This window comes from Theropithecus gelada, chromosome 1 (assembly GCF_003255815.1).
Source record: "Theropithecus gelada isolate Dixy chromosome 1, Tgel_1.0, whole genome shotgun sequence".
Lineage (NCBI taxonomy): Eukaryota > Metazoa > Chordata > Mammalia > Primates > Cercopithecidae > Theropithecus > Theropithecus gelada.
This window is the reverse complement of record NC_037668.1, coordinates 138,577,554-138,647,250: the sequence shown is the minus strand read 5'-3', so window position 1 is coordinate 138,647,250 and position 69,697 is coordinate 138,577,554. Positions and strand designations below refer to the sequence as shown.

The window sequence follows — 69,697 nt, the reverse complement described above, 5'->3', positions numbered from 1 at the left end:
TTTTTCAAATTACACATGTAAGTAAGATCATGCAGTATCTGTCTTTCTGTCCCTGGCTTATTTCATTTAATGTAATGCCTCCAGGTTCATCCGTGTTCTTGCAAATGACAGGATTTCCTTCTTTTCTAAGGCTGAGTAGTATTCCATTGTGTATATATACCACAATTTCTTTATCCATTCATGCACTGATGAACACTTAAGTGGATTCCATTTTTTGGCCATTGTGAATAATGCTGTAATGAATGTGGGAGTGTGGATATCTCTTGGATATACTGATTTCATTTTCTTTGTGTCTGTATATATTATAGTAGCAGAATTGCTGGATCATATGGTAGTCCTGTTTTTAAGTTTTACTTTTTACATTTTCTTTATATTTCTAAATTTTTAAGAGTTTTTATAAGTATTTCTCACATTATTAAATACTCTTTGAAAACAATCTTGAAGGCTGTATAATAACTCATTGTATCAATGGTTAATAATTTGCATCACCATTCCCCTGTTGCTGTACTTTCAGCTTGTATCTAAGTTTTTGCTATTACAAATGAAACTGTGCTGAACATCTTCTTGTGCAAAATAACTTCCTGAAGGTGTATTATTAAAATTAAGAATATCAACATTGTTAAGCCTAACTCTTCTGAAAGAGGAAATAAGGTTATCCCGGACCACGTGCTGGCTCTTAGTGGCCAATTCTTTCCCGTCTGAATATTCAAGGCCACCCATTTCATCCTCTCTTTTAGCCACTCATCCCATATTAATGTCAAGCTCACCTTAACAAACTTTGTAGATTCTAATTTTCTTAGCCTTTTCGAAAATCAGGAAGACATTGCCTGCCTCATCAGTCTTCCAGCAGTATTTCTGTTCATGAAGGTTCCTTAAAAATGAAGTCTCCTGACCTGTGAGCTCCCTCAGTAGCCTTGAATATGACATATACAGGTCAGAAGACCTGAGTTGTTCTGAGGCAGCAAGGTGCTTTCTTACTGCCTCCTTCAGTACCTGGAACTTCAATTTCTCTTTCCAATAGTGCTCTTCAACTTTCCATCCGGACCATAATTCTCTTTAATAAGGGAAACCAAAGGAGTGTGTGGCAGAGAGTGTCAGCTGCTGGGCAAAACTCATGCTCTCCTCTACTTCCCAGGCACACAGCTGGGAGACATCTCCCAGACTCCCCTGCAGCCAGCTGTGGTCATGTCATTGAGGGCCAGCCAGTGAAGCATGGGAAGAAGTGATGTGTGCCTCTGCCGGCCTGGCCATTAAGACCCCCTCATGGAGTGGAGATGACACCCAGGGAGACCGTGGAAGTCACATGATGAAGAGACCAGAGCTTTTGTTGACTAGTAGTGTGGAAGAGGAGCACCCTGCTGAACCACTCACCTCTCTCAACCGTTGTGTTGGATTGTGGACCTGTTTTCTCTTTGCCCACTCTGGGTTCATTTGCAATTATAACCTCATTGCTTCTGCTTGAGCTGTCTTTCCTTTGTCTTGGATCATGAAATCAAGCATGCCTAATTTTTCTCCAAATACCTTGGGATTCTCCTTCCTAACTCTTGGTACAGAGACGAGCTGTCCCAGGCTCCTGGATGACAGGGAGCTTTCTCTCACTCTTATCTTAGCAACAGGTTCCCCTAGTGGTACAGAATTAGATCCAAAATGGTGCTTCTCTTTATCATTTTCTCTGCTTTATGAGAAATGGAATTGCCATTTTGGCAAGAATTTGGCAGAAATTGTATTTCAAATTTTAATACAATTGAGAAAAAACATAACCACAGTTGTCTGGTATGTAATGAAGGTAGATCTTGCTGAATGGAACATCCTTCTCTGCAACTTGGTGGGTTTGAATGGCTGAGTTTGGCAGAAGAAATGGTAGAGAAATAAATGACTCTACAGAATAAACGGGGAAGGATTTGGAGTTCTGGAAGCAATACAAAAGGGAACGGGTAGGGAGGAGAGATGGGAGGACGAGGAGAGCCAGCTGGATCACTCTGTGAGGGGAGCCAGCCTAAAATCCTAATGGGACCGGATGGCTCAAGAGCTTTTGAGAACAGTGGTGTCCAATATTTCATCTGAAGTTGTTGCGTAGATCTCCTCCACTCCCCTGAGGGGTTGGTGCCAGGCTGGACAGGGACAGCACACAGATGGTGAGGCAGCCCACAAGCCGAATTCTCCAGATGCAGGGGCTGAGAACCAGCGGTGACTGTACATGTGAGCCTCTGCCCGCCTTCCACGCTGGCCTCCCTCCTGAGAACTGGCCAAACTTTTGAGGAGGAATTTAGACTTCCAAAGAGTGGAGAATAGAAGTTTGAACCAATCTTATCTAGGGAGGCTCCCACTGACCTCCAAATTACATAATAAACACGGCCACCAGTAAAATACTACTACTACTACTATAAACAAAATAAGGAATTAAGTACACAGGTCAGGAATTTGGCCCCTTAAAACACTGAGGCCAGAGAGATTACACAGTGTGCCTCAACGACGCTCTGCTCTGTTCTCAGATTATCTGGCTCCTATTCCTCACGTCCTCAGTCCTTGCCTGGGAAGAGAGTGTAGTGAGCAGGGTAGCTCCTCACACCCCTCCTCAGGTACCAGGTGCTCCTGGGCCCTCAAGGGCTCAGCTCTTCCTTGAGCAACTCCCACAGGGGCTGTTGGGTTTATCGATTACTTGTTCTGTCAAAGAGCTGAGCTCAGGGGACCATATTAGGGGAGTGAGGTTCCCACCACCTTGGAGACAGTTTTTTCCTAATAAGGGGAAGCATGTGAGAAATATGTTCACTAATAAGTTTGTCAGTGGTCATAAAGATATTTTGTCTGATGGCAGAAAGCCTAAATCTTTGTTCCCATAAAAGATTTACTCCTCCAACCAGAAGAATGAACCAAAGGTGGTGAGACATTGGGGCCATCTGGGCAGCCATGGAGAAAGAGTTTGTGGATCTGACCCACTGTTCTCCTCTTGTCCAGATAAGGACGTGTGTTTGTATGTTGACTGGTGAGGATGGGAGGAGGTTTCCTGAGTGCAGAGTGCCAAAGCACAAAGCCTGAGATAAAAAGGCATAAATAGACCTAGAGCCTGACCCAGAGCCAGGCCCAGTGTCCTTGGGCTAGTAGGACTTGCAGGCCAGGTCCCAGTTGGGGAGGGGGGACTGGGGCTGAGCAGCTGTTGTGGAAATTTCCATGGGCTGTCCACTAGCTCTTGGTAAGCTCTTGCACTCGGCATGGCATGGGGAGGACATGGGTTATGAAAGAGGCACAAGACTTAGTCTAAGCTTATAAGGAGCTAGGCCCCTAGAGAAAAAACTCAGGAAGGCCTGCCAAAGCAGCAAGTAAACAAATAGGTTGGAAAAATTTTGAAACAAAGTTGTAAATAAGGTCAAGGCATGGAACCAGTCAAGAAAAGTCAATATCATCTTCCAATTATTAGAACCTCATTTCACCTTCTAAGGAAAAATGTTGAAAATACAAACTTCACATTAAGGTAAAAGTGGATTTTATTACTTTAAATACTAATAAAGAGGTGACAGACAATATATTAGTTTTTTAAAGAAAAAAACTTTTTATAATTGCCACTTGCCAGAGTTGGAGATATTCTTAAGAATTCAAGTTAAACTTACAAAATCGTTTTAAATACAGAAATCAATGAAAAATTATCCAAAAACATTAGTTCCATGCATTGGTAATTATTACCAAAAGCCTTACAGTGTGCAATTTTGTAAAATCAATGTTGCAACTATCCCAGGAATTGGAGGTCTGTGTTTTTCCCCTCTCTAGTAAGATTCAGGTAGTGTGTGTGTGTGCGCGTGTGTGTACATGCATGTGTGCATGTGCAATGTATGAACCCACAATGCTCACCATAATGCTGGACTCCCAATGCACTGGTTAGGATACCTTTGCTTGTAATTAAAGAAGCTGTGAAGAGGATATATTAGTTCACATGGCTGAAAAGTTAAGTGTTAGTGCAGCCTTCTAATAAGCTTTAATCAGGGCTCCAGCTCCATTTCTCTTTAATTCTCTCTGCCTTGCCCTTTTGTGGCCAGATTCCTTTTCAGGCTGGCTGATTCATGGTTGCAAGATGTCTGTGAACAGCAACTCAGCCAACAACAACTCATCTAAGGAGAGAGGAGCTATTGTTTCCTACAGCCATTGCATAGAAGTCCTGAGCTTCCTTCTGATTGGACCACCCCAGGACCAGTCATTGAGGGCATGCCATGTGCTGATTGGCTCAGATTCAAAAACCTATCACCTTGTCAAGTGGGTTGGGATTGATTTATACCATTGGGCATGATATGGTTTGGTTGTGTCCCCACCCAAATCTCATCTTGAGTTGTAACTCCCATCCCACGTGTCATGGGAGGGAAATGGTGGGAGGTAATTGAATCATGGAGAGGGTTTTTTCCATGCTGTTCTTGTGATAGTGAATAAGTCTCATAAGAGCTGATGGTTTTATAAAGGGGAGTTCTCTGCACAAACTCTCTTGCCTGCCACTATGTAAGACGTGACTTTGTTCTTCATTCACCTTCTGCCATGATTGTGAGGCCTCCCAAGCCATGTGGAGCTGTGAATCAATTAAACCTCTTTCCTTTATAAATTACCCAACCTCGGATATGTCTTTAGTAGCAGCGTGAGAACAGACTAATATAGTAAATTGGTACCGGTAGTGGGGTGCTGCTGTAAAGATACCCGAAAATGTGGAAGCGACTTTGGAACTGGGTAACAGGCAGTTGGAACAGTTTGGAGGGCTTGGAACTTCCTAGAGACTTGTTGAATAGCTTTGACCAAAATGCTGATAGTGATATGAACAGTAACATCTAGGCTGAGGTGGTCTCAGATGGAAATGAGGAAACTTGTTGGGAACTGGAGTAAAGGTCACTGTTGCTATGCAAAGAGGCTGGTGGCATTTTGTCCCTGCCATAGAGACATGTGGAACTTTGAACTTGATACAGACGATCTGGGGTATATCTGGCAGAAAAAATTTCTAAGTGGCAAAGTGATCGAGGGGAAGCAGAGCATAAAAGTTTGGAAAATTTGCAGCCTGGTGATGCCATAGAAAAGAAAAACCCATTTTCTGGGGAGAAATTCAGGCCAGCTGCAGAAATTTGCACAAGTAACAAGGAGCCCAATGTTAATCACTAAGACCCTACCCAAATCTCATCTTGAATTGTAGCTCCCATAATTCACACGTCGTGGGAGGAACCTGGTGGGAGGTAACTGAATAATGGGTGCCGGTTTTTCCCGTGCTGTTCTCCTCGAGATCTGATAGTTTTATAAAGGGGAGTTCTCCTGCACAAGCTCTCTTGCCTGCCCCCATGTAAGACATGACTTTGCTTCTCATTTGCCTTCTGCCGTAATTGTGAGGCCTTCACAGCCATGTGGAACTGTAAGTCCTTTAAAACTCTTCCCTTTATAAATTACCCAGTCTCGATTAGAAGCGTGAGAACAGACTAATACAGGGCACCACCCCTAGAGCTGGGTGAGACCAATGCCTCTCAAACTGATGGTGGCTACACAATGGGGAGGAGAACGGGTGACAAACATTCCCAATGTCTACCACACTTTGGTAGCAATTTAAACTTTTTTTTTTTTTTAATTTAAAGGGTACTTTCTAGGTATAAGGCATTGTAAGAGATATAAAGATACACAGTTGACAATCTCTTTGATATAAAAAGACAAGCTGACAAATAACTACAATACACTATTATTAGGTGTAATGTAAAAATGACACGTGTAAATGCTAAAACAAAGTACGAGAAATGTAAAGGAGAGAGACACATTGTTTCTGACTGAGGTGATCAGAGAGGTGTTGCATACCAAATAACACTGGAATTAGGTCTTAAAGAGTGAGTGGGATTTTAATGATTACAGGAGAGAAGGGAGAGCATGGGAGGCAGGGGAGCTTTAAGAGTAAAGCCCCAGAGGCAGAAAGCCAAGGGAAAGGTTGGAGAAATGGCCCAGGTAAGTTGGAGGACAAGTTCTAGAAGCTGCTGCTAAGGCAAGAAATATTTCCCCAACACAAAGAAATCTCAGAGTTCAGATAATACCTGAGGAACTAGGATAATAAAGTCAGGGTGCAAGGTGAATATGTCTTTACTTTCTCCCATAAAGAAATCTGGCTTAAGCCTCCATTTACCTGATTAGTGGGAAATTTAGTATCTCCTTCGTGGGGCTCCCCCAACTCCTTAATTGTGTTCAACCCAACGCTTTACACAGTCCAAAGAGGGAGCAGGGCCAGTCTGACTTTCACATGCAGCCAGAGGCCACTGGTCTCTCGTCAGTCTGGTGGACAACACGCATCCCCAGGTCTCTGTGGCTCCTCAGGGAGGACAGTATCACTCATGTCACTTTGAACTTGGTCATGAGTGTTCCTTCCCAGGATCCCGGGCCATTATCTCAGAGCTCTGCCCTTTAGTTAAATTCAGTTTCCCCATTTGCCAAGTCACTCGCTGTCCCAAGGACTTTGGATAAGAAGTAGTTTGGGATATCCATGTGGATGCAGAATTTATTTATTTATTTATTTTATTTATTTAGAGACAGTGTCTCACTCTGGTGGAGTGCAGTGGTGTGATCCCAGCTCACTGTAACCTCTGCCTCCTGGGTTCAAGTGATTCTCCTGCCTCAGCCTCATGAGTAACTGGGACTACAAGAGCCCACCACCATGCCCAGCTGATTTTTGTATCTGTAGTAGAGACGGACTGGCTCATCTGGCCAGGCTGGTCTCAAACTCCTGACCTCAAGTGATCCTCCCACCTCGGCCTCCCAAAGTGCTGGGATTAGAGACGTGAACCACCGCGCCTGGCTCTAGATGCAGAATTCCTATCCTCTATTCCTCCCTGGAATCCACCGCACCCTAGAAGGCAGGGAGATTTTCCCTGTTGGCTGTCCCTCAACCCCCACCATGGGCTTCCCCCTTGTGCACCCTTTCCTGGTCACACACACCCCGCTGGGGTTCGTGGGGTGGAGGCATCCATCTGAAATACTTGACATCTCTCTCATGGGTGCATGGAAAGAAAATAAAACCCAAAGTTCAGACACCACTGGGACATTCTATTCTACTCAGATTTATAGGTCCACACCTCTTAGCCTCTTCCAGGATTGCTTATTTCACCCAAGGGAGCCAGGCCCTCCTGTGCTCTTTTATTAACAGTTCATATTAATATTTAACCTTCTTGGTCATTGGCAACATCTGTGTCCTTGGTCCGTCCTCACCTTGAAGTTGAAATTATTTTATTTGCAGCCACTTAGACCCTGCCTTGATGGCATTTCCTGGCCACGGTAGGCTCTGAACTAAGTCTCACTGTCTGTTTTGGATGCACGGTGACTCTCTTTCTGAGACAGAGTCTTGCTTTGTCACCTAGGCTGGAGTGCAGTGGCGCAATCTTAGCTCACTGCAACCTCTGCTTCTGGGTTCAAGTGATTCTTCTACCTCAGCCTCCCGAGTAGCTGGGACTACAGACACATGCCACCATGCCCGGCTAATTTTTGTATTTGTAGTAGAGATGGGGTTTCACCATATTGGTCAGGATGGTCTCGAACTCCTGACCTTGTGATCCGCCCACCTTGGCCTCCCAAAGTGCTGGGATTACAGGCATAAGCCACCATGCCTGGTCGGTGACTCTCTTTTCTAAACTCCCTTTCACAATTTCGCTGTCTTCACCCTGCTTTTGTATACTCAAAAGGAAGTGGGCAACAGATTGTCAGAATTAGGCTTGGCTCATGGTTTGCAGCTTCTCGCCTGTTTGCTGCTTCTCTAGTTTAAAAACTTGGGGTTCTAAATGTGGAAATTACTCCAAAACTTAGGTGAATTAGAAACAAGTATCCAGTGACTGTCTGAGGGAGAACAAAGTAAAATACATATTCAGCAACTAGGCAAGTAGGATGGCTTCCCCCACACAGTACAGCATTTAAGAACAGGAGAATGAATTATATGTTGTTTTGTTTTGTTTTTGAAACGGAGCCTCACTCACTCTGTGACCCAGGCTGGAGTACTGTGGCATGATCTTAGCTCACTGCAAACTCCACCTCTTGGGCTCAAGTGATTCTACTGCCTCAGCCTCCCGAGTAGCTAGGACTATAGGCGTGTGCCACCATGCCTGGCTGATTTTTTGTATTTTTAGTAGAGACGGGGTTTTGCCATGATGGCCAGGCTGGTCTCAAATCCCTGACCTCAGGTGATCTGCCCGCCTCGGCCTCCCAAAGTGCGAAGATTACAGGCGTGAGCCATGGTGTCTGGCCCTATAAGCTTTTTTTCAATTCAATGACTACTTGCCTAATTTTGAATGGCCAAAATAACCTTCCAGTTATTTTCCCTTAATGGAATCAACCTAGAATAGTTGCCTGGGGAGAGGGAGCTGGGGGGCAGTCATTGGAAAGAGACATGAAGGAACTTTTTGGAGGTATAAAATTGTTCTATATTTTGATTAAGGTGTTAGTTACAGGATATTTTCATTTGTATGAACCGTGGACCTTAGATCTGTGCATTTTATCATATATAAATTATATCTCAATTTAAGCATAGAAAAATTAAACCCATGATTATGATATACTTTGCTAATGTCCATATGCTACAGTGTGTTGAAAAGAAAAATAATACCCTATTGAGAAGGTAGACATGTACTGCAAGCATAAGCTATGAAAACAGAAAAGCCGCAGACATTGTTAACGGACTGAGCTGGGATGTTTCCAGTTGTGGGGATTCTGAGCCTCTTTTGTCATGTGCTTAATCACTTCTAATTGTACAGTCAGCTAATTACAGTAATTAGTCTTGCCTTAGTTCAACAGAGTTGAACTAAGTCATTCTCTTAACAGGACTGGGTTGGATTTTCCTGCACCTAGCGACTTCCTCAGATTGTGGCCTGCAATGGTGCATTCCTGGGGCTCGAGAAATGATTTATTTGTGCTGGGTTTTCACCACAGAGTGAGGGGTGAGGGATGTGACTAATCATGAAGCCAGTGAGTTATGCGTGTCAGGCCTCTGAGCACAGCAAGAACACTTTGTGCTCTACACTGTCACCACTCTTGGCGTACTGACCCAGGCTTGGTTAGGTACAAGTCAATCACATTTTTTTTTTTTTTTGAGACGGAGTCTGGCTCTGTCACCCAGGCTGGAGTGCAGTGGCACGATCTTGGCTCACTGCAAGCTCTGCCTCCCAGGTTCGTACCATTCTCCTGCCTCAGCCTCCCAAGTAGCTGGGACTACAGGCGCCCGCCACCACGCCTGGCTAATTTTTTGTATTTTTAGTAGACACGTGGTTTCACCGTGTTAGCCAGGAGGGTCTCGATCTCCTGACCTCGTGATCCGCCTGCCTCGGCCTCCCAAAGTGCTGAGATTACAGGCATGAGCCACAGTGCCCAGCTGTCAATCACATTTTGAAAACATACAGGATTATTCACTGCAGCACCGTTGCAATAGCAAAATAATAGAAACAGTCTGTAGGACAGGAGACTGGTTAAATAAATTATGGTTCATCCATATGATACTGAGAAAAAGAATGAGGATGCTCTCTATGTACTGATCTGGAAAGAGCTTCAAGCTACATTGTTACATGAAAAAAGCAGAACTGAGTGCATAGTAAGGCCATTTGTATAAAATATAAAAGTATAGGTTTGTATTTGCTTGTTTATGTACAAAGAAACTGAAAAGAGAAAAGAAACTTAACAACAGGGAAGATGTTTATTGGGGAGGGCAAGGAAATTGGGGGCATGAGGGTTGGGAAGTGGGTAGGAAAGGGATGGAATTAGGGAAGACTTCACTGCAAACCTTTATAAAATAGATGTTTAAATATTCAAATGAATGTATTATTACCTAATAAAAGATTGAAATCAATTAATTAAAATGTACAAGACTTTTTTTTTTTTTTTTTTTGAGACAGAGCCTTGCTCTGTCGCCCAGGCAGTGGCATGATCTTGGTTCACTGCAAGCTCCGCCTCCCGGGTTCATGCCATTCTCCTGCTTCAGCCTCCCGAGTAGCTGGGACTACAGGTGCCCACCACCACACTCAGCTAATTTTTTTTTTTTTTTTAGTACTTTTAGTAGAGATGGGATTTTACCATGTTAGCCAGGATGGTCTTGATCTCCTGACCTCGTGATCCGCCCACCTCGGCCTCCCAAAGTGCTGGGATTACAGGTGTGAGTCACCATGCCTGGCCGAGTTTTTAAGAATAGAAAAAAGTTTTAGGGGGAGGAGAAGTCCAGTGATCATATAATCTAACATTTCCCAAATAGTGGTTTGTAAAGGTATAATGAGAAATGTGTGTATTTAAAGCAATAGTGGGTGGGCCTGGTGGCTCACGCCTATACTTGGGGCGGCAGAAGCAGGCAGATCACTTGATCCCAGGAGTTTGAGACCAGCAAGGGCAACATAGTGAGACTCTGTCTTGACAAAAATATTAAAATAAAAAATAAAATAGTTGAGCATGGTAGTGCTTGACGGTAGTCCCAGCTATTCAGGAGGCTGAGGTGGGAGGATCACTTGAGCCCAGTAGGTTCAGGCTGTACTGAGCCATGGCTGTCCCACTGCACTCTATCCAGCCTGGGTGACAGTGAGACCCTGTCTCAAAATAAAATATAACAAAGCAGTAGCAGAATCTGTTTTGACTCCTACTTTCTTATATTTAATTCATAATTTTTTCTTTTTGAGACGGAGTTTCGCTCTTGCTGACTAGGTTGGAGTGCAATGGTGCAATCTGGGCTCACTGCAATCTCCACCTCCTGGGTTCAAGCGATACTCCTTCCTCTGCCTCCCAAGTAGCTGAATTAGCTAGGATTTCAGGCATGCACCACCATGCCTGGCTAATTTTGTATTTTTAGTAGAGACGGGGTTTCACCATTTTGGTCAGGCTGGTCTTGAGCTCCTGACCTCAGGTGATCCACCTGCCTTGGCCTCCCAAAGTGCTCAGATTACAGGCATGAGCCACTGTGCCCGGCCCATAGAAGAATTTTTAAGCAACTGTTTTCCCATTATGACAAAACTCTCTGAGAGTCCCTGGGGTGTGGAGTGGACACAGTAGACAGCCGTGGAGAGCAGGTGTCCAGGCTATGACTCAGTTGCTTAGGCATCTTTCTGCTTGAAAACACCTCCTCTTGGCCAGGCATGGTGGCTCATGCCTGTAATCCCAGCACTTTGGGAGGCCAAGGTGTGCAGATCACAAGGTCAGGAGATTGAGACCATCCTGACTAACACAGTGAAACCCTGTCTCTACCAAAAATACAAAAAATTAGCCGGGTGTGGTGGCAGGCACCTGTAGTCCCAGCTACTCTGGAAGCTGAGGCAGGAGAATGGCATGAACCCGGAAGGCAGAGCTTGCAGTGAGCTGAGATCGCGCCACTGCACTTCAGCCTGGGCGACGAGCGAGACTCTGTCTCAAAAAAAAAAAAAAAAAAAAAAAAGAAAATACCTCTTCTTGTGCTTGTACAGTTAAAATTTGTTTATTTTTTATTTCTTTTGAGATGGATTCTCCCTCTGTAGCCCACGCTGGAGTGCAGTGGTGCAATCTCAGCTAACTGTAACCTCTGCCTCCCAGGTTCAAGTGATTCTCCTGCCTCAGCCTCTGGAGTAGCTGGGATTACAGGTATGCACCACCACGCCCAGATCATTTTTTTTTTATTTTTAGTAGAGACGGGGTTTCACCATGTTGGCCAGGCTGGTCTTGAACTCCTGACCTCAGGTGATCCACCCGCCTCAGCCTCCCAAAGTACTGGGATTACAGGCGTCAGCCACTGTGCCCGGCCTGTTTTTATTAACCATGTTTAATTAATACCCCAAATGGCCCAGGAATCAAAAAGAATCTTGCTGTTGAAGACAGCTAGGTAATGTGGAGCATGAAAATTATTATTCTACAAATATGCCTCAGGACTTTTTCTGCAGATCTGAAAACTGTGATTAATCAACTTCTCATATAGAAAATTCAGCTCTTCCACTTTAGAATCTAGTGTTAATGAGAAAATGTTACAGCCAGTGTATAAAATGATTTTCCAGGTATTAGAAAGACAGACTATATTTGATGTGTCATTTATAAATGAAGGATGAAATCATTAAAGTTAACTAGTTGATTTTGGGTGTGCAAAATGTGAGAATTTCATATACTTATTATCTGTGGAGCAGTAACAGCATGATGACTTTACAAATTAGGAAAGTCACTAAACAAAGAACAACAACTATAACAAGGAGCAGTAACTACAAACCCTCGGGAGGGAGGAGAATCCGATTTCCAGAGATGCTACATTATATTATTTAAAATGTCCAGTTTTCAACAAAAAGCACGAGGCATGCAAAGATACAAGAAAGTATGGCCCATGCACAGGGGAAAATGCAATCAATAGGAATATAGATAATGTCTCCACCATTGGACTTATTAGACAAAGACTTTTAAGTCAGCTACTTTAAATATATTCAAAGAAATAAATGAAACCATGTCTAAAGAACAAAATAAAAGTATAAATTTTTTTTCTCACAAAATAGGGAATATCAATAAAAACAAATTACTTTTAAGATCATCAAACAGATGTTCTGGAGTTGAAAAATATAATAACTGAAATGAAAAATCTAGTGGGGGCTCAACAGCACATTAGAGCAGGCTGGAGAAAGAATAAGCAAAATTGAAAATGGGACAATTGAGATTATCCAATTTGAGGAACAGAAAAAAAAAGAATGAAGGGCATAAACAGAGCCTCAAAAATCTGTGGGTTCCATCAAGCATACAAACATACTATAATGGGAGTCCCAGAAGGAGAGGAGAGAAAAAGGACATAAAGAATATTTGAAGAAGTAGAAGAGATATTCCAATTTTGATAAAAAGTATAAATAGGCATGCTTTTTATTTTGATAAAAAGCATGTCCAAGAAGCACACTGAACTTCAAATAGGATAAACTCAGAGAGATTCACACCTAGACACATGATAATCAAACTGTTGAAAACCAAAGGCAAAGAGAGGGTCTTGAAATTAGCAGAACACAAATAAAAAAACCCAACTTACCCTGTATTAGGATTCTCAATCAGATTAACATCTGATCTCTGGAGGCCAAGAAGGCTGTGGTATGACATAAAATGCTACCGAAAAAAAAACAACACAAACAAACAAACAAACAAAAAACACCCCTTAATTAAGCTTTCTATATCCAGCAAAACTATCCCTCAGAAATAAAGGAGAAATCAAGGCATTCCGAGATAAACAAAAACTGAAGAAATTCATCACTTAGCAAATCTTCCCTGTAAGAAATAAAAGGTGCTCTTCAGGCTGAAAGGACTTGAGGCATTAAGTCAAATTCACATGAAATGAAGAATACTGGTAAAGGAAATTACATAGGTAAATATAAAAGGCAGCATAAATATGCAATAATTATAAATGTGTGGTTATGGGCATATAATGGATAAAAATGTAATCTGTATGACAATAACAGCACAAAGGAGGGGAGAATGGAGCTATATAGGAGCAAAGCTTTTGTATATTATTGCAATTAAGTTACCATTAATTCAAACTAGAATGTTATAAGACATTCATTATAATCCCCAGGGCAACCCATAAGAAAGAGGGAGGGAGTGATCAACTGTGTCAAATGCAGCTGATAGTTTAAGATGAGATCCGAGAATGACCATTTGATTTGGCAACAGAAAGGTCACTGATGAACAGTTTTAGGGGAATGGTGGGGACAGGTGTCAAACCTGACTAGATTGCTGTAGGTAGAATAGGAGAAAAGGAAGTGGAGATAATGAATATGGATAATTCTTCCAAGAATTTTGCTGAAAATGAGAGCAGAGAAATGAGAATGGAGGTGAGCCCAGGAGATTTTTTAATGGATTTGTATGCTGATGGGAATGCTGCAGAGTGGGAAAAACTGACTGTCTCCTCTGTCACTGTTGTTAAGGGAGAACTTTGAAGATCAGAGGAAAGTTATTGGAGTATCATACTTTTCACCCTAAAGTCCCAGGCACAGGAATCTTTGATTATTGGGAAAATACACACACACACACATTTGTTTGAGTGTGTTTATATTACATAATACTGTACTCACAGATACATTTTTAAAAAATGTCTTAACTAAGATGGCAGTATATGATCATTAACTAATACTTTCAGGCATAACAGACAATCAGAGTGAGGTACCCCATGAATGAAATCTGTTTCAAATGTTTTCTTGATAATTTTGAATTTTATTCAAAATTTGAAAGGCTGTATTATTAGCTACAGTTAGATCTGTCCTTGACCTTGCCTTGTAGTGAGGTTAACAAGAATAGTTATGACTGTTATTCACTGTTTTCTTCTTGTTCACCCTGCCCACATTATTAGTGTTATCTTCAGGCTGGGCTTTCTTTGCAGACACCTTGTTTAAAAAAACTTTTTATTATAGAGAATTGCAAACATATGTAGGTAATAATATAATGAACCCCAGTAGACTCATCATTCATCTTCCACTATTATCAACTTGTTACCTACAAAGCTGGTCCCCCACAAAATGGAGTCTTTCCCTCTTTGGTGTCCCAAAGCCAGTTTGGAAAAACAAAAGCAAGTGTCAAGTAGTGCAGGCTTTATTGGATGGCCACGGAATTGAGAATAAGGAGCTTGGTTCACGAATTAACTTCTCAGCTTGTGAAAGTCAGGAAGTCACAAATATAGGGCCTCTTTAATGAAGGGGTTAGGCACTAAAAGCTAGGGGATAAATATTCATGTCTTTTTGGGAATGGACAGAGAACTTCTCAAAACTAGAGTATTACCTTCCTTTTTTTTTTGTCCTTTTATGGTTTCTTCCAGTCATTGTCATGGTGATTATCAACTGTCATGATGCTGGTGGGAAAGTCATTTAGCATGGAAATTAGATTATAATGAAGTTAGAAGTTCTTCAGAGGTCAAGTGAGCTGCCATCTTGGATCTCACCAGTGTTTGGTCATGTGGGGCACCTTCTGACCACAGGTATCCTGTTTCCTAAAGGTAAGCCAGGGTAGAAATTCACCTGTCACATAGGCATGTAATGTAAAGAAACCCATGGCCTGTTCACTTCCCCTGTCCTGTAATATTTTGAAGATAATCCCATATATAATATTATTTCATCTGATAATGTGTATCTCTGAAACACAACGACTCTTTTAAAAAATCTAACTACAATCCCATTATCACACCTGAAAAATACTTTGCAGGGAAAATCTTTGCACTAAAAGCCAGGTCAAGAAAGAAAGAAATGTGTCTTTAGTATAGTAAAGCTGAGGTCATTATTTAACAGGGAGTAAGGTCAAAGTTGTATTAATTGGAGGAAGATCCTGTCTTTGCATAGACTAGCTGGAGGTCATTTCTCTAGTAAATCAGACTGGCAGTCCTTGAAGAAAAACTAATGTTTGTGGTGGTGGGTTACGCTTGTTTTCAAGGTATTTTAGGAGAGAAGCTGGCCTTGGCATTGCTGGTGGAGTGGGACTGAGGTGGCATGGAAGCGGCCAATTCCCGCCCCACGTTTGTGAAACTAAAGCACCACATCCTCTCCCCACTTACTAGAAGCAGGAGTTGATGACAATCACATTCTCATCCAGCTCAAATCTGATGGGGTAGAGTTCGCAAGATTCAGGAAGTAATGAACCAGGAACTCTCTTATTTCATGGACTGTGGTCTGGATCACTAGGCTGGGAGGGCTTGGAGGAAGCGGGCAGGGAACAGCTAGAACTGTGTAAGGGAACAGTTACTGTAGGAGGAAGCAACGGCCACCCTTGAAAGGCCTTGAGGCTTGGTCTTTTTCTCCTGTGTGGGAAAATGGAGCCAGCTGACCTAATCAAGGCAAGTTGTCAACTGTTTGGGGCAGTTACTTGAAACTTTAGTCAAAATAACTCTTTAATTGTCCTTTAACATTTACTTTGTATTTAGTGTGGTGAAGATGGGGGAGGCAGAACTTGGACTGTGGGGAGGGCATGTGAAGGTCTGTGCAGAGAGGAGCACCCACCAGCCGACCAGTGCCCAGCCACAGAGGCCACAAGGCACAGTCTCCATTCTCCTTGGAAGAAAGCCCTCTCCTACCCCTGGGAAGAACGGAGCCTGACATAGAGCTTGTGTTCACCCATATGACACACACTTAGAATTCTGTTCTTGGGGACTCAGGCAGATCTCTGGGAAGCCAAGCTCCAAGTGGTCAACGGGGGGCTGTGAAGTTAGGTTCTGGATTTCAGTATAATAAAGCAGCCTCCATCCCCAATTTTAGGCATCAACATAGAACAGCTAACTTTAATTTTTTCCAAGGGAAAATATAAAACAAACGACTTTCAATTAAGTTAAATGTCAATACTTGTGACACAAAAAGTACCTGTATCAGTCTAGAAATTTATGTTATGAAGGTGAAGGACTTGCGCCCAGGAGACAGGTCTGTGCCTTTCTCCAAAGATTATTTTGAGGGCTTCAATATTTAAAGGGGAAAAGCAGGCTGGAGAGGAAAGATGGAGGGTATGTTCACATTACTGAATCCACATGTTGCGATAAAGGGAGCAGGTAGGGCAACAATTACGTATTTGTCTAGCGCTCAGTAAATCGGCACTTTACACAAGATAAGGTGAATACAGAGTGGAGATACTTCACCTTTAATCTGTAGCTATCTGCTTAGGAACAAAAGGAAAGGCAGTTGCTTGCATGACTCAGCTTTCAGCTTAATTTTTTTCCTTTTGGCAGAGTGAATTTTCGTTTCACAATACCCGCCCCCCCACCAAAAAAAAAAAAAAAAAAAAGCGGGGGGAGGCTCAGATTAAGGAACAATCCTTTGGCTTGAGTATTTCATTTTATGAGAAACTCACTAAGTTGTTATTTCTCTCTTTTCCACAAGAACGACTAACAGCTGCAGACCAGTGTTTGGGGTCATCTCAGTGGAAATTGTCGAGCCGACTTTGGCTCACACGTTCCTCTTCTCGTTAGGGAGGGAGTGACGGGGCAAATCTGCGTGCTGGTGGTGGCGGTGCCTCCCAGGGTTGCTCGGCTGGGCCGCCGAGGGCTAGACCCGAGCTCTATCCCGTGTGGGCTGCGCGTCCCCCAAAACCCCGGCCGTCAGCGACTGCGGACACCTGCACGCCGACGAGACTGGCGGGCGGACAGCGACTCGGGTGAGGGTCCTATCTCTCTACCCTAGGGGCGCGGGTGGCAGAGGCTTCCTGTTTTGAGGATGGCGCCACACAAAACAAGCAACCTTAGCCTGAAGGGCCCCGACGCCGGAGGTGGAAGTGCACGGCCTTGCCCGCCGCGCTTCCCTTCCTCGGAGTGCTTTTTGTGGGCCCTGGGAAAGGGGCTCTTGCTACATAGAGAGGAGCAAAGAACAGGCCTCGCCCGGTCCTTAAAGCGGCGGCACCTTCCACGGCCCACGGTCGCGTCTGTTCGGTCCACAGCCTCCCTTCCCACGCCCGCGCGGAGGCCCAGCAAGCACCAATCTGAAGGTACACAGGGAACCTTTGCGGCCGCGCACATCGCATCGCAGTGAAAAAGGCGCCCGTTCTCAAGGCGCCCGTTCTCAAGGCGCATGCGCGCAGGCCACCAACTCCAAAGCCAGGCCTCCAGCCCGCGTTTGCTAGAGGGAAAGGTAGCACGGAGGTGGGGAAAAGGAGAACGGGAGGGCCCTGTCTCCTAAGGTAGCCTCCCATTGGCTCCTCTTGCTCCGCCCTCGGTCGCGATTGGCTATGGGCTGGGAGCACGGGCCGAGCACGCTCTCACGCGCATAGCGGCATTCGGCAGGCGGCCGGCGGCGCAGCCAATGGGAGCGGTCCGCGGGGCGGGGCTTGGGCGCTGGGCCTCCCTGGAAGCTGGCGAGTTGGTAAACAGATCCGGAGCGCGTGCCGGGCGTCAGCGCGGTGGCGAGCGCGCGGAGGCGGGCGCAGAGGGGGCTAGAAGGTGACCGCGGATCCCATCTTCCTGCAGCCGGGTAAGGCTGCCACCCGCCGGCCCGCCGAGTGCCCGGTCGCCGTCTGGCTGCGGCCAGAGCTGGGTTCAACACCCACCTGAGCCCTTCTTGCATTTTCTTCATGTGACAGTGCAGCTTCCCCGCGAGTTTCGCTAGCGGCGAGCTTCAGGTCGGGACACAGAGGGGGCGCCTCAGGTGCAGGGTGGGTCCTCTGCAGTCGTCTCACGTCCCTGGGTCCACCTCAGCCCCTCGGTCCTGCGTCGGGGAGGAGACGAGGGCCACGTGCAGAGCTTTGGGTCCCTGGAACACGCCCGCTGCTTGCCCGACCGTCTTCCGGCTGCCGATCGCCCGTTGCCCGTGCCCTTTGGTCGCCAATACAGCTTTCCTGCTTGGCTTTCTAATAATGTCGTTCTTCACTCCCAGACCCCCTTGCTCTAAGTGTCTGGGGCTCTAGGCTCGTTGCCCCTGGCTGCAGGTTTGGGTCAGAACTTGGACTTCCTTGGCTGGAGCCAACTGTTGGGCTTCACAGGTGGGAATTTTGGGTGAACTTGCGACAGGGGATCCTTTTTGATCCTTTCTTCCTTTCGCTTTTCTTTGGCCTTTCCTCTTCTCCAAACACGGGGGATCTTGTGAGTAAGGTTTGGGCTTACTCCCCTAAACTCGGAGCCTTTCCGAGGCTCATTCTCACCCATTGCACAGAGGTAACAGCCCCTCTGCCAAACCCTCCTTGGGCGATGGGGAATGCTGCAGGGGCAGGTTTGGGTGTTGGGACTCCCCGTTTGGGTGAGAGATGTCAGCTTCCTGAAGGGTGAGAGGCTTTTGTGCAGAGTCTTCCAGCCTGAGTTGGGCCTGCAGCCTGTTGAAAAACTTGTGCACGTTCACTTGGGCCTTGGATCTACGTGACAGGACTGAGTAGCTGGTCATGCCAGGCCTACCTGATTGCCAAAGGATTTGAACATTCATTGATGCCAGCTTGCTAGTTGTCACGCTGTGGATGGGTGGGTCGTCCTGGCAGAAGGGCTCCTGGGAGACTCTTCTTTTGGAGGAAGGCCTTTCTCCTGAGGAGAGACAAAAGGGGAGCTACAGGAGCAGCATCTTTAAGAATCAGGCTGCGGGGCGCGGTGGCCCATGCCTGTAATCTCAGCACTTTGGGAGGCCAAGGCGGGTGGATCACCTTAGGTCAGGAGTTCGAGACCAGCCTGGCAAAAATGGCAAAACCTCATCTGTACTAAAAACAAACAAACAAAAATTAGCCGGATGTGGTGGCGGGCACCTATAATCCCAGCTACTCAGGAGGCTGAGGTGGGAGAATTGCTTGAACCTGGGAGGCAGAGGTTGCAGTGAGCCAAGATGGCGCCAGTGCACTCCCCAGTGGGCGACAGAGCGAGACTCAATCTCAAAAAAAAAAAAAAAAAAAAGACTCAGGCAATGGCTTTGAATGTTTTGTTCAGCCTTGCAAATGGTGCGGACTATGCAGAATCATGATTTGGGGCCTAATGTTGGGCAGCTAGCTCAAAGGAAAAGTGAACCAGGCAGTCTGGGCACCTCCCTCAGAGCCAGTGTGTTATCAAAGACAAAGTTTTTCAACCTGTGGACTAATGACATTTTGGACCCGTAATTCTTTGTTGGCGGGGGGCCTGGCCTATGCATTGTAGGATGTGTAGCAGTATCCCTGGCTTCTGTCTACTAGACTAGCACCACTCCCTACCCCTTCTAGCCATTGTGACCATCAGAAATGTTTCCAGACATTGCCACATGTCCTCTGGAGGGCAAAATCTCCCTTGGTTGAGAACCACTGAGGTAAGACTCTAAAAAGAGTTGTCCTATGCTGCCAGAGGCCCCTCTGGGACCTGCCCGTGAGTAGGTGAGAGGTTTAGGCAAAGGGTAGTGTTGTGCCTCCTACCCTAACCCAGTGGTAAAAGCCATGTAGATTGGGCTGCCTGTGCACCTAGCAGGGCAGAGGCAAAAACTGCAAGCAGAAAAGAGGTAGACACCCATGGGCATGTACTGTGCCTGCTAGATGTGTGGCAGTGACTGCCTGGGTTGGGGGTGCTGGAGAATTGGAAGACTGGTAGCTTCTTGGCTACAGGCAACAAAGGGCACCCAAAAGATCCCCTAACTGACCAAGGAGTGTTACGGGAAAATACCGATACATCCCCACAGGATCAATTAACAGCAAGAAAGAGAAACTCATTTCTCTTGCAAGACTAGGGGATTTGCACATGAGTAACTATGGGCCAGTTTTACAATAGGAAACATACTTAAGCTGAGTGCTGGCACAAAGGCTAACTCAGCTATCCACAAGTGGTTCTTCAAGGAGATGCTTTATTCATCCTCACTTTTTGCTCAGACATCTCTGTATCTTGTGATGTGGAAGGGACCAGGCCTTCATCTGCAGGGAGTAAGTGGCAGGGTGCATTTCAAACATATGTATTTTTACATATACCATCTGAGGGTGCAGTGTGGACATGGGTATAATAATCTGTGGAGTTCTTTTGTAGTTATTTGGAGCATCAGTGTCAAAGTCAGTGAGCCTTTTATTTTTCTTTTCTCCTTGGGTCAGCCTGCTCATCAAAGAGACATTTTTATGTGTGTATGGAGAAGGATGCTTTACTTCTGAGTGTAAATTTTGCCTTCAGTGTAATCCAGAATTTATGCCCCAAATTTCTAAGTCCCAAACCGATAGGCATGCAGAAAAGCTGAAAAACAGGGATTTCTTGCACAGGGCAAGGAAAACCATCCTAAGCCTATTCAATGAGTTTCTCTTTCTTGCTGTTAATTGATCCTGTGGGGATATATCAGGATTTTCCCGTAACACTCCTTGGTCAGTTAAGGGATCTTTTGGGTGCCCTTTGTTGCTTATAGAAAACGATCAGGAAGGAAGGTCACTTCTCCTTTCTCAAAGAGAAGTTTAAAGAAGGCTATTATTGGGAAGCTGAAAACTTGGCAGGATAATTTTCCAGTAAGAACCATGGACACTGAGTCATTATCTTTGTCCGTTGAAACAAGAGCTGTGTGCAAAATTAGACAGGAATATTTAGACAGAGAGTTGTCTTGATTTGACAGTGGCATCTGGAGATACTTCTGTCATTCCTGTTAAGCAACAGCCAGGAACTCGGGAGAGCCAGTGGAAAGGAGGGCTGGTGGGAGTGAGGGAGTTTGAGGGTCCTGCTCTTTCTGGAGTTGCACATGTGGAGGGGTGGGAGTCCACGGAGGTGGTTTGTGAGAAGGACCTCAAGGGGAGATAGAACCGAAGGCATGGATTCAAAGAAATTTATGCAGGTGAAATTTCTAGACTGACTAACTGGCTGGATATATGGCTGAGATTTCTAAGCGGGGGGAGGAGCTGGATGATGGAGGAAGAGCTGGTTTGGGAGAAGGTGGTCATCTTAGTTTTAGACATGATGGGAGCCTATGGGACTTTTTTCCATCCTGTTTGATTAAGGTATAATTTGCATACAGTAAATTCATCCTTCTTAGTGTACAGTTCTATACAGTTTGACAAACACACAGTCACATAACCCCACCACAATCAAGGTATAGAACAATTTCATCACCCTCCGAAATTTCCCTGCGCCTCTTCCCAGTTGCCTGTGGGTCTTTGAAGCGGTGATGTGGTATGTGTGTGTGTAACTTGGTTTGTTCTGGAAATGGGTTTGGTGGTTGAGAGGCCCTGCCTGGCCTGAGGGTGGCGAGGCATCAGTGCAGAGCCTGTGGAGGAGCTCTGGCCGCCCAGGAGCCAGTGCAGATGGCAGGGAGGCTGGGGTGTCAAGGACCAGCCTGGGAACTCCCAGGCCTTGGAGTAGGTGGAGGAAGAGGAGCTGGGGGAGGAAGCTGAGGAGGTGAGGCCGGAGAGAAGGGAGGAGGGAGGGCTTCTGGGAAGAGTGTGGGGCCAGCAGGAAACACTGTGGGGCAGGGAGTGGCTGAGGAGACCCACTGGCTTGAGCCCTCAGGTGTCACAGAGGGGCAGCTTGGGGTTGGGGCCAGACAGTGTGTGCTGAGGGAGCAGGGAAGATGGCAAGTGCACTCCATCCTTGGGAGATGGTGGCCACATCCAGAGGGTGGAGGAGAAGCAGAGCCTATAGTAGGCTTGTGGGCTTGAGGGGAGGGCTTTTATGAAAGGAGATTGAAGGCAAAAGTAAAAAATAGGTCAGGGGCAAGGTCCTGTTGCGGGAAGGAGGAGGGATGGTCAGTGTGGGAGGAGATGGAACAGAGGCAGGGGAAGGGTCTGAGAGGTGTGACCAAGAATGTGCGGTCACTCCTATCTGGTTGCCCCCATTTCTGGAGTAACAAAGGTCCGCTAGAGAGGGGTCGAGGCCTTCTGTTTAATGTGAGAGAGCCAGGGGTGGGGGCTTGAAGAGCCTTAGGTACCTTGGCATCCTTTGAGAGGCTGGTTGTACCCTGTGAGAGAGAGAGAGTGAGTGTGTGTGTGTGTGTGTGTGTGTGTGTAGAAGGCAGGCAGGAAGCTGTTTCCGGTTCATATGGAAAAGCCCAGTCCCTTACCTCTCCCTACCTGTGCACCATCCATTGGAGTTTTCCATTTCCCAGAGGTGTGTTTCCTGAGAGAGAGAGAGGCTGTAGCGCCCCTGTCTGCCTTTGTGAAGACAGCAGGGTTGGTCTGCCTGTCACCTCTCACTGTTTCATAGAGTCTCCGGAAGGATCAGTATCTGTGTTGTTTTGAGCATTACTCTTTCTAGACCCCGTTACATCCCAGCTTTCAAAACAGCCCTGTGCGTGCTCTCCTTGCTGACCTTCTGTGCTCCAGGGATGCATGGCCCTTTCCTAATCTCTGGGAAGTAGGCCTCGTCCATGTCAGTCATGTCACTTACACATGAGGAAATGGGAAAACGTAGGCCCCAAGAGGAGAAGCAGTGTGCCTGAGGTCACCTGTGCTTGGTGGCCTACTGTGGGTCCTCCCCGTCAGCCCTCATCACAATATACGTGGTGTCGTCTGGGAACTGGAGGACCTGGTGGTAAGTCCCTGCTGTCCGCAGGGCTGGATGAGAAGTCCTGGGGACAGTCCACATGAAAAGAAATGTTAAAGTTCAAGCTCAGAGCCTGGGCCCCAGCCCAGTGTTTGTTCTGTGCTTGGCACATTTTTCGTTTGGCACTGATACTGGCTCAGAGGAGGGTAAAAGTAAAAGTCGATTGCCCGGTAAGCTGAAGGTGGTTACTGTTTGACAGGTGCTTGAGCAAACATCTCTAATCTTCCCGAGATTGAAAAAATGCTTGTGGCTCTTGCTCCCTAAGGTGTTTACAGCCAGCATGTGGTCAAGGGTTGGACATTGTGCTGCCGCCAGGCCTGTAGTAGCTCCTGTTTACGCCTGCTTGGCGCTCATGGTTCATGGGCTAGGGCTGATTGGCCTGCTGCGGAATAGTTGCTTGCTGGGTTCAGCCCCTCCTCTTTTCCCTCGGTCTTAGACAGGTGCGGGGGTGAAGCAGAGGAAGCAGTAGCAATGACTGTGTCCCCTGCTCCCTTCCTGGGTCTGTGTACCCACCATAAGCGGGATTATGAAGCTGGCTTAAAAACTCATCTGGCTTTGCTCCTATAAAAGTCACTTTTTGACCAGGGGGGTACTGCTGCCATTTCTGTGGCTGTGTATATTCGGGGGTTCAGGTTCTTCTGGTGCTCAGCCTCCTCTCTTCAGTCCTGGGCTGTAGATGAGGGAGCTCAGGAAGCCACGGAGCCTGGGTGCCTGGGCCCTGCCTCACTGACTCATAATGGTAATAAACTCATGGTGTGTGTGGGGACAGTGCCAGACCCCGTGGGGGATACAGAACTGGGAAAGAGAGGGCCCCTCCCTCCGGAGCTTACTGTGCAGTAAGGGAAATGGGACAGGCACACACAGAATCATACAGGGCATGGTGAGGTGACCTTAGGCCATTAAGAGATGAGGGAGTTTAGATGAAAGGAGATGACTTGCCTATAGGGGGTTTACCAGTCCAGCAGGTGGCTAAGATTCCAGCAGGGGAAATGATATTCCACGGGGAGGAGGGAGCAGGCCGTGGAAGTTGGAAAACCTGTGTGGGTGTTGGGCGGGGCCAGGAGTCCATTCTGGCTGAAGCATTGGGGCACAGAGGCAGCTGGCGAGAGGTATTGCTGCAGAGGTGTCTGGGGCTCCACAGTAAAGGGCCTTGCTGGCCAGGCCAGGGAGAGTGGAGATCGACAAGGAGACGGCCACCTCTCCTGGGCCTGTGGTCCCCTCGCCCCCTGCTGAGCCTCTTCTCATTTCTCGTTGCGTGTGTAGTTGTTGTCTGTCTAGGGTTGCCCCTTGTCTGGGTTAACTGGGTGATTTTAAAAGCTATAGAGGTTTTGCATACACATGTAGTGCCTGAGGGTTGCATGTGACCTCAGGGCAGAACTTGTTTATTTAACCTCCATACCAGTGATGTGCGCATGTCCACACCTGGCCTGTGTGTGGCATTTGGAGGTGATGCTAGTAAAGGTTGGTGCTGGTGTTGAGTGGCAAGACTAAGGGCCACATGCCCAATGGCTCCTCCTAGCTCTTGCACACCCAGAGGCAGTCTTCAGTGTGGGGTGTCTGCCTCTTTCCACTATTTATGTTTAAGATCAAACTGGCTCTGGAACCAAGCTTTGCCTCTAGTGGGTGGGATCACTGGTCCTGAGAATTGTGATACCCTCAGTCCTGGCAGCTGACGAACTTTCCAGAGCAGGGAGTTTGGCCAGATGGCCTCTAAGAGAGCCTAGCTGGTCCCAGGATTTTTGTGACTCAATTTTCTGTAACCAGGAAGACACATTTCAGGATGTAAACCTTACTTATGTCTCATGTTGAGTGACTATTGATTTAGCAAAAAAGGAGTTATTGATTCGGGGCAGTGTTCTTCTCTGCTGTCTTTCAGCTTCCTAGGCAGTAAGAAGAAAGGACTGGAGCCTGAGTCAGACAGGAGTGGAAGGGTCCAGCATCCCACAGCTTTGGCTCTTAGGAGATTGCTCAGCCTTAATGAACTTTAATTATCCCGTCGGTGAGTGGGGATAATACCTCACCAGGTCGTTGTAAGAATTAGAGTTAATATAAAGTGACAGGCAGACAGAAGGGGAATAATAAATGGTAGCTGTTCTTGTTATTATTCCTATTTCATTTAGATATTAAAGCTGAAGTAAAAGTATTTTGAAAGATTAAGAATATAAAACCCAGGCCAGACACGGTGGCTCACACCTATAATCCCAGCACTTTGGGAGGTCAAGGCGGGCAGATCATTTGAGGTCAGGGGTTCAAGACCAGCCTGAGCAACATGGTGAAACCCTGTCTCTATTAAAAATACAAACAAATTAGCTGGGTGTGGTGGCACCCACCTGTAGTCCCAGCTACTCAGGAGAATCAACTGTGCCTGGGGAGGTTGAGGCTGCAGTGAGCTGTGGTCATGCCACTGAACTCCAACCTGGGCAACAGAGTAAGACCCTGTCTCAAAAAAAAAAAAAAAAAATCTCTCTCTCTCTCTCTCTCTCTCTCTCTCACTCTCACTCTCTCTCTCTCTCTCTGCCTGGCATGTAGTATGGGCCCAATATAGAGAAAGCCAACAGGACTGTGTCATTAAGAACGGGAATGCGCTGAGCTGTCTGTGGGGTAGTCCACCACCTAGCTTGGTGTCTGGTACTTGGTTGACATTCAGTAGTATTTGTGGAGTGACCAAAGTTAATTTAGAAGAATGGTCTGGAAATTATTCTAGAATACAGCCCCTCTCCCCAACCCAAGGATCAGATTTCTTAAAAAATAGCTACTACTTTAATTTCCTATGGCTGTTGTAATAAATTACCACAAGCTTTGTGACTCAAAGCAACATAAATGTATGATCTTACACTTCTGGAGGTTAGAAATCTGAAATTGGTCTCATTAGGCTAGAATCAAGATATTAGCTGTGCTGGTTCATTTCTGGAGGCTCAAGGGCAGGACGTGACCCCTTGCCTTTTCCAGCCTAGAGGCTGCCTGCATTCCTTGGCTTGTAGCCCCTTCTTCACAATGGCATCGCTCCAGCCTCACTTCTGTCTCTCATCCATCACCTCGTTCTGACTCTGCCCTGCCTGCCTCCCTCTTACATGGGCCTTTGTGATTACGTTGGGCCCACATGGATAATCCCCCATCTCAGGATTCCTGACTTCATCACATCTGCAAAGTCCCATTTGTAGGTAACATTCATAGGTTCTGGGGATTGTGGTATGGGTATCTTTGGGACACCATTATTCAGCCTACCACAGCCACCCACAGTATTTTGGCCAGATTTAAAGACAACCCTGTAAGCATCTGAAAGAAATGTTGAAAGAAACCCTTCAACCTCGACTTCAGGATCCTTAATTACCTTCCTGGGTGGCAGTGGTTCATGAATTCAGTCAACACTTGTAATTTGTGTGGGCGGATCACTCTGTGTGTATAGGTGGAGTGGGAAGAGTCAGAGTTGTCTGAGACAAGAGCCTCCCACAAGGAGCTTATAATTTGAAGAGAAGAGAGGTCCATGTGCAAGAAGAAGGGTAACTTACAACATAGGAATCTGACCAGCGAGTTAGATCAGCTGTCAGGAGGACGTAAATATGGAAGAGCTGGGAATCAAAGTAGGGCCTGAATAGGAATACGTTCTTGAATTTATGTGGTGCTTTTACACATTTCAGAGTATGTCCACCCACCCCTCCATTTATATTGGACAAGATAAGAACTTATACCATCATTTCCAGGAGAGGAAACAGGTCAGAGATGGTTGAAGAATGTGCCTGGAACAGCCCAGCTGGTCAGGGCAGAGCTGATTCCCAGCCCCAAGGCCCTCACCTTTGGCTAATGGGTGAGTTTTCAGATGTACAGAGATGAAGGGGTGGGCAGGCCTGCCTGGGAGAGTAGGACCTGCAGAGTGGAGTGCGCTCACGCGGCTCATGTGTAGCTAGAGGCTGGAAAGGAGGCTGGGGGCCTGATTTCGAGGCTTGGGACTTCAGGCGCAGGAGTCTGGGTTTTATATGTATGTGTACATACATGTCTACATGTCTACATATATGTCTACATTTGAGCAAGGGGTTGGCATGATGAACGTGGATTTTATTATAGGAAGAGGAATCTGGCAGGAGAGTGTTCCATGGCTCAGAGCCGGGGAGCTTGTGGGAGTTAGAGGGGTTTTTCTTCCCACTGCCTTTCCCTGAATGTACCTGGACAAGAGCCTCCCATGCTGTTTTCTCCTGTAAGATGAAGTGGTAAGGAATACCAGTGGGCATTTGTGTCTCTGGTTTCCAAGCAGGCCACCAGCACTTTGGACTGCCTCTCCTGAATGATGCCTCATACCACAGCACTAAATAAACCACACTGGTCCTCCCCCAGCCCAGCCTGCCTCCCAACTCAGGCGTGAGACTGTGCCCGGCAGGAATAACTGTGGGTTATCCAGACTGATCCCATTCACCCTGACCTCTGGTCTCATGAAGTCTGAACTTCATTCCAGAATGTCTGTGTGCTTGCAATAATAATTATTATAATGATGATGATGATGATGATGGCATTAGGTAATGGTTTTTAAGCACCTACTGTATGTCCTGAATGCTATTACATGGATTTATCCAGTCCTTTCAAGAACAGATGAGGAACATGGATTTATCCAGTCCTTTTAAGAACAGATGAGGAAACTGAGGCACAAAGATAAGCTCACATGACTTGATTTAGATCACACTAGCAAGTCAGTGGCAGAGTCATGGTGTGAACCCAGGTCACCTAACCTCAGAGCATTTTAACCATGTCACCAGTATCACTTCATGAGCCAAATATTTTAATTTGAATGTTTTAAGCAGTAAACTTCAGTAGGTTTTTAGTCAGAAAACTAAATTGCCATCAGGACCCTGCGCTTGACTGGTTGGCCTTTAAAAGCCTTGTGTGTCGGCGGCTATATCAACTCCAGAGTGGGAGAGGCTGCTCTGGACCCTCCATTGCCTGCCTGTGTTGGAGCTTTGAGCCCACACGGGTCACTCACAGCGCTGGGTCCTTGTCTGGACTATCATCAGAGGCTGGAACTTTGCCTTCTGCTGCTTTTATATCACCCCCAACCCATGCCCAGCTCCCAACCCAGTGCTTACCACAGGGCAACTCACCCAGGGAATCCTAAGACTATCTTAATCTCCCAATGGATGGAGAATGGAGGTTTGTAGTCTGGGACATCAAAACCCCACTGTTTTGCTCATTTTCTCCTCTTACCTGTTAAACAGGTTGCCTAGCTCCTGAGCCATGATGGATCCAGGTCCCAGCTTTACTTCTTAAAAGCTGTGTGACTTTGGACAAATTACTTAACCTCTCTGTGCCTTAGCACCCTCATCTGTAAAATGGGCATAATTTACCTTTTGAAAATGATTGAGTTAATACATCTCTGTGCTAAGTAGAATACTGAGCCCAGAGCCTGGCATATACTAAACTCAGAAAAAGCAGCTGTAGTTATCATCGGTATGGTGGGCTGGTTCTGCTGCTCACAAAATAAAAACATCTGTGGAACTGGTTACATTCATGGGGGAGAATGTCAGTGCCTAGTTGCTTGCTTTTTTTTTTTTAAAGAAAAATTTAGCAGTATGGGATTCAGTGCCTGCTTTTAACAAGCTCTTGTTTATGTTATTAGCACAAGAATGTATAATTTTTTAACAGTTCAAAGAAAAACCCCAGTAGTCTGGAAGCCACTTTCAAGGGAACTTGAAGTCCTTAGCCTAGAAGGCAAGTTGAGCCCTGGAAACTCCCTTCCTTACAAGGCATGACCCACTGGGACATCCGGAGGCTGTGGGTACAGACCTGTGTGAGGGCTATGGCGAGCTCAGACCTCTCCGCCAGGGCAGACAGGCCAGCACAGGCCAGCATGTGTGGCTCACTAGGAGGCCACCAATGCCCTGCAGTCAGAAGGGACTCTGTGTGGGGCATGGGGTGAAGGCAGCAGCGTGTGTCCCTGTCTGCCTCTGTGTCTCCCCTGATTACCCCCTGACCCCACACCCATGCCAGTGCTTGCCTTGCAAGAGGTTTCTTGTAAAGGAGGCTGAGAAAGTGGAGGGAGAAGGAATGATTAGATGGTGGGTGATTTTATATCAGCCCAAGCCCAAGCCGTGGACTGAGAATGTGGAGGGGAATGTGGGTGTCTGCAGTTAGGCTGTGAGCCTCCTGCGACAGGAGGAGGGGGGAGGAGAGCCATACAGGAAGTTGGCATTGGACACCCCCTTCCAGCCTCCCAGGCCTACCCCTACATGAGCAGCACTTAGGGGCCATGCTGGCCTGGATAATACAGTCACAGGTGGCCTGCTTTTCTCTGGCCTCACCTGGGGTCCTCTGGGTGTTGGGCAGCTCTGTGTCTGGTGAGGTGAGCCCGTCTCTCACGGTCAGGAGCAGAGCTGTAATGGGGGGTCCTCACCCATTGGGGTGTTCTCATTCAACTCTGAGCCTTATTGGGGTGTTCTCCTTCAACTCTGGTGACCTTCCAGATTTCCTGGGGCAGCTGTGGTTTTTACTCTTGCCCTAGAATATAAATTGACAAATAGTAAATATTTTGGGCTTTATGGGTCATAGATCTTTCTTGCAACTACTAAAATCTGCTGTTGCAGCTAAAAAAGAAAAAAAAAGAAAGCAGCTAAGGACAATACATATGTAAACGAATGAGCTATGCATAATCTATAAATGGGTGAGCAGTCTGTGTTCCAATAAAACTTTATTGACAATAAAGCAGGCAGTAGGACTGGATTTGGCTTGAGGACCATGGTTTGCTAACCCCTGCCCTGGAAGGACACTAATTATGTGTCTTAATTTTTGGTGCAAAAAATGTGGTCACTGCACTTACCACCCAGTTCTAAACTAGGATCCTATTTTTTGGAGGATCGGGGTAAGCACCCTTTCATTATTTCCATCTTTTAACCCAGAGGCCAACATTAGGGAAGGCAGGCGGACCCACTGCTTGTTCCAAGTGGTTTTTTCCCCCAGTGTCCCGAGAAGGGCAGTTGAGCCTTTCTCTCCAAAGTGGAGGTGCCATATTCCATCCACCTGGTGGCCTGTTAGGAGCAGTTGTCTTCTGATGAAGGACAGTGGCTAAACAAGGAGAGGCAATGTTTATGCCATTCCAGTCTCCTGCCTAACCCTCGCTCATTCTGCTCTGGACAAGCACTTAGGGGTTGGGGAATACATTTGTGTGCTTGCTTACTTTTTAAAATTTTAACAAAACATATTTAAGATTATTTTTATTTTATTTATCTTTTATTTTATTGTTTTGAGACAGGGTCTTCTTGCTCTGTTACCCAGGCTGGAGTGCAGTCGTGTGATCATAGCTCACTGCAGCCTCAAATCCCTGGGCTCAAGCGATCTTCCCACCTCAGTCTTCTGAGTAGCTGAGACTACAGGTGCACCACCATGCCTGGCTAACTTTTTTGTTTGTAGAAATGGGGATGCCCCTGTGTTTCCCGGGTTGGTGTTAAACTCCTGGCTTCAAGCAATCTTCCCACCTTGGCCTTCCAAAGTGCTGGGATTACAGGCGTGTGCCACTTCACCCAACCTGATATTATTTTTATAGCATTTATCTTATATTGTAAAAGTAGTTCATGTTCTTCGTAGAATATTTTAGAAAATATAGATACAGGTACAAAGGCTGTAGAAAGATTTGTCTTCCCACCACTCTGTGAAAAGCAGTGTTCCTGTTTTTGCTTCCTGTCACCTCCCTCCCTTCTCTCCTTTCTTGCTTCAAAAGGAAAGATGATAGTTTTGTGACCTGCTTTTTATTTCCCAGGAATATATAATACACTTTCTTATTTGTCAATAATTAACACCTTGTGCAGTGTTATTTTATTGATTGATTGATTGATTGGTTGAGATGGAGTCTGGCTCTGTCTACCAGGCTGGAGTACAGTGGCATGATCTCGGCTCACTGCAACCTCCGCCTCCCGGGTTCAAGCCATCCTCCTGCTTCAGCCTCCCGAGTAGCTGGGATTACAGGCGCATGCCACCATGCTTGGATAACTTTTGTATTTTTAGTAGAGATGGGCTTTCACCATGTTGATTAGGCTGGTCTTGAACTCCTGACTTCGTGATCCACCCGCCTTGGCCTCCCAAAGTGCTGGGATTACAGGCATGAGCCACTGTGCCCAGCCCACAGTGTCATTTTCAGTGACTGTGTGGCATGCCCTCCTATGAATATTCCACCGTTCAGCTAACTAATCTTAGGCAAGGTCGTGATGTTTGTATTCTCGTAGTGAATGTTCACATCCATTTTCAGGGAGATGTAATTTTACAGGTTTTGGCAGGCAGGGCCTGAGGAGAAGGGGAGAGGGGACTTCCTGGGAGATGTGCTCTTTGGGGCCAGCTCTGAGAGCTCAGCCCTGGGGTAGACTCTTGAGTACAGGCTCCAGGGTTCCCACTGTGAAGGCCTCACTCAGCAGGCCTGCACTGGGGCTCACTGACAGGGGAAGGACGGAGGCTTTTTCCCTCTTTCTCATCTCCTGGGTTCTTCGTGTATTCAGTTGTCTTTGAAAACTGTTAGCAGGTGAGGATATTTCAGGACCTGCTGACAGAGCCCCTACTGATAGAAGCCGAGAGTTGCCTGAGATGTTTGAGTGATACTCCCTGGTGTGTGATCGTAAAGACTGAGGTGAAGGTGACATCTAAAGAGACTCATGGAGTTTGGTTCAGAAGTTTGAAGTCTTTGCCCCAACACTTACATTCTTGTGAGTCTTTTAGGATACAGTCAATTGTTTTCTTTTTCTAAGGGTAAAAAAGGGATATAAAGGAATGTTTCAGTGCCCATATAGGCTAGAAATCGAGAATGTTCATACCCAAAGTGAAAAGATGGTTCTTGGCTGGGCAGGGAGCAGAAGGCCACTGCCAGCCCCTCAGGGTGTCCTGAATATCATTAAACAGCCCTTGCCAAAGCGTCCTTGAAGTGACAGTCTTGACAGCCTTTGGAGGTCTGCTCTGTGGGTCACAGTGTCTAAGCTCATTCACTTTGATTTCCTTTTTTCGTTTCTTGAAGAATAATGGAAAAAGAAGGGGCAGGTGGAAGACTTCCACCTAAGGGCAAAGCCAGACTCTTCGGAAGAGGGTTGCAGGGGGAGACTCTTAGGAAAGGGTCCCCATGGAGGCGTCCTGCCTGGCCATAGGCATGGGCTCCCTCTGCTCCCCTTCCCTCTCTTCCTCCAGAACCGGGGTTCTCAAAGTAAGTTCCTGGGACCCGCAGTGTCAGCAGCACCTGGGAACTTGTTAGAGATGCAGATTCCTGGGCCCCACCCCAGACCTGCTGAGACGGAACCCTTAGGGGTATGGCCCAGCACTCTGGACTAGTCTTAAGGTGATTGAGACGTTCACAGCAGCTTTAGGACCAGTGCCTCAGACCAGCCTCCTGAGAGGCCCTTGATTCTGTATGTGGAGTAAAATATGCCAGCAGGTGTGAGCCAGCCAGAGAATAGCAGGCTTTCTGAAACTTTGGAGGGACCAACTGAGTTCATTTCCTTTGACAAATATTGATGACCTGTCTGCTCAATCCTGAGCATGGTGCTTGGTGCTGGAGAGAGGGGGAAGACAGATGTGGTCCTTGTCCTGTGGCTGATGGTCCTTGTGGTCCTTGTCCTGTGGCTGACATCTGACTGGGAAGAGAGTTAGGCAGATTCAGGAAGTGGTTACTGCTGCGCTGGAGGGGATGGGCACAGGGTGCTGGGAGGCATGTAGGGGAAGCCTTCCCAGAAGAGGTGATGTTGGTGCTGAGATCTGGGAGGAGGAGAGGAGGTGTGCCCCCTGTGCACAGGCCTGCAGGAGGAAGCCTCTCTGGGTCCAGGAAAGGGTTGGCCTGGCTGGAACCTAAAGGCAGTGGAGGGAAGGGCAGAGCCACGGTGAACGACTGCTGCATCACCCAGTGGGAATATCAGATGCTCAAGGGCAGGGGAGGAGGCTTGAAAGAAGTGTGTGGCGGCTGCATTCCTCAGGGTGGGAGCCCTGGGAGGATGAGGTGGGGCTGGTAAGGTCAGTTTGGGACACACTTCCTATAGGAGGTACCTATAGGTGGTTGGGATGCTAGGCTTGCAGCGGACGGCTGCCCTGGGGAAGGCTTCTCAGCGTGGACTCTCCCTGACTCCCACTCTCCCTGGCTCCTACTCTCCCTGGTTCACTCTTCTTGACTCCTACTCTGCCTGGCTCCCGCTCTCCCTGGCTCCCGCTCTCCCTGGTTCACACTCTCCCTGGCTCCCGCACTCCCTGGTTCCTGCTCTCCCTGGCTACCGCTCTCCCTGGCTCCCACTCTCCCTGATTCACACTTTCCCTGGCCCCCACTCTCCCTGGTTCACACTTTGCCCAGAAGAAAGGCCTTTTGTGCCACTTGCTTCTGGCTTCTTATACCAGTCATGTTGAGGCTTCGGTGGCAGATATGACTGCAAGAGACCCAAGGATGGTGGGTCCTTGGCTTTTAGAGAGAACACACACCATGCTTTGCTGGGGAGGAGCTGGTTGATAATGCCACACTCTGTATTTACGGAGGAGATTGAACAGCGGCTCGGTAATGCAGACAATGTCCCTGGCCTGCTGTCTTAGAGGAGATGAATGACAGACGGTGAGTTCTGTCTCTGAAGGGGGGACTTGGCGTGTATATGGCATCCTCAGAGTAAAATTCCTTCCTCCCAGTGGGTCCTGAGTGTACAGTGTGTGATACTCTCATCTGCTGTCTATCAGGATTGCCTGTTGAATTCATTTTAAAAAAGGACACAACTAATTTTCCTATTGATATATCTTCTTGTATCTGGCCAGTTAGCCCGTGGGGGTGTCTTTTAGTTTTGGAGACTAGATTTGAAGGTCCCCATGACCCAGATAATTACCAGCTCATGTGCAGGTCAGGATCCCCAAGTTGGAGACTCGTCTCCAGCGTGAGTGAGACGGTGTCCCGGAAAGGTCAGACAGTGAAAGTTTGGCCAGAAAACGCCCTCCCGTGGTGGGAACACAGCCTTGTGCAGCTTTCTCAACCCCTGTCCCTGGGGTTGGGAAGCTGCATTTATCATGGTTCTTTCTCTCTCTAGACACTTCAATAAAGACATTTATTTACTTCAACCGTGATCCCCACTCCGTCGTGCTCAACTAGTCACTGAACCAGCATCAACTCCATTAATAGTCCTAATAATAAAGCCCCTCAGATGTCAATATTTGATCCTCATGTTTCAGGATACTCCTCAGTAGGCATTGCCATAGTATAGCCAAAAACAACCATTATGCCACCCAAATAAATCAAAAAGACTGTCAACCCCACAAAAGTCCGTCAGAGCAGTTTAGCACCTTAGGACCAGAAAAGGGGCCTGATGAGGCACCCAGAGCCCTTCCGAACTGAGCTACTGAGGGAGGATGGAAGAGGTCGAGCCGCATGCTGGGCAGTGGCAGCTGGTGGGGGTGGGCTTGGAGCCCCATGTCCCAGCTCCAGGTCATCTCTTCCACTCTGCCTGTGATCCTGGCGTGTCAGCATCAGTTGGCCTCCAGCTGTCTTCCTGGTATCTGTGCCCATTATAGAGGTACGGGCCTGCCACGCTGCCATGAGCCCTGGGCCAGGGCAGGTTCATCTGGGGCCTGCAGGAACTAGCCTGGAGCACTGGGAGAGGTCAGTGAACTTGTGTTGAAGGAACTTCTGGATGACTTTTTATTTTGGTTTCATGCCTGGCTAGTGGACACTCCCAAACATGAGCACCTGTCTCCCACCTCCACTGCTTTATTATTTGTGGCCACTCTTTTGGCTGTCCCCTCCTCAGAGGAGAGCAGGCAGGCACACGGAGGCCTTCAGGAGTCCGCTGTACCAAGGAGGCACAGAGCCCAAACACTCCATTTCTGTTACTCACAGGCGAGACCCCAAAAACGTGCTCATGGAGTTGCAGGAAGAAGTAGGGTGGGTGGGAGACTGGTGTTCCTAGCGAGGGTTTGGTACTTGCAGATGAAGTCACGATGCTGATAGGATTTTTAACTTGTGTATTACATGTGTTTGGGGGCTTTTATTTCTTTAAAATCATGATGAAAATACCTCCTGGTGTAACTGTGTGCCTGGTTCTTGGTGCAGCCCTGGAAGGGATTTGCAGTGAAATTGTGGGATCGTTGAATTATGAAGCACTTTGGGATTGTGGTGCATTAGAAGTAGGGTTTTAAGACCTAATTTTTGAAAGCAGAAGGTGAGAAAAGTTCTGGATAGATGTTTCCTTCTGGTAGTTATTCCCCTTGCCTCCTTTCTACTTCTATGAGAGCAGAGACTCCCTTGTAGAAAAATACCTGGTGTTAAGCTGGCATGGTAGTACGGACCTGTAATCCCAGCTGCTTGAGAGCCTGAGGTGGGAGGATCACTTGAGCCTTGGAATTTGAGGCTATAGGGTGCCACAATTATGCCTGTAAACAGCCATGGCACTCCAGCCCAGGCAACATAGTGAGACCCCTCTCTTAAAAAAAAAAAAAAAGTACCTGATATTGATGAGGTGTAAAGGGTTCACTTTGTATGGTAAGGGGAGGTGTAGGTGTGGGCCTTGAACAGTAGGTCAGCAATATTTGTCAAAGGCGGGTGGGTACAGGCTGTGGTTTTGAAATGAGTCTACATGTTATTGTGCTCACAAATGACAGACTGTGTTTATTAGCAACATCTTTTTTTTAGCAGTGTTTATTGATTTGAGAAGAACAGGTTTTGCCTCCCAGTTTGCTGGGCCATATATCTGTAGGGTATTCCCCTCGTCAGGCCCTCCTTCCAGAAGAGTGGGCACTCACCATCTCTGCTTCCTGGCTCTGGCACCACTGTCTGGGGTGGGACTTGGCACCAGTTGGGAGTTCACTGGGTATGTAGGTTGCAACTGTTTAGGTAGGAAGAAAGGCACAACTAAGTACTGTTCAGTGTGTACTTTTTTAGATGGCTTATTTATTTGCCACTTTGAAAGTAGGACATGTGAACTAAGAAAGCTACCCACAGTGCTCCTTGATGCTTCCTTTTTGATTTTGCATCATGTGGTGGTGCTTGGTGGTGTGGTGGTGATGGCACTTGGTGGTGTTGGTGCTTGGTGGTGGTGGTGGTGGTGGTACTTGGTGGTGGTCGTGGTGATGGTACTTGATGGTGGTGGTGGTGGTGATGGTACTTGGTGGTGGTGGCAGTACTTGGTGGTGGTGGTCGTACTTGGTGGTGGTGGCAGTGGTACTTGGTGGTGGTGGTGGTGGTGCTTGGTGGTGGTGGTGGTGGTAGTGGTAGTACTTGGTGGTGATGGTGGTGGTACTTGGTGCTGGTGCTTGGTGGTGGTGGTGGTGGTGGTGGTGGCAACGGTGGTGATGCTTGGTGGTGGTGGTGGTGGTAGTGGTGCTTGGTGGTGGTGCTGGTTGTTCATTTCTTTTGAATGGTGGTTAGGATCTTCCAAATTGATTGCACTGTGGGTCTGGACTGCAGTTTGAAAACATCGGTTTGGTGAATAGTTGAAGCTGAGGGTGGGCTGACCCTGAGGGGTCAGGGAGGGGCTCTGGTTGTCCCTTGGTCTGTGGATATCTGTCACAGGCCTCACTGGGCAGAGCAACGGCGGCTGGGCAGGGACAGGCAGCCTCAGCCCCTGAGGGTTCGGGTTGGAGCACCAATGCTGTGAGTGGTCCCCTGGACCTTGCAGGGAAGTTCTTTGGGAGTTGGATGCTCCTGTCCCAATAGGCAGTTTCGGTCTAGAGGGAAGAACCCTAGACTAGGAGTCTGTGCGCCTGACTCAAGCCCTGGTTCTGCTGTGAATCATGAATCACACCACCTGTCTGTGCCTCAGGTTTTCCGTAGGGTGCTTGTGAGGCCCAGGAGAGGAAATGTGTGGGAAGCAGCGAGCACACTGCACCACCAACTCAATGGTCTTTATTCTGCTCTATTCCCCTGGAGTGTCCAGAGTCACGTGGAGTCTCCCTTGAGCCCTGGGCCCTTTCTTATCTCTTAGCAGAAGGGGAGATCAGTGGAAAAACCAGCCCTCTGGACTTTCTGCTCAGAGTTTCGTGTGGAGTTGGTAGTGTGGGTTTGGCCTGCAGAGTCCCGGGGCCTCCCCTGACTTGGCCTCCTTTTTTTCAGCCCCAAAGGATGGCTACCATATTAGGAGACACCATCATGGTGGCCAAAGGCCTTGTCAAGCTGACCCAGGCAGCCGTGGAAACCCACCTGCAGCACTTGGGCATCGGAGGGGAGCTGATCATGGCGGCCAGGGCCCTGCAGTCCACGGCTGTGGAGCAGATTGGCATGTTCTTGGGGAAGGTACAGGTAAGAGGGCCTGGCAGTGGGAGGGGTGCTGGCAGGAAGAGGGCGGGACCTGGAGCTCTGGAGGAGACCAAGGGCCGTGACCATGGCAACTGGTCTGTGGTGGCCAGGGCCTGAGGGCCCACCAGCTAATGTGTCCCACAGTCCTTCCAGGGTAGGACAGGGCCCCTGTGTGAGGCGGTGGCAACTATAACAAAATTCCATAGACTGGTGGCTTAAACAATGCACATTTATTTCTCAAAGTTCTAGAGGCTGGAAAGTCCAGTATTAAGGTGCCAGAAGATTCAGTGTCTGGTGAGGGCCGGTTTCCTAATCCGTAGATGGCCATCTTCTCACTATGTCCTCATGGGGCAGGAGGAGGGCAGGGCTGCTCTCTAGAGCCTCTGTTATGAGGGCATCAGTCCTATTGAAGAGGGCTCTATCCTCATGACTTAATTACTTCCCAAAGGCCCCACCTCCCAATACTGTCACACTAGGGGCTAGGTTTCAACGTGTGCTCTTTGGAGACATACACATGCAGTTTTTACCGGGGCCCGGGTGTCCATCAGCTTGGCTCAGCCTTCGAAGGCCCTTCCCACTGAGCCTGCTGAGCCTCCGCCAAGGCCCGACCTCATTTTTCTCCTTCAGTTTGCTGAGGGTCTCGGGGCTCCTCACTGGGGGCTCTCCTTTCCTGGGTGGCAGCTGGCACAGCCCTTCCAAAAGCAGCTTTATCTCCAGCCTCTCTCTCATCCCTGTGCCATCTAGGGGTAGAGATGACCTTTTGTGCCGAGGTCCAGGAAGCCTTGACGTCTTACTCCAAGGGGTGGTTTTTAGTGAAATCGTGTGCTGGAGAGGTGACGATAAACAGGGCTGGCTACAGCAGAGCGCTGCCCACCATGGCGTCACCTTGCACAGTCGCCAGCAACTTCCCTGACAGTCAGGGAGATGGGATTGGGGGGTGTTTGTGTGCCTGTTGTGCGCGAGCACCTGTGTGTGTCCTTAGGCATGTGTGCATTGGAGGTTGTGTCACAGCCTCTCTCCTTCCACGTCTCTTCTGTGGATGGCTGATTTTTAGACAAAGGTCATTGCCCTCCTGCAGGCTGTGAGGCTGTTGCAGCCCCCAGGCATCACAATCTCAGGTTTAGGACCCGCAGGCCCTTCCTTGCCGCTCTGGGAGGATCCCGCAGTGATACAGTGGCTCTGTCACCGAGCATGCCTGCCTTTAATGTTCAGAAGTCCTCGCATCTGTGCTCTCCTCCAAGCCTCACCGCTGTCCTGGGATGGGGGCCGGCCTGGACCATCACCCCCATTTCTCAGATGAGGAAACTGAGACGAAGCAATTGGCTGCAGGACTCATAACGAGTGACAGGACCAGAATTCTTGTCCCCTCCCAGCCTGGACTCCGTGCTCTTGCCCTCCCCTTGCCTGGTTCGGTGCCTCAGTGTGGGGCCTTGGCCTCACTCTTGGGTGTTTTGCCCGTGGGACACTCAGAAAGTGGGACACTCAAAACTTGGGTGTTTTGCCCAGCTTACTTGGGCCCGCCCAGAAGTGAGACAGCCTGGGCAGGCCCTAGTCATAATGTGAGCGGGGCCTCCAGATCAGGCACTCTCCAACCCTCTGCTCCTGAAGTGTGTCTGGAAGGGGCAGGGCCTCCCCCTCAGTCACTGGGAGGTAGGGGTGAGTGATGAGCCACACCACCCAGGAGGCACCGGGGCAGGGTAGGCACCGGAGCAGGGTGGCCGCCCGCAGTGCGCTGCCATTCACTCCCTTAGAGCAGGGTGGCCGCCCGCGGTGCGCTGCCATTCACTCCCTCAGAGCAGGGTGGCCACCCGCGGTGCTTTGCCATTCACTCTCTCAGTGCTTCACTTTTCGCTGTCTCCCTTCTTGCTGAGGGGAGGAAGGTCACGGACTCCAGGAGCCTGTCTCCCTCCAGCCCGTCAAGGTTGCTCCTGCATTCGTTCAGCAGATACTTACTGAGCCCGGGTCCCCTCGGGGCCCTGGGGACCCCCCACTGGCCTTGGGCTTCCACAGTGACACCGACAGGTGTTAGTAGCACAGGGCCAGGGGACCATATGGGAGCGATGGGGCAGAAGGAGGGCCTTGTCCAGGCTTCCTCATGGCAAGGCTTTCCCGGGGGCTCTGTGAATTTAAATATGACTTCTGTGGGATTTTTTTTTTTTTTTTTTTTTTTTTGAGATGGAGTCTTGCTCCGTCACCCAGGCTGGAGTGCAGCAGTGCAGTCTCAGCACACTGCAACCTCCGCCTCCCAGATTCAAGCAATTCTCCTTCCTCAGTCTCCCGAGTAGCTGAGATTACAGGTGCCTGCCACCGCACCTGGCTAATTTTTGTATTTTTAGCAGAGATGTGGTTTCACCATGTTGGCCAGGCTGGTCTTGAACTCCTGACCTCAGGTGATCCTCCCGCCTCCCAAAGTGCTGGGATTACAGGTGTGAGCCACTGCACTGACTTAAATACAACTTGTTTCTACTCTGAGAATAGTGTCGCAGCCAGCAGGGCCAGCCTGGGTGTTGGATCCTGGCTCTGTCGTTTGCTGCCTGGTGACCTTCACCAGCACATCAGCCATCTTTGCCTCAGTTTCCTGTTTTTGAAGTGAGTGTAACAACCTGTCTCTTTCCTCCCTCCCATCCTGTGACATCTTAGACAGCAGAGTGAGAGGCTTGGGTCTCCTGCTGTCTGCGTACCCTGCAGGCAGCACGCGGCTGCCTGCGCATTTCATTCCTTTCAGTTGAAGCTGGGAATCCAGGCCACTGGTCTCCCTCCAGAAGCTGGTGCTGTTCTAATTATAGGCTCCTGGGTGCTGTTTCCTGGCCCTGTCTGTGGCCTCCAGTAACTGTGACTGTGAGGAGCCCTATTTTCAGATGAGGAAGTAGCAGAGAAGGGTCAGGAGCTCACTCAAGGTCACTCTTGGTTCAGAAGCAGAAAGGACCTGGGCCCGAAGCTCAGGCCCTGGTGACCGTCACAAAGAATACACGGCGTATCCTCTCCCCTGCCCCTCCATTTCCCTGAACCCTGAACTCCTAGGGACGGCCAGGCCTTGTCCTGGTTGTGACCACCTCTCCAGTGAGAATCTCTTACATGCACACTCCGGCTGGCCGGTGGCATCCATGTCTGCAGTGAGCTGTGGGCTTAGGTGGGCCCATTGGTATGCTTCCCTCACCCATTGCCGGCCTTAGGCTGTGTGTTCACCTCTCAGAGCTTTCCCCGTCGTTTGCGCCCTGGTTTATCATCTCCAAAGCCCTGGAGGTCTCCTTGGCTCTGTTTTATAGGCGAGGAACCCGCTGCGGGCGTAGTGTGCACCTGGCCTGGCCCCGGCTGGGCACACAGTAGGTGCTCAGTGTCCCACCTAGGACCACACAGCAGAGCCCCAACAGAAGCAGGGCTGGAGCCCAGGTCTCGGCTCCCAGGCTGGGAAGGGTGCTGGGTCTTGGGTGCAGCACCGTGCCATCTCTGGAGGTGGGAGGGGGCGGGATGCTGGTAGTGTGCCGTCCTAGGCAGCAGGGGACAGGCAGGGAGGAGCTCCTGGTTCGCTCTTGCTCTCCTCATGCTGGTCTTTGCTCCCTGCAGGGTCAGGATAAACGTGAAGAATATTTTGGTGAGAACTTCGATGGCCCAGAAGGGGAGTTCCACTTCTCAGTCCCGCAGGCAGCCGGAGCCTCCACAGACTTCTCTGCAGCCTCCGCTCCCAACCAGTCAGCGCCTCCGCCCCTAGGTCATGCCCACAGCGAGGGCCCAGCTCCTGCCTACGTGGCCAGTGGACCCTTTAGAGAAGCCGGGCTCCCCGGCCAGGCTGCCTCCCCTCTGGGCAGGGCCAACGGGATGCTCTTTGCAAACCCCAGAGACTCATTCTCTGCCATGGGCTTTCAGCGAAGGTTCTTCCACCAGGACCAATCCCCCGTGGGGGGCCTCACAGCTGAGGACATTGAGAAGGCCCGGCAGGCTAAGGCTCGCCCCGAGAACAAGCAGCACAAACAGACGGTGCGTCTGGGAGGCCCCTGGAGGGCTGAGGTAGCTCCCACCCACAGCAGTGTTGGCCTTGTGTCCTGCTCTAGGGACTTTTCCTGGGTGCTGTGGTCTGGGGTTTTTAGGAACGTGGAGTCCTCCTCTTGGTGGAGTGTGCTGTCAGGCGGAGATGCTGCCTGTGGGGTGGAGAGGAGATGTGGGGGCAACAGGAGCGTCTGAAGGTTGGTCCTGTCCCCTTGGCTGATTCCACAGGTCTCTTTCTGGTCTCCCTCCAGCTTAGTGAGCATGCCCGGGAACGGAAGGTGCCCGTGACGAGGATTGGCCGGCTGGCCAACTTCGGAGGTAAGGTGGCTGTGTACCCCTGGGCCACCTCACCTGCCCTGCCTGGGCACCACAATGGGGCCTGCTTGGAGGTGGGGACCCAGCAGTATCCCGGGGAAGGTGTCGCGGGAGGAGGTGGCGACAGCTGCCCCTGCATGAGCTGTTGGGGGAGCTGGAGTTTTTCATGGGAGGATGATTCAGTTACTGGATTCCAGCTCTGCCTGGCTCTTCCCTGTGGGTTGGTACAGGGTCGATGCCGTGCCAGGAGCTGAGCTTGGACTGCTCGGCAGGCCTTGCTTGGAGGCGGTATCTGCAGCATCTCTGTTTCACCCCTGCCTCAGGCTCACTACCGCTGCTTTGGAGGCCTCTCAGGAAGGAGGCTGGGTAGTGAGGAAAAGCTCTTCCCTGGGGCTGTTCAGCAGCTCAGCAGGGCTTTCTTTCCCTTGGGACCAGACATTTAGGGAGCCCTGGGTTCCCCCAGGCCTGCGGCTCATGAGTGGAGTGACAAGATGCCGTGGCCTCCAGCTGCTGCTGTTTCAAGCCATTTTTCTGTACTTTTCTTTGTGGGGTTGAATAGTCATCGTGCCCAGTACACATGCGCTCTTTTTATACAAGTTGAAAGGTGATTTTATAGTGAAGATTTATAGCAGTTGTGTCTGCTCTGATGACATCATGTTTGTCGTGTCTGCTGCTAATTCGCTGGCCCAGATGTTCCTGTTAAAGCGCCATCTCCTTTGCTGTGGTACACTGTAAGTTAGTTACTGGGATTGCATTTCTTTAACACTCAGCTGTCCTCAGTAGGTTCTCCAGGGTGATATAATTAATGCAAGCCACAGTTTTGGTGGCTTGATTTGGATCCTGAGCTTGGGTGAGTGGTTAGTTGCAGGGCTGTAGGCAGCAGAGGTCTGAGTGGTCCATGATGGTGCTGGTGCTGGGTGGGTCATGGAGACGCACCCTCATGGGTCTGCCTGTCACTTTTCTGGTTTATGTTTCTCCTCCCATACACCGTCCATCATATATGCTGTTCTCCGCTCCTGCCTGTTCTCTTTTGGAAACCCCATCCTACTTGTTCAAGACTGGTTCTGGGCAGAGGCTCATGTACTGCTGTGCTCCCTGAGAGCCTGGTATTCTGGGAGCTGGGTAATGTGTGGGTTCTGACATTGAATGATGGATGGCCCCCCTCTCCAAGGTGCTGAGCAGACTTGGTTAACTGGATAGAATTTTCTCAACTGTAAGGTTTTCTTTCCTAATTGTTACCTTAATATTTGGCACCCACTGTTACTTAGCCGTTTAGGAATTTAGTATGAAGTGTCATCTATGGGATAGCCAAGAGTATTGCTTATTTCCTTTTCCTGGGGTAGCATTTCAAGCAGTCCGTCATAGAATATCACACCTTCCTGAGTTCTGCTGTCAGAATGAGTTTTAGAGTCACTACCCTGATGGCCTCTAATGGTCCTTATCCCCTGGAAGACTTGGCATGTTACCTGCTTTGCATATTGGCTTGTCACTGGGTAACATGTATTATTTCTTATTAAAATATTGAATGGAGGCTGTCTTCTTTCTGCATGATTTTGAGGGCAGGAGCTACCCTATTTTCACATCGGTAGCTTTTCTCTGTCCCCTCCCTCTTCCCTTCACTCTAGACTCTTGGTGAGCCTGTCCCTGGAAGGCTGATTTTGACGTGTTTCAGGATCGGTGCAGTCCTCGCCTGGGAGTGTTTGTGGGGTGGGGAGAAGTGGTAGAGCTAAGGCAGGCTGTTTGGGAAAAGTAGTCAGAATGAAAGTCTTGATGGTGAATTAGAATCTGGTGGAGCACCATAAAGTCCTGGCAAAGAAGGCAGAAGTCAGACCCTTTTGGGTGACGGGTTAAGGAAGAAAGAGACTGATGTGGAAATGATTATATATGGGAAGATGTGTAGGAAAAAAAGGTAGAGGGCTCTCCTCAGAGGGTGGGGGATTATGGGCAGCCAGAGGGAGCCTGGGTTAGTAGAATTGAAGCCCTGGTCTTGGGTGCTTTGTAGCATCAGAAGCCTCTGGAGCCTTTGCTGACACCTGCCTGATGCATGGAGCCATCTGTGGGTGTCTGTGTGCTGGAGGATTGCCCATAGCTATGATTCAGAGACACGCATGTTGTTGCCCTAGCAATTGGCAGGTGATGTTTCAGGCTTGGAGATGGCAAGATGGGAGGAAAGAGAAGCCAGGTCAGGAAAGAACGTGCCGTTCTGGCCCTGGTGGGGATTTCTGGGCCTTCTAGCTCACCCAGTTGAACCTTTCAAACTGTAGGTTATGAACCTTTAGAAAACTGTGAAATTAACTTAATGCGTCAGGATCAGCATATAAAAACAAGTTAACTGTAATCTCAGCACTTTGGGAGGCTGAGGTGGGAGAATCACCTGAGGTCAGGAGTTTGAGACCAGCCTGGCCAACATGGTGAAACCCCATCCCTACTAGAAAAAATACAAAAATTAGCTAGGTGTGGTGGTGTGTGCCTGTCATACCAACTACTTGGGAGACTGAGGCACAAGAATTGCTTGAACCCAGGAGGGGAGGTTGCAGTGAGCTGAGATTGTGCCACCGCACTCCAGCGGGGGTGACAGAGTGACTCTGTCTCAAAAAACAGAACAATTTAAACAGAATGGAATTAAATAGAAAAGATTAGAATTAATATTGTGCATCCTTAGAATGAACTATACACATGGCAAGATATTGTAGTTTCAGAGACATATACATACTGTTTAAGTATATTCTTCACTGCAATGTGAAATATATAGCTTACTGGTGGGTCACTGTCCGGTTTCCAGTCGCACTGTTCGACTTTGTTCTCCTAGAAAATACCTCTAACCTTTCTTCCCTTCATGGAGGAAAGGTGTTTTTCAGGTGCAGACTGGCAGACTTTAGGAAGTTTTTACCCGGGGTTATGAAGGAAGGGGATTGCTGTAGGTCTCAGGGAGGTAGGGCTGCTGCAGGGACCCAGACGGGTTTTCAGCAAGGTTAGCAGTAGGTATTCAGCTATATAGAAGTGGAAGTCAAGGACTTTCCAATTCCAGGGGCTCATTTTGATGCTGAAATGGGGGCATGAGTACTAAGTCCAATTTGGCTATGGGACATTATGACTGTGATGCTATGGGCAGGTTAATCTGTGGATATTAGATTTTATTAAAGAGTGGTGTGAAAGAAAGGGCCATATATTGGATATGGGGTCAGAACTGAACTTTAGGTCATCATAATAGCTGGCCTTTAATTACAACTCTGCTTCCAATGTGACCTTGGGCCCTACCTTGGTTTTCTCTTTTGTTATAAATAAGGGTCTTGCCATTGATTCCAAATGGGAATATTTTGGTAAATGTTCCATGTTTACCTGAAAATAATTAATGTTGAGTGCAGCGATCTGTCTTATCTAGTCTGGTTTATTATTCATATTGATCAGATTTTTAAGTGATTTTGGTTTGCTTATTCAATAAGCTATCGAGAGAGGCATTAAAAAGTCCGCTATGATTGCGGATTTACCTACTTTTAGTCTGTTGACTTGTGCTTTGTATGGTTTGAAGCTATGTTATTTGCTGCCTACAGATTTAGAATTCTTTTTTTTTTGAGACAGAGTCTCGCTGTGTCGCCCAGGCTGGAGTGCAGTGGCACAATCTTGGCTCACTGCAACCTCTGCCTCCTGGGTTCAAGTGATTCTCCTGCCTCAGCCTCCGGAGTAGCTAAGACTACAGGCACATGATGGTCTTGATCTCCTGACCTCATGACCCACCCGCCTCGGCCTCCCAAAGTCCTGGGATTAAAGGCGTGAGCCACCGTGCCTGGCCAGATTTAGAATTCTTATATCCTCCTAGGGACTGACCCTTTGTTCTTATGTTATGCCTCTTTTCATCTCGGTGAAAGTCTTCATTGTCTGATATTGCTATAGCTACATTCCAGCTTTGTTTTGGGTAATGCTTGCATGTTATCTTTTTTTCCCCTCTACTTTCAACTTTTAAAATGTCCTTATGTTTAATGCATATCTTCTATGAGCAGCATATATAGTTGGGTTTTTTTTGTGTGTTTTAAGTGTAGACTGATACTCTTACAGTGAGAATATTTAGTCCATTTACATTTAAATGCAACTGCGGATGTGTTAGAGTTTATATCTATTACCTTAGTTTTTGTTTGTTTACTATTTGACCTATTTGTTATGTCCCCCCTTTTCTCTCCTGTCTTGCCTTCTTTTACATTAATCAAAGACTTAAAATTATAGTCATGCGGCCGGGTGCGGTGGCTCGCGCCTGTAATCCCAGCACTTTGGGAGGCCGAGGCGGGCGGATCACAAGGTCAGGAGATCGAGACCACGGTGAAACCCTGTCTCTACTAAAAATAAAAAAAAAAAAAATTAGCCGGGTGCAGTGGCGGGCGCCTGTAGTCCTAGCTACTTGGGAGGCTGAGGCAGGAGAATGGCAGGAACCCGGGAGGCGGAGCTTGCAGTGAGCCGAGATTGCGCCACTGCATTCCAGCCAGGAGGACAGAGCGAGACTCCATCTCAAAAAAAAAAAAAAAATTATAGTCATGCCTCTCTTTTTTTTTTTTTTTTTTTGGAGACAGAATCTCACTCTGTCACCCAGGCTGGAATGTAGTGGTGTGATCTCGGCTCAGTGCAGCCTCAGGCAATTCTCCTGCCTCAGCCTCTCGAATGGCTGGAATTACAGGTGTGTGCCACCATGCCCAGCTAATTTTTGTAGTTTTAGCAGAGACAGGGTTTTTCCATGTTGGCCAGGCTGGTCTCAAACTCCTGGCCTCAAGTGATCCACCTGCCTCATCCTTCCAAAGGCAGGAGCCACCGCACCTGGCCCTCATGTGTGTCTTAATAACAAGGATTCAGACTGAGAAATGTGTCGTTAGGCAGTTTCATCATTGTGTGGACATCATAGAGTGTACTTACACAAACCTAGATGGTATATAGCCTGCTACATGCCTAGGCTGTATGGCATAGCCTGTTTGTCCTAGGCTACAAACCTGTGCAACATGTTACTGTACTGAATACAGTAGGCAACTGTAATACAATGGTATTTGTGTATCTAAACATAGAAAAGGTATAGTAAAAATGTGATATAATCTATCACTGTCATATATGCGGTCCGTTGACTGAAATGTTATATGATGCATGACTGTGCATGTTTTCTGTTAGCTCTTATGTTTTATATTCCTTTACTGTTCTTTTGGTGATCACTCTTGAGATCACAGCATGCATCTTGACTTATTACAATATAAAAATAAGTGATTGATTATTTTTACTACTTCTCCAATAATGCTAATACCTTAGAACACTTTTTAGATATTATTAAGATATATTAAACGGCTGTGCGTGGTGGCTTACGCCTGTAATCCCAGCACTTTCGGAGGCCGAGATGGGCGGATCACGAGGTCAGGAGATCGAGACCATCCTGGCTAACACGGTGAAACCCCGTCTCTACTAAAAATACAAAAAATTAGCCGGGCGTGGTGGCAGGTGCTTATAGTCCCAGCTACTCAGAAGGCTGAGGCAGGAGAATTACTTGAACTGGGGAGATGGGGGTTGCAGTGAGCCAAGATGGCGCCCCTGCACTGCAGCCCGGGCGACAGCTCCATCTCAAAAAAAAGAAAAAGAAAATATCATCGTACTTTGTTTTTTGAAGGTATTTTTGTTGGGTAGTATATTTGATGTTGAAAATATTTTTGCTGGGTAGTATATTCGATGTTTCCTTTGATCACTTTAATAGTATTCCTCTATTGTTTTCTTACTTTGTTTTTTTGAAAATGTGGCTATCAGTTTTATTGCTGCTCCTTTGAAAGTTATGGCTTATTTCTTTTCTCTGGCTACTTTTACGATTTCCTTTTTGTTTTTGTTCTCTAGCAGTTTGACTGTGACATGCTTGAGTGTGGTTTGCTTTGTATTTATTCTGCTTGGGGTTTACAGAACATCTTGAACTGTGGCTTCCATCAGTTTTGGAAAATTTTCATCATTTCTTCAAATATTGTTTCTGTACTATTCTGTCTCTCCTCTCTTTCTAGGACTCCAGTTACACATATGTTAGATCTTTTTCCTCTGTCTCCTTTGCTTTCTTCTGTATTTTCTATCCCTGTTTCCATTTATCCTTCAGTCTTGCAGGTTCAGAGGAGATGACTTATCTCGTCTGTACCTATACATTGGGAACTGGACACTTACAGAAATGAGACTTTAATGGATAGAGGAGACACTAGAGAAGACTTGCCAGAAGGAGTTGAGCACTGCTTTGTGCATAGCACTGTGGTGGTTCCTGGGGCCTTCACACAGGGACTTTTAATTCACATCATTAAGGCAGAAGGGGAGAGAGGAGAAGGGGAGAGAGGAAGACAGGAAACAAAAAGTAAAGAAATAGGAAGCAATAATACTATTTGATTCTGTGTAGAAAGGATTTTGAAATTTGACCTGTGAAAACAAGGAGATGCTCATATGAGAAAAAGCATGTCAGTGGGCCAGGAATGAAGAGTAGAGGGAATGGACCCTTGGGTATCCTATTATTTTTAAAAGGTAAAAGGTTAGGGTGTCCCTTACTCCCAGAAAAACACTTTGCTTTTAAATATAGTTTATGAGACTCCATTGGGTTTCCTAAGAGGTAAGGTAACTCTCTTATGCTAGAAAACAGGCATTGCTTAGGCTGTTGGCTCTTGTTGCTTAATTTCCCAAAGATGCCAGTACCCTTTGGATACTGTTAATACACCAGCAGCAAAGCTCTCTCTGGTACCATTGTGCCCCATCCCCCCAAACTTTTGTGTCCCTCATCTCAGTGGTAAAATTTAAAACAAACATTGGGTGAACGGGCTTGGGGTGGTTATTTTTTAAATTTTGCATGTGAGGACATTTAAAACAAAGCAGCACCATTTTATACCATCACTTTATCTTTTCAAAAGGACGTTTTAACAGTGCAAAAGTATAAAGGACATGCCTCAAGATAGAGGATAATAAATGGAATGACTTAGTTTTGTGAAAGACTCACGATATCATTTGGTTTCTGGACACCATTCAAGACCTGGCTGTAGCTTGCCATGGCCTTCAGAGCCATCCCACAGCAGCGATGCTGTCGGACCCTTTGGCTAGGACCTCAGGACCCCCTGCAGCAGCACTGTTTGCTCTAACCTGCTGGCATGATGCCCCTTTGTTGACAGGGCTGCATACAAGGCCAGCGATGAGTGGCAGGCAGTGATGCCAGCATGATTTGCTGAGGGCACACGCCATGCTTCCTGCAGTGCCAGTGCTCTTCTGGGTCCACTTTGCAGCAAGATAGATGCGCTCTAGATCCAAGAGTTTTGCACCCTTGGCAGGGGCGTGGGAATGTGTTTCTTCCTTCTCAGGAGCCTTCTTGAAAAGGGGCTTTTCTGTGTGTCTCAGGAGCTCTGTGTTGGAGATGAGGACGGTTCTTCTTCTCTCCTGTTACAGATGAGGAAGCTGAGCCAAGAAGAAGCGTATGGCCCAGGGCTGTATGGTTATTTGTGACATCCCTGGGACTAGAGCCCAGGCCTCTGTGGTGTGTGTGGAAGTCTGAGCCTGGCCAGGCTCTGTAATTAGGCCCCAGAGGGGTGGTAGGGCTTCCCCTCCCCTACCAGTCCAGTTCTGGGAACGGAGAGACAGATCCTGAGAACCCGTGAGAGCAGCCGCTAGGAACTCCTCTCCCCTTCCGGTGCGCCTTCCTCCCATGCTGTGGGCTGCAGCTCCCCCCAGGCTCCCTGTCCTCCCTTGAGGCTGGGGGCAGCTGGAGGATACCAGGTGGTGATAGAGAGAGACTGAATCACTGGGGATTCAGGAACACCTTGAAGTGAAGGGAAGCCTCCTGGGCCGCTGCATTTTCTGTGGGGATTTCTTGTCTGTCAGACGAGGGTTGTTGGATGCCTTAGTAAAAGCTGGGCTTAGGGCAGCACCTGGTTTGTAATTCGCTGCTGTTTATCCTTAGCTGTATCTTTACCCCTTGCTGGTAGAGAAATTCCCGTGAGCCCTTCTCTGTAAACAGGCCTAGTTTCTGGCAGGTAAAGCCAAAGCTCCAAGGAACTTTACTTACTCACCGCTGCCCTTAAGCACTTTTCACCCAGCCTGCTGGGAAGGGCCCTGTTTGTTGGAAGGTGTTTGACGTTTGGCATTTTTTAACCTCCTGGTGTCCATCTGGTCAGAAGCCGAGTGACTGCTCACGGGAGGGCCCTGTTTGGCTCTGATGACCTCCCAGAAGGACTTTTGGAAGGATGGGGCCTTGTGAGGGACTGGGGTCCAGAAGTCATAGGAGCAGCCTGTGTTCCTGCCTGGGGGAGAGCCTGCCCCTCCCTCCCCTGTCATTCTTTCAATGCATAACTTCTGTGAGAAACATGTCAGAAGCTTTCCTGGAACAGGCCAGGAGGGAAGCGAGGCTGCTGACAGTGGCTTTAGAGCCTGGAGCTTGTGCTGGGGCCGGTTGTCCTCCAGGACTTCCTTGCTGGCCATGTGGGCCAAGCCGGAGCGGGGGTGCTCTTAGAATGTGGATCTGAGCAGGGAGAGGTGTTAGGTGTCCTGAGGGCTGTGGGGGTGCCGAGTGGGGTCCCACAAGGACCCGGGGAGTCTCAGCTGAGGTGCTCATCTTCTGGATGCCTCCGATGCTGGCTGGTTCTGGTGGAGGGCAGAGGCTGGCCTGGGGTCCCGAGCAATGCGCTGAGCCTGGGGCGGGAGGGCCTCAGTTTATTCTGGGTTCACTGGTGCAGGAGCTCGTGAGGCCAAGGTCAGGGTTGCCGGCCAGCTAGACTGCTTTCTGCCCCCTGGGGAGCCTGCCAGTGGAGCCTTTCTGTCCATCAGTGGGCAGTGCCTCGGCCTGGCACCTGGCTGGTCGGTCCTGAGGGACGTGTGGGGCCTGAGGCCTCCTCTGTGGAATGTTCTTTTGGTCATTTGTTTAATAACAGGTCCATGCCAGTGGAGAGCTGTGAGCCCAGAAGTGGCCAGAGAACAGTTTGAGGGGGGTCCTGATGGAGGGTGATGAGGGGGACACACCTTTGCCTGCAGAAGGAGGAGCTTAATGTGGCCCACCCTACAGCTGTGGCATCTCTGGTAACCTGTGGAGCCACCTGCCTCTCTTGTGGGCTTGTCTCTGGACTTGCTTCAGGCAGAGAAGAATCCAGACACAGAGAGACATTGGTGAAGGTCACTGCAGTGCGCAGGCTGGTGTTGCCGGTCTTCGTTTATTTTGCTAAGTCAGATTGTGTGCTGGAGTGCTGGTGGGGCAGAGGTGGGCAGGCATCAGGGAGTTAATGTTTAAGCTGGGACTCTGGCTCCCAGCTAAGCCCAGGGCTTCCCACAGCGAGAGAAACAGCTGATGTACCTGCCAGGCATCCCTGTCCCAGCACAGCAGACATCTGTACCATGTGTATGTCATCGGGCCTGTAGGCTTGGCTTATCCTGCCCCATGCTGCCCGGTACGGAGCCGCCAGCCACACGGGGCCTTAGAAATGCGGCTGGTCCACAGTGGGATGTGCTGAGTATAAAACATATGTGGCGTTTACAGACTTCATGCACACACACAAGTGTAAAATATCTCTGATATTTATTTTGATTACTTGTTGAAATGACAACATTTTGGGTATATTAAGTAAATTATACTATTAGAATTCATTTTGCATGTTTCTTCTTGCCTTTTTCAATGTGGCTGCTAGAAAAGTTACAATTATATGTGTGGCTTGCCTTCTATTTCTTTTGTTCTGTGCCGGTCCAGCCTTTTTGAGTAGAGTCACCGGAACAACAGCAGCCACTTGTGTGGCCTTTGCGTGTGCCTGGCCTGGCGAGTGCTCTACTCACGCCCTCACGACAGCCTGTGAGGCAGGGGCTTCCCAGACAGCTGGGGACATGGAGGGTGCACTGTTGCCTAGGTGTGGGTAAAAATGTATTGCAAAAACATTTTTTAAAAAATTGAGTTATCTTCTTTTTATTTTTAAAATTTACTTTTCATTAAATTTTCAACAAGTTCTATATTTTTCATAAAAGTCATGCGGGGCTGCGGGGCTGCGGGGCTGCGGGGCTGCGGGGCTGCGGGCCTGCGATGTTGCGATGTTGCCCGCGTGCGGGGCTGCGGGGCTCTCCAAGGCTGGCTCATTGTGCGGCCATTCTGGTCTCAGCCCTGCCGGCCGTGGTCACCGTGCCCAGCCAGGTGCTCTTCACCCTCTCTCTGCTAACCCTTGCCTACCTTGGAAAGCCAGCTAGAGCTGGGTATAAAGGAAGAGAATCCTGGCCCTGGGTGAGGGGTGGCATTAGTGGCACCTTCTGGGCTCCTGGGCAGAGGTCGGGGGTGGCTTTCTTGACCAGCTGGGATCATTCATTGACTGATTTTTGGATAAATGAGGTGTTAGTGGGCTTTGATTCGGAAGATTGTGAAAGAGGATCAAGGGAAGACCTTGCACCCCACGGTCCTCAGATGTCAGTGTTTGCCAGCCCCGCAGAAAGGGCAGACTGGGCGAGAGGGCCTTCCATTCCCCAGCAAGGGCTCCGCCTGAGCCCCTTGTCCCCCTGGCTTGGATTAGGGAGAGCCGAAAGTGTTCTCACTCTCACCACCAAGTGCTTTGTATGCCTGTGGCAGCACCTTTCCTGTTCCAGTGAATTAGGTTAGTCTAGGTGATTGGAGGCTCTTCAGACCTGAAGGGGGTGGTTGTGTTCTCAGGGTGCCCTGTGTGGTTGGGGTGACCTTAGTCTGCGGACCATCCCTGGTCCGTCTTCGCATTTGTACTGGGTCCGTCCCAAGTGCTTCCCAGCTGACATCACTTTGGAGTGTCCATGTGCCCGTGAGCCTGTGGATTATCAAAGGTGATGGTGGGGGGTGGGGGAATTCTTGAATCTTTTTCACTGGAAACACCTACTTCGAGCCAAATGTTCTCTTAAAACAACAGGTGGCATCTCCCACCTTGTTCCCCACTTTTCAAAATGCTGGTGTGGCAGCGAGGGCCCCTGGTGCAAGCGGTGTCTGTGTGGTGCTGCCCCAGGCCTTGTGGGTGGGTGGTGGCCCCAGCCCTGCATGAGCACTGAGTGCCCGCCCCCACCTCCTTGCAGGGCTGGCAGTGGGTCTTGGCTTTGGGGCACTGGCAGAGGTCGCCAAGAAGAGCCTGCGCTCCGAGGACGCCTCAGGTGAGCCGGACCCTTCAGTGGGAGGGGCAGGGTGGGCCCTGGGAGGGTTGAACCTGTCAGCCCCCAGCCCCGCCTGTGCTCTGGGAGTGTCAGCCAGCTGGGCCGCATTTGCATGGGGTTCCACATAAGTGGCGTCCCTCGGGTGATGAGGCTGTTCATACAGACGGATTGACCTGCTTTAGAGGGGGTGAGGCTGGAGGCCCTTCCTCCTCCTGGCCCAAAGTGGCCACTTAGCCCCTTCCTTTTGGCTGCATGCACACCCACACACCTTCCGCACACCCGGACACCTCCTTACACACCCCCTGCACACCCACCAAACACCTACACACCTGTTTACACACCCTCCATGCCCACTGAACACCCGCACACTTCCTTACCCTCCACACACCGGCCCACCTCCTTACATCCTCCACTCACCCACCTCATACCTGTACACCTCCTTACACACGCTCCACACACTGCACACCTGCACACATCCTTACCCTCTGCACCCCCACTGCACACCTGCACACCTCCTTATCCTCTACACACCCGCACACCTCCTTACTCTCCACACATCCACCTCACACCCTCCACACACCAATTGCACACCCTCCACACACCCACCTCACACCTGCACACCTTACGCACCCTCCACACACCCACCTCCTTACACACTACACACCCACCTCTCACCCACACACCTCCTTACTCTCCACACACCCACCTCTCACCCACACACCTCCTTACTCTCCACACACCCAACTCCCACACACCTTACACACCCACCTCACACCTCTCACCCACACACCTCCTTACCCTCCACACACCTTCTTACACACCCTCCACACACCCGCACACCTCCTTGTAAACCCACCTTTTGCTGCTGCCCTACTCTCTGGGGGTCCCTGTGGCCTGCTGGTCTGGCCGGGTCAGGTGTGGCTGGGGACAGGGGAGGTGTGCAGGCAGGTCCTGAAGGCTGCTTCTCACCAGCCCAGTAACCTGGGGAGGCTGTAGCCTCTGCAGAGGCACCTCATCTCTGAAGTGAAGGTCATAGCCAGGGTCAGGCAGGTGGTCAGGTCAGGACACTCATCCCACTGAGGTTGGTGGCCCGCTGTGGCTGGACTCTCTGGAGAGGTTCTGCGGACGGACCACACTGAGGCTTCGGGGGTTCATGCCGCTGTGATGAGGAGTGGGGCACACTAAGCTTCTGCCGCCTTCTGCCTGTGAGCACCAGGCTGGGCGCCTCCTCAGGCCTCTTCAGGCATGGGGGCCGGGCCAGGTGGGTGCGAGGTCAGCCCAGCAGGGGCTTTCCTGTTAGTGGGGCCTGGGGTGTGGAGAGCAGCGCCAAGGGAGCCATCTGCTTGGTAGATTTTCCTAAACACATTGGGAGTTCTGGGCCAAGTCCCCTGGCCCCGGCCCATTCAGGGAATATCAGCTCATTCTGGTATCACACCCTTCCACCCCCGCCTGTGGGGACCCCCAGAGACACCCAGTGACTGGCCACACTGCGGTCCTCACAGCCCTGTCTGCCAGCCTGGGCTAGCCTCCATTGGGGGCCCTGCCAGTCCCTGGACAGCCCCCCTTCACCCACCAACGCTGCCTTCTGGGACCAGGGCACTAGTCCCTCCCACAGGCCCTGACTGAGTCCTGGGGCACGGGCGGCATGCATGTCCTTGGAAGGGGCTGAGGACGGAGGGCTTAGCAAGGGTATTTTTAGCGCTAGTGCTGAAACCCTCAGGGAAATGAAGCCTGGATTTCTCTGGAAGGAGAAGCCAGCCTTCCCCCACTGTCCTCTGCGGTCCTCTCCAAAGCTGGCTGTTCTCCAGACTACCTCATCCAAGCAGGGAAGAGGCCAGGCTGGCTCCACAGTTACACTTGGTGTTCTTTGTCAGGGACAGTGGTGACCCCAGGCTGGGGGTTAAGGGGCCCAGGCATCGGTAGCCCTGAGAGTGGGACCCGAGGCTTAGGCTGGAGTACGGTGGCCCTGAGCAGCCCCAAACTGTGCTCCAGTTTCCTGACCAGGCCCTGGCACCCTCTGGCCTGGAGGACGCCGGCCACCCTGGCTGAGCTCTGCCCTGGAAGGACCTTTCCTGAGCTGGGTGCACGCCGCCGTAGCCCTGGACCCATCCCCGTTTGCTAAGTCATTCTCACAGCCAGCCCTGCCTGGGCAGGGGACATGCCTCCAGCCTGTGGCGTTGACCAGTTTTGCCGATGGGCTACCTGGGAAAGCCCCGACTGGGCCAGGCACTGTCTGCATCTCTCAGGAGCACTGCCGGCAGCCTAGGCCTGCTCTGTGTGTCATGAGATAGACTGTCCCTCCCCTGGCCTGGGGCAGTGGCCTCTCCTAAAGGTTTCCCTCTCTGCCCGCCCCTCCCCAGGGACCCAGGCCCAAGCCCCCAGCCCACAAGTACCACAGGGCTGGGGGCAGAGGGGACATTGACTGCCTTTCCTTTGGCGCTGGCATCTGCTGCTGCCTAAGGGAAGGGGGTGGCCCAGGGACCCTTCTGGGCCCAGCCCTCTTGGACTGGCTCTGCCCATGGGTCATAGCTCAGCCTCCCAGGGCAGCTCAGCCTCTTCCCCCAGAGACGTTAGGTCTCCCACCTTCCCAGGGCCCTTCCTGCTATCTGGGAGCTTGGAGTGAGCCTGGCCCCTTTCCATGTGGCTGCCTGCACAGGTGGGCAGATGCGGGTCTTCTCTGAGGCTCCTCTTCCGGGCTGCAGGGCCTCCGTTCTCAGGGCAGCTTGCCCCACCCTGGTTTCTCAGGGGCCGGGCTGCAACCGGCTCCGGGGCAGAGGGCAGTGGCACGGTCACCTCTCTCTTCTCCTGCTGGGTACCTGGCTCCATGTGCCACCCGAGTGCCATGCCAGGCCTGAAGTGATTGGAGCTGAGGCAAGTGCTGGGTGCTGTGGGGGGCCAGAGGGGAGGAGGCTGCACTACGACCTCTTGGGGCTTGAGATCTAACTAGATTCACAGGACAGAAGGCAGGAGAAGGTGCGAATGTCACAAGGGCTGGAGACCTGGCGAAGAGGGGTGCTGAAGAGCTCAGGGAAGGTGGAAGGACTCGGAGCCCCAGATCTCTGCTCAGGCCTCTCTGTGCCTCTGGACAGGGGCACCTCCCTGTTTAGGCAGCACTGAGCTGATGGCCCAGGAGGGCATGGAAGCTAGAGGGGGCTCAGCCGCCCTGGGCCACACGGCTGCTGGCAGCTGACTTAGCCGGTCTTCTGCCGCTCCTGAGTCACGGCCCTCAGCCCTCCCACTGGTGGACTGGAAAAAGGCCACCTGCACCGTTGGGGTCACTGCATGCTCATGACTGTCCAGCTGGCTGCACTGAGCTGCAGGGGACCTCTGTGGGTGGAGGGGAGAGATGGGCACCCCTGGGCTGTGCTGCCCTTGGCCTGAGCACCCTTCCCTTGAGGACAGGCCTCTGGCTGCAGCCACTTGGCCCCATGTGCAAATGCACGCTGACCCCACAGGTGCAGCGGACCTTTGTGCAGTGCCCTGGGTAGGGGCGCACAGGGCAAAGGCTTGGCACCTCCTCACCTGGGGTCTCCCCTCCCATGCCCCTTCTAGCCACAGGCAGCACCATGGCCCTGCCACGGCCCACCAGGTACCCATGTGGAAGGGAGAGGCCCTGTGTGTGTGTGTGTGTGTGTGTGCGCGCGCACATATGTAGGGGTGCATGCCTGTGTGTGTGTATTGGGAGGCGCTGGTGTAGGGCCTGGGGATGCACCTCACACAGGCTTGGGGAGGTGGACATGGAACAGTAGTTAGTTGTGTTGCTGGTTTTATGGATGCCTGGGAGGCAAGACATTGAGCCGCCATCTGTGTCAGGCTGGGTTTGCCATCCTACTCCCAGACCCCCCCGAGTGCCATGGTGAGCCCTCTTGCCCGCCCACAGGGAAGAAGGCTGTGCTGGATTCCAGTCCTTTCCTGTCTGAGGCCAATGCAGAGCGTATCGTGCGCACGCTCTGCAAGGTGCGTGGTGCGGCGCTCAAGCTGGGCCAGATGCTGAGCATCCAGGGTGAGTGGGCTCGGGGGCTGCTGCGCTGGGACTTTGTGGGCTGCTGTGGGGGTCAACTTCCAGGGCCGGGAGCAGTAGCCCCACCAAAGCTCAGTGGGCAAGATGTGGGCAGGCTGGGGAGAGATCTTAGAGGATAATAGGCCTGGTCTCCAGGTGAGTGGCTCTGGGTCCAAAGAAACATGGGAAAAAGAGCAGAGAGGAAAAATTGTTCTCTAGAGGCGGTCAGAACACAGGTCATTTCAACATTTTACTATATTTTATTTTCCAAATTTCTTTTGTAATTATGAAAAACTCTGCATGTTGCATGTAAAAAGCCCACCTTCTCAGGTCGCTGGGCTGAGGCTGGGGCTCTGGGGACACTGAGTGGCCGAGGGCATTTGTTGCAAGGGCTCCGGTCTTTCTGGCCTCACCTGTGCTCCTGGTGGGGAGTGTGTGGTGGCCGGGGCGTCCCAGAAGTGTGCCTGCCCAGCTCCTGGGCGAGCACTTTCATCCCCAGGTTGGCCCTGTGTCACTCTCCTGCCTTCCAGATGACGCCTTCATCAACCCCCACCTGGCTAAGATCTTTGAGCGGGTGCGGCAGAGCGCGGACTTCATGCCACTGAAGCAGATGATGGTGAGGAGCCAGGGACTCTGCCTGCCCTCTGGGTCCTCGGCCCCCACTGGGTGGAGGAGACAGACTTGGGGCTTCTCCAGGTGGCCCAGGCAGGATTGTGCTCAGAGCCCCTCCCTGGTCCTGCCCTCCAGAAAACTCTCAACAACGACCTGGGCCCCAGCTGGCGGGACAAGCTGGAGTACTTCGAGGAGCGGCCCTTCGCCGCTGCGTCCATCGGACAGGTGCATTTGGCCCGCATGAAGGGCGGCCGCGAGGTGGCCATGAAGATCCAGGTAGGCAGCCTGGTGCGCAGTGCCTGTCCCCATGGGGGCTGCAGGGGGCAGAGCTGGGGCCTGGCTCATGAGTGCCTCTGCACCCCACGTCCCACAGGGCACTCTCTCTCCTGGTAGGGCCATATATGGTGTCCTCTGGCCCCAGTGCCTGGTTGGCACCAGAAGCTTGGGAAGTATTTGCTAAATGAGTGGCTTTGGGGGCACGGAGGGGCTCCCAGCAAGCTTGGTTTGGGATGTGCAGGGACAGGGGACAATTGATTGCCTTTTGGGGCCGAAGCTGGTGGGAGGGTGGCCCTGAGATGTTCCCCGGGGCTGAGGCGAGGCAGGAGTAGAAGGTGGACAACAAGGCTGTGATGGGGTCCAAGGGTTACAGCAGCATGGCTGGGTCTTAGCTCTGGTCCTCCAGGGTGTGGGCTGGGGCCAGGACACAGCTGGGAAGCCAGTGGGGGTTAGGGGAGTGCCCCAGGCAGGGCCCACCCATCTCCCTGGGCTAACTCCTCTGCCCTGCCAATACTCCGCAGTACCCTGGCGTGGCCCAGAGCATCAACAGTGATGTCAACAACCTCATGGCCGTGCTGAACATGAGCAACATGCTTCCAGAAGGTCTGAGGCTAGGTGGTTGGGTCAAGGGCAGGAGGGGGTGGCAGGCATCTGCGTCAGGTTCTGGGGCCAGAGGGGGGCCTCCCTGCAGAGCCCCCTTCCTTGCTGATGCCCTCCTCTCCGGCCCAGGCCTGTTCCCCGAGCACCTGATCGACGTGCTGAGGCGGGAGTTGGCCCTGGAGTGTGACTACCAGCGGGAGGCCGCCTGTGCCCGCAAGTTCAGGTGTGGCCCCTGGCCGAGCCCCTTGCGTGTTGCCACCAGGGAGGCAGAAGGGACCATGTTCAGCAGCTGGTGAAGGCCTCTCCGGCTCTGAGGGGCAGAGGGCTGGGGTTGCAGCCTGGGCCGAGGCCACATCCTGCCTGGGGTGAAGGAGGGCCCTCTGCCTGGTGGGGTGTGTGTGTGAGGGGGTGATGTGAAGGGCCTGTGGCTAGGGCGTGACCTCCTGCCCCTACCCAGGGACCTGCTGAAGGGCCACCCATTCTTCTATGTGCCTGAGATCGTGGATGAGCTCTGCAGCCCGCATGTGCTGACCACAGAGCTTGTGTCCGGCTTCCCCCTGGACCAGGCCGAAGGGCTCAGCCAGGAGATTCGGAACGAGGTGCGTCTGCGCCAGCAGACAGGTGGGGCCGGGGTGGCCCTGCTGTGTGGCTGTTTGGTGACCTAATGGTGTTAGCCGGGGACTTGGAGCCCTGAGGTGCTCCCTGGGGGTGAGTGGCGTTGAAGTAGCACCAGTGGGATTTAGGGGGACACAGGGGAGCTGCTGCCTTCCCTGGCCCAAGTGACACTGAGAATCAAACAGTCCCACAGGGTACGGTGGGTAAAACAGGAGGCAGGGGCTTCTCTGGCCCCAGTCACCCAGGGCACCAGGCAGTGTGGTGCCGCCTGATACAGGCCCTTCACGCTGTCCACAGATCTGCTACAACATCCTGGTTCTGTGCTTGAGGGAGCTGTTCGAGTTCCACTTCATGCAAACAGATCCCAACTGGTCCAACTTCTTCTATGACCCGCAGCAGCACAAGGTGAGCCCCAGGGTGGGGGCACCCGCAGCCAGGCCTGAGACCTTCTCTGAATGGGGCACGTGAGGCCCTGGCCTGCCCCTTGTCCTGGGAAAGTCAGCAGAGAGCTCAGGGCTCCGGGAGTGGGGATCCTCACCGCCCTTTGTTGTACCCACTTCCTGGCCCCACACCTGCACCATGGAGCAGCGGGGCCAAAATTCTCCTGGTGTCTCTGTCCCCAGGTGGCTCTTTTGGATTTTGGGGCAACGCGGGAATATGACAGATCCTTCACCGACCTCTACATTCAGGTAACAGGAGAGGGGCCCTGGCCTTGGTCCATGTTTTTCTGAGGCTGGGACAGGATGCTGGGGGACTTGGGGCGGGGAGAATGACTGGGTTCCTGCCCTTGTGTCCCCAACTGTGCTGCCTGCCCCTCAGGTCTGGTGACAGCGGGCATTTAGGCTGACAGCTGCCAGGCGTGTCACCGCACTGGCCGGGGGCCTTGTGCAGGGAGAGGATGAGGGTAGGGTGGGCCTGGGTGTGGCACTTGGCTCCCTGGGATGTCGGGAGCTTTTCTTTCCATGCTGCCCACGGGTCCCCTCCTGTGCTTCTCCCCAGATCATCAGGGCTGCTGCCGACAGGGACAGGGAGACTGTGCGGGCGAAATCCATAGAGATGAAGTTCCTCACCGGCTACGAGGTTAAGGTGAGCAGGGTTGCGGGGGATCCCCGGGACCTGCTGACCCAGGGCCCAGCTCCCTGTGTAGGAATGGATGAAAGCACAGGGGGCAGCTGCCCTCAAGGGGCCCCCAGAGCCTGGGCCTCCTTGGGCATGGTCTGAAAGCTGGGGCCTGCCCCGGCCCATGCCGCCATGCTGTGCGTGAGATTTTCCGAGTGGTCCAGTGAGTTGGGGACTCAGGGGACTTGTCATGAAGCTCTTGTTTCTGCCTCTCACTCTCACCCACTTATGGCTTGGGGTCAGGGCTCGATTGAGCCAACGTGCAGAGCAAGTGGGAAGGGAAGCCCCAGTCCTGCCCTCATCGAGCCTCCGTGGGGAGAGTCGGAAGAAGCCTCAGAAGCCTTTTAAATAAAGGCGAACGTCTGTGCTGGTGCCGCCCGAAGCCACCCACAAGGCGACATTTTCCGCTTGCTGCTTGACAGTGGGGAAGGAGTTAAAGAAATCCAGGTCAAGCCTTGGGTTTGCCGTCTGGTAGGAGTGCCTTTTGAGGCACGTCAGGATCTCTGAGCCTCCCTTATCTCAGCTGTAAGCCCTCAGCGGGCAGCAGCTCTCTGCCGCCTCTTCCGTATGGCCACTCGCACTGACTTGATTCCTGGCCCCCCATCCCTCTGACCACCTCAGGCTGTCCCTGGTGGCAGCTCTTCTCTCCTGCTCTGCTGCTGGCAGGTTCCTTAGGCTGCTAGTTCCTGTGGGCAGACACAGCCGCTGGATGTGTCTTGGGTGGACTCTGGCAGACTCAGACACGCATGGTGGGAGGCCCTGCCAGCTCAGGCCCACGGACTCTGTTCTTTTTGGCCAGAACAGTGTTTTGTTAAAACCTGGAACGAGTGCCACGAGGAGGGACGCATCCTCTGCATTCTGCCACAGGCCCCACCACTCCCTTTTGTATTGCATCAGCCCAGTTCATGTTACCCTCGTGTTCCCGGCCCCCGTGGGTTTGAGTTTATGCCCATTACCGTGATGTAATCCAGTTTACAGCAGAGTTTTGAGTGAGAACTCAGCGCTCTGGGCACTGTGGGAGGAACCCAGGCTGGTGGAGGGCTCTGTTGTCTCGCCGCCATTTACCCTTCCTCTCCTGCCCCAGGTCATGGAAGACGCCCACTTGGATGCCATCCTCATCCTGGGGGAGGCCTTCGCCTCCGATGAGCCCTTTGATTTTGGCACCCAGAGCACCACCGAGAAGATCCACAACCTGATTCCCGTCATGCTGAGGCACCGTCTCGTCCCCCCACCCGAGGAGACCTACTCTCTGCACAGGAAGATGGGGGGCTCCTTCCTCATCTGTTCCAAGCTGAAGGCCCGCTTCCCCTGCAAGGCCATGTTCGAGGAGGCCTACAGCAACTACCGCAGGAGGCAGGCCCAGCAGTAGGGCTGCGGGCCACGCCCAGGCCGGCTCCAAGGGAACTCTCTCCTTCAGACAGGCCAAAAACCAGTAGGGAGGTGGTGGTGATGCTCTTTTTAACTCCTTTGCCCAATAAGAGAGGGTGGCTGCCTGGAGCCCCATAGCCAGTGTTTCCCACGGTTTCTGTTGCTAAATGGTTGTAGGGTGAGAAGTGCAAGAATGAAGATGAAGACCACTGCTCGGTCAGTCTGCCTCTGAGTGTCCTCTCAAATAAGTAGATGAAGATGAAAGGGCAACTTTGTTTTCTTTTTCCTGACGTGAATGTTAAGCAGAAGGGAGAGTCCTTACTCCCTTCCAACCTCTGTTCCAGTGCAAAACCCAGAAACATGAACACGGATACAATTGTGGGATTTCATTATCTGTGTAGTAGGGGTGTGTGTATGTGTTTCTAGAGTGAGATTTGTGTTTTCTGCCCTTTTCCTCTCCAGCCGATGGGCTGGAGCTGGGAGAGGTGCTGATCTAACAGTGCCAACAAGTGCTCCTTAAGCCTGTGAGGCCCAGGCCTGTAGGGCTGGCTCTCATCTTTGACAGCTGAATGTTTCTGAAGAACTGCTGCCCCATGGTGAGGGTGGGAGCAGCAGAACAGGGAATGCCAGACACAGGCTGGCTGCTGCTGGAAAGTGGGGTGGGACTTCCTTCCTCGGTCTGGAGAGGCACAGGTGTCACCAGTTCCAGCCAAAGGCTCCTCACAGGTTCTGTGAATTTTTGTACAAGTCTTGTAAGGATCGAATCAACTTGTTGCAATTTAATAAAAATGCTCGTGGGAAGTGCTTTGGCGCGTGTACTTCTGTATTTGGCGTGTGTGTTCTGTATTCTGGAGAATGATGACCCGTATCTTCTAGCTCGTGGTGGTGGTGGTTTCCTGACCTGATGGTCAGAGCAGGCTCCGTGTCACAGCCCATTTGCAAGGTTTGGGCCTGGTTCAGCGTACGGCTCTTGGCCCCGAACCTGGAAGGCTCAGCCCCGTTCCCTGTAAGAAGGGTGGTGGGAGTGGTGGCGAACAGGAGGAGAGGCTGTAGTGTCACTGCCCCAGCCCCCAGCAGGCTGTACCACACTGCTGAAGCAGCTGTACCCAGTGATGGTGGCAACTGGGAGGACAGTGACACCTGCCCGCAGGGCTGACGCTGGTCTGCATCACAGTGAGACGTCTCCTCTCTAGACATCAGCTGCAGTTGAGGACCACTTCCTGCAAAGTGGCTTTTCCTGGGGCCAGCTTGATTCCTAGGTAACAGGACACACTGGACACTGAGCTGGGGCCCTTCCTACAGACCTGTGAGCCATTGAAAGTGCAGCTGCAGACCACAGAGGCCCAAAAGAGGCTTTGAGAGGTATAGGCTTTCAGGGTTTTTAAAACATAGTTTATGAAATTTGGGATTGCTGAGTAACAGACCCAGTGGGCTCCAGGACAGGATGGAGAGGTCCGGGTGGTGTCCGTGAGGCTGCTCGGCTAGCAGTGGTGCCCAGCACCACTGGCAGATCCCTGGCTGGAACTCTTGTGGCTCTCGTAAGGGTATTTGCTGTTATTTAGCGAACTCTGCAGCGCTCAGATCTGAAGCCAACGCCCTGCAGAGTAAACAGCAGGGGCAGAACCCAGGCCAGCCCCAGCCAGGGCTCTCACAGCATCTTCCTCTTAAACAAGCCAAACAAGTCAAGCAGCAGCATGCGGTGGGGGGAAGGGAAAGGAGAACAGAGAGCCAGCATTTGCTTCCCCAGGAACCACGACCGTAACTGCTGGGAGAGGAGGAATTATCTTTTTTTTTTTTTGAGGCGGAGTCTTGCTTTGTCACCCAGGCTGGAGTGCAGTGGTGATCTCGGCTCACTGCAAGCTCCGCCTCCCTGGTTCACGCCATTCTCCTGCCTCAGCCTCCTGAGTAGCTGGCTCAGCCTCCTGAGTAGCTGGGACTACAGGCGCCCACCACCATGCCCGGCTAATCTTTTGTATTTTCAGTAGAGATGGAGTTTCACCGTGTTAGCCAGGATGGTCTCAATCTCCTGACCTCGTGATCTGGCCGCCTCGGCCTCCCAAAGTGCTGGGATTACAGGTGTGAGCCACCACACTGGGCTGAGGGGAGGGATTTTCTAAGGGAAATTGGAATACGGTTTGTGTGTCCTAAGTCTGACAGCCAGCTGAGGACTAGAGCCCTCCCTGTGAAGACTGGGGATCACTGGATTGCAAATTACTCTAATCCCCAAGCAAAGCTGGCTCTGAAGCTGGCCACACATACTTACTCTTTTGTACCTATTTTGATTTTTACTGTATTGTGATGCATGACTCCCCGTGCTCACCCATTCACACTGAGACATGGGGCATGAGAACATGGCAAATCATGGCTTGATTTTCCCAGGGTCTGTGTCTTCGTATCGTTAACATCTAAGTGAAGGGCTGGACGCTGCATAACAAAAATAATATTTGTTAATGTAGGCTTTAGTGGTTACTCATAAGGACAAAACAGAGCCATAGGCTAGAAGTTAGATTCTGAGTGCTTTTCTACATTAACTCCTGACACTCCAAGTGAGTCTTTTTACAGAGGAAAAAAAAGAAGCCCAGAGGTTAAGTGGTAGAACCAGAATTTGGAACAAGACAGTCTGGTCTTACCGTCTACACTAATGGGACCAAACCAAGGGCTGGCAAACTATGATGGTCCAAGGGCCACATCTGGCCCAGTGCATTTTCCTATATTCCTATATACAGGAATATAATGCTGTATATATAGTTTACAGCATTATATTCTAACCAAAAAATGACCACGCCAGGTCATGCAAAACCGTACAATATTACAACAGGAAAAACCCTAAAAAATTTATAAAATGAATGATACTACACTATCAAATAAAAAAGCAAGTCATTTTGTTTTCATATTTCAAGGTTGATTTGAGTCAGCTTCCCCTGGAACTGCATGGTGTCCTGTGTAGGGAGGTGCCCAGCGTGCTGCATTTTTGCTTTTGTAAGTTTTATTGGAGCACAGCCACTCTCGTTCATGTATGTAGCAGGCTAAGACTGTTTTGCACCGAAATGCCACAGCCGGGGGGCTGCAGCGAACTATATATACAGCCCACAAAGGCACAAGGACTTCCTAACTCGTCCTGGACAGAAAAGGGTTGCCAAGGCCTGTTCTAAAGCACTGCACAGCTGACATTATAGCAAACCAACATAACAGTAACAGCCACAAGTGTCAATTCCAAGGGCCATTGGAACCGGAAGTGTTCTCTGAATAACTATTTAGCTGCCACCAGTTCAGGAGTTCCTTTAATGCCACCCCTGGACCCTCCCTGTAGGTTCTTAGATGCACCATTGTTAACTCCAGAAAAGCAGTAACAGTCAGTCTTGTTTAAGTGACACAAAATCAAACTCCTCCCACATTCACACTGTCCGGGCCACTCATGAAACCTCATGTAGCCAGAGCTTGGTCTTGTGGACTGAAGCAACAGCAACAGGGAAGTTCTGGCCAGAAGAGGGGAGTTGAAAGCTTCAGGAGAATTGAACATCATTCTTACCTGAGCTAAGGAAGACATTAAGAAAGTCCTAGATTAAACCACAGGGCAAACTAACCCCATGTCCTTTTACGGTGTAAGGAAGCAGCCTGGATGAGGAGGGAAGCCAGCAGAAAGAAGAGAAGTGACACACGGAGAGGTGGCACCTTTCTCTATTTCTCAGACTTTCAAGTGGGGGGAAAAAAGACAAAATACTCAATGCTAACAGTTCTCTGTTTTATTGCAATACAGCAAAGTCTGGTTAATATTAAGTGATATCAACATAAAATATTGGTGAGGAGTCTTTTGTGACATTTTTTACTATCCCACCTTAAATATTTCTGTGCAAAAGAATCCACATCATTGTTTGGTAGCAGAGGATCTCTTAGAAAGTTCCCTAAAACATTGAGGGCATAAAACCAAACAAAATAAAATAAGGATAGGCTAAAGCAGTATCTTTCCCCCTCCATACACATTTGTCAGCATTATATTCTAACCAAAAAATGATCACACCAGGCCATGCAAAACTGTACAATATTACAACAAGAAAAACCCTAAAAAATTTATAAAATGAATGATATTACACTATCAAATAAAAAGGCAAGTCATTTTGTTTTCATGAGATTTCAAGGTTGATTTGAGTCAGCTTCCCCCGGAACTGCATGGTGTCCTGCGTAGGGAGGCGCCCAGCGTGCTGCCAGTGCTGGGGGAGCCCACACTCCTTATCTAGCAGGAGTGCACAGAGAACTCTGGACTTGAGTAACAATTAAAGTCATAAGGAAAGAGGTTTCAAAATGGGCTCAATGAAATGCAGCTCATCTAGTTCAGGACTGGGCCACAGAGAGGGGGGAGTGGAGTGCCCAATTCATTCCTATTGTGCTCACTGGATGTGGGCTACGGCAAAGTCTGCTCTGAGCGCCCCTCTGTCTAGACTGGATGGGGAGCCTTAGGCTTGGCAAGGCCTACCTGCTGGGAGACTGCAGTGGTTGTGATCCCGGTCAAAGGCGGCAAATGGCCCTGCTGCGTCAGTGGTTTTGACGTCTGCTCACCCCTGCTCTGGCTTTTCCTTAATGATACCTGAGATGCCACATAAATGTAACCAGTCTTTCTCAGAAATAGATGTGGCCACTAAGTAACAAAATGACATAATTCTAACCTATGGAAGGAGAGGCTGAGAGCCAGCCGGGAATGATAGATTGTTGCTGTAAACATGACAGGAATTTCAGATTCTCCCCTGAAGTGTGGGCACAATAATTGGCTGGAAAACCAAATAGATGGGCTCGTTTTAGTTGTATCTCATAGCCTGAAAGCTGTGCTCCCTGGGAAATAACAGAAATCACTAAGTGTGTTGGGGGTGTGTATAAATACATATATAATAACAAAAAATGTAAGATCTACTTTAGCAATAATTTGACAAGGAGCAAGACTTTTGTTTTTGGCAAAAATAAATAATATATATGTATGTAATTTTAAACACCCAAAGCACAAAACATGATTAGTCAGAATTCAAGGGTAGATAACTTGGCTGGACATAGATAGCACCAAATACTAACGCAGATAGACTATCTCAGAAATGCCTCTGAATGTATTTTTTTCTATTGAGAAACAAGTGTCTGCTGCCATATACATTTTTAAAATGTCCTGAATGAAAACAAAGGATGTCTTCAGATAGTAATAAAATACTTTACCTGTGAGCTTTGCTACTGACTCCTCTGAATGGTCATTATGTTTTTTTCCCCTGAACTCACTCCTTGTCTTTTCACATCATTCTTCTCAGAAGCTTCTGGAGGTAACAGGCTTCATATTTAAGGGTGGGATAAACCCAGTAGGATGACCATTATTTTGGGAAAACCCTCCCCTAAAGCCCAGGTTTTAGAATCTACACACATTTGGGACTGCTCTATTATGACTGATAAGATGACTTGCCATTGCAGTGGAAAAATCAAAGAGCGCCGTGGTGCAATCCATGGAGTGAATATGGACAATCCGCCCAGTTAGCCTGGCAACCAAGACAAGCCTCAGTAGTTCTCTCTCATCTGCCCTGTTGGGAGGTGGAAGGGTATGACCCATTGCAGTAGAGCCTAGACTTTAGGTAGGGTTATATTTTGATCCTAAAAGCATCCTTTGGAAAATAAGCACCTATAGGCAACAACAATTCACAATTACTTGTCAAAGCTACAAACTAATGGCTTATGTCAATAAGCCATTTATCCTGTTAATCTCAGCTTGGGATGGCCTCCTCCCTGCCTGAGAAGAGAAGGGAGAGAGGAGAAGTCAAGGGGAAAGGGAAGAGGAGGATGGGGAGGGTGGGGAGAGTGAGGAGGAGGAGGGGAGGGTGGGGAGAGTGGGGAGGAGAGGGGAGAGTGGGGAGCAGAGGAAGGCAGGGTGAACAGAAGGGGTGCGAGCTGGTCACGAGCACCAGGAAGGGGGCCGGCTGGCTGACTCCCTTCTCTCACGTGGAGTGCTGAAGACAAGGATCTACCTAGTCATATGACAATGATCCAATTAAAGGGCCGACCCTTGGTATTCAGGTGACAAAAGTATTTTTATACTTCATTCTAAAAAGCAGAAAGATTTGGGAGATTAGAACTGTGCTGTGAATTACACCCATCCAAAACAAAATATAATCAAATCTGAGCCGGCACCAAACTCAGAATGTTTAAATGTCAAAGCTGTTACGTGAAAATTCCCAATTATAGGTGCTTGCAATGGAATCCCTAGCAGGATCCTTTCTTCCCTCACTGCATCTCAGAACCTTCTCCACACAGCAGCATCACCTGGAAACAGCTTCAGCTCCCTGCACATGCCACAGGCCAGCATGGGCTACTGCCAGTGTCACAGAGGTGGAGTCACAGACAGCAGCAGTGAAATGATGGCCTTAAACACTGCAACTCAGGTTAGCAACTGCAAGAAAACTTTCTTCATTTTCACTGAATTTTAAAGAGAGAATCCTGTCTCTCTCAGAGAAACTTAGGCGAAAAGTAAAAGAGAGGCAAAATCTCTTTCCTTCCATGAGATTTTTTTATTTTTATCTCTTTTTTTTATTTTTATTTTTATCTCTTTCTCTACTCATGTGCTTAACTAGTGAAATGACTCTGTAGAAATAGATCATTCTGATTCTGCATCTCATTTCCTTATGGCAACTACAACGGGAGGAATCCAGCTGAAAATGCCACTAACCCCACAATCCAGCACCTGAGACAGGAGGCCAGTCCGAGCGCCGTGCTGGGCTCATTCTGGCCTGTGCACTGGGGTTGTATCGTCCATTTTCCACTGGCTATGGGAATAATATTTGGTTAAGGCTCTTCAAGCCCTTGCTTTTGAGGTTTTACATTATTTGGTAATGAAAGCCTTTTTTTCTTCCTTTCCCAGGCTTATCTGAAGAAGCTCATGCCCACCCTCAACAAAACAGACTCCTCCTTGGAAACCGTCTCCAGCCCTGGGACAGACACCTCACTGTAACTTAGGGAGGGACAGGATGAGACCAGGAAGAAAAGCATTTTTAGAAACTATTTTCTGGACCTTCAGAAGCTACAACACTCCTTGCACCCTTTCAGATGGAAGGGATCAGAGGTGACAGAATCATATATTTCTACATTTATCTGCAGAAGATAAAAATACAATAAAAAGTGAGAAGTGTTCAAATTCTACCACTAGGAAAAGAAACACCTTGGGTGGAGATGAGTTAGCCTGCTGCTGCTGCTGCTGCTGAAGTGGCTTCAGATGTTAAAGCTCTGGTGCCAGAGCACACTCCAGACCAGCAAAACCAGGCTCTGCAAATGTTTTCCAAAGCTCCCCGAGTGACTGGAGCCTACAACCAGTTTGAGGACAGGGCAATAAAGGGAACTCTGATTTCTCTCGCTCTGCCTCTAAAAATGTGAGCTTGAGGCCTTTCCACCCTTTACATTACTTAGCTGGGAAACAGACAAGAAACAACGTATTTCTTTAAATTAAATCATCTCTCTTATATATGCATCCATCTTTTGTTGAATACAAGAGGCTCCTTTTAAATATATACTTTCAGTACTTCTACATTTATGTATTCATTTAAACTCTGTATTGTAGTAAAATATGCATTGTTTTAATTCATAAGGATTTCCTGGCAACAATCAGGTTGACACTCACTGTGGTTGCCGATTAAGAGCTTAGTGAGCCACTCCAGGGACGGATTCTCCCTTCTGGATGCGGAGAATCCCATGAGCTATTTTAGGACTATAATGAGACTCTACTGTGAAAGCAAAATCTGTCTAATCTTATTCTTATCACTTACATTTGTGTAATCTATTTAAGCTACCTTTGGGAGTAGGGGCAAAATGTTACTGAAAGCAACTCTAAGTGCATGGAATGAAATCAACGTTAATCTAAGCTGCTATGGAAAGTCTGTCTTTGTTGTTGCTGTTAGGCTAGGGGCGTGGATCTGAGAGTCATGTCGTCAGAACTCCTGAATCCCTGTCCTGCTACTGCTGCCAGCCCCTGGTGGCTTTCAGGCTGAGGTGGAGGGAAAAGATGAAAGTGAGAAGAGGCGAGTGGCAGGGAGCGGAGAGCGAGAAGTCTCAGTGCTGAGGCAGCTCATGGGTCCCAGCTCCCACGGTCAGTGCTCTCCAGGGAGAGGCTCTTGGTCTTTCGGGGTGAAACTGGGCTTGGGGGGCTGCTTAGGTTGGAACTGTTGGAAGCTGTGGAATGCCTCGGAGAGTCAGAGTCCTGTAAGGCCCAAAGTAAAACAATGAGAAGCAGGGGGAGAAAGGGAGGCAGAAGGAGCTCAGATTACCACCGCCCCCTCCAGCCACCCTGACCAAATAACCCCATGGGGCTTCCTCGCTGTCAGTATAAAGCCCCTTCTATGAGCTGAGGAAGAGACACAGAACATGCATGCTCCATCCTTTCTGTAGGCCTTTACAGATGATGGTATTTTCACACAAAAGCCAGAAGTCTGAATGCCTCTGGGAAAATTGCAGTTTGCAACCCAAGTGACTGGCCTAGCTGCCCACTGGCCAAGAGTGAATGCTGGCCCCTGACCCCGACCCCTGCTGCAGTTGAGGCCAATCCTAAGGTGGTGGGATTGCTTGGAAAGACGCCCCAGTCTTTTTGATGCATGACGTCTCCGGAACCCTGCCCACTCACCTCTCCGTCAAAGTCCCTCGCCGGGGCATCACTTCCTTGGTCCATGCCTCCGGAGGACAAAGAGCCCTC

General features: G+C 49.8%; 2 protein-coding genes across 8 annotated transcripts in view; one reads left to right on the top strand and one right to left on the bottom strand.

Moving 5' to 3' along the window:
• Positions 1 to 17,692: 17,692 nt before the first annotated feature.
• On the top strand, positions 17,693 to 61,807 carry COQ8A (coenzyme Q8A). 3 transcript variants are annotated; one of them, XM_025384010.1, is made up of 17 exons: positions 17,756 to 17,855; positions 17,965 to 18,036; positions 18,258 to 18,363; positions 36,837 to 37,022; positions 40,584 to 40,994; positions 41,255 to 41,321; positions 52,338 to 52,412; positions 56,293 to 56,415; positions 56,943 to 57,028; positions 57,160 to 57,300; positions 57,822 to 57,903; positions 58,030 to 58,123; positions 58,358 to 58,499; positions 58,813 to 58,920; positions 59,139 to 59,204; positions 59,515 to 59,601; positions 60,719 to 61,807. In XM_025384010.1, exons 4-17 carry the CDS (start codon positions 36,846 to 36,848, stop codon positions 61,001 to 61,003), a joined length of 1,944 nt encoding a protein of 647 aa, XP_025239795.1. In that variant the 5' UTR covers positions 17,756 to 17,855; positions 17,965 to 18,036; positions 18,258 to 18,363; positions 36,837 to 36,845; the 3' UTR covers positions 61,004 to 61,807. The 3 variants fall into 3 exon arrangements, with proteins under 3 accessions (XP_025239712.1, XP_025239870.1, XP_025239795.1); XM_025383927.1 differs by lacking the exons at positions 17,965 to 18,036; positions 18,258 to 18,363 and having other exon boundaries at positions 17,693 to 17,855; XM_025384085.1 differs by lacking the exons at positions 17,965 to 18,036; positions 18,258 to 18,363 and having other exon boundaries at positions 17,742 to 17,855; positions 36,968 to 37,022.
• Positions 61,808 to 64,730: 2,923 nt separating this feature from the next.
• CDC42BPA (CDC42 binding protein kinase alpha) overlaps positions 64,731 to 69,697 on the bottom strand; it is a 332,255-nt gene continuing 327,288 nt past the window's right edge. For 4 of the 5 annotated variants that reach the window (XM_025383503.1, XM_025383585.1, XM_025383661.1 and 1 more), the window contains 2 exons: positions 69,629 to 69,697; positions 64,731 to 69,208 (listed from right to left, as the gene is read on the bottom strand). The exon at positions 69,629 to 69,697 is cut by the window's right edge and continues 89 nt beyond it. In XM_025383503.1, the coding sequence (XP_025239288.1) occupies positions 69,077 to 69,208; positions 69,629 to 69,697 (201 nt within the window). In that variant the 3' untranslated portion in view covers positions 64,731 to 69,076. The remainder of the gene's footprint in view (positions 69,209 to 69,628) is intronic. The other variant, XM_025383741.1, reaches the window with a different exon arrangement.

Bases quoted from the DNA above. Each gene is read 5' to 3' on its own strand.
- COQ8A (XM_025383927.1), top strand. From the start codon at position 36,846: ATGGCTACCATATTAGGAGACACCATCATGGTGGCCAAAGGCCTTGTC. The intron at 58,921-59,138 runs GTGAGCCCCAGG...CTCTGTCCCCAG, and splicing joins ATGACCCGCAGCAGCACAAG to GTGGCTCTTTTGGATTTTGG. The intron at 59,602-60,718 runs GTGAGCAGGGTT...CTCCTGCCCCAG, and splicing joins TCACCGGCTACGAGGTTAAG to GTCATGGAAGACGCCCACTT.